The 56,990-nt window shown below is 39.9% G+C and overlaps 4 protein-coding genes across 10 annotated transcripts in view; 1 reads left to right on the forward strand and 3 right to left on the reverse strand.

The window, feature by feature from the left end:
* Window positions 1–1,295: 1,295 nt before the first annotated feature.
* Window positions 1,296–27,014, reverse strand: LOC117730291 (AMP deaminase 2). Of its 7 annotated transcripts, none has more exons than XM_034531866.1 (18): window positions 26,893–27,014; window positions 9,583–9,713; window positions 8,905–9,035; window positions 8,283–8,351; window positions 7,048–7,159; window positions 6,763–6,949; window positions 5,481–5,619; window positions 5,311–5,400; window positions 5,078–5,207; window positions 4,728–4,922; window positions 4,392–4,523; window positions 4,122–4,285; window positions 3,688–3,814; window positions 3,439–3,602; window positions 3,200–3,320; window positions 2,680–2,853; window positions 2,475–2,585; window positions 1,296–2,344 (listed from the first exon to the last, which is right to left on the reverse strand). In XM_034531866.1, the coding sequence occupies exons 2-18, from the start codon at window positions 9,610–9,612 to the stop codon at window positions 2,129–2,131; spliced, it is 2,292 nt and encodes a 763-aa protein (XP_034387757.1). In that variant the 5' UTR covers window positions 9,613–9,713; window positions 26,893–27,014; the 3' UTR covers window positions 1,296–2,128. The 7 variants fall into 7 exon arrangements, with proteins under 7 accessions (XP_034387757.1, XP_034387753.1, XP_034387752.1 ...); XM_034531862.1 differs by lacking the exon at window positions 26,893–27,014 and adding an exon at window positions 23,359–23,818 and having other exon boundaries at window positions 8,905–9,032; XM_034531861.1 differs by lacking the exon at window positions 26,893–27,014 and adding an exon at window positions 23,359–23,740.
* A 3,641-nt stretch (window positions 27,015–30,655) lies between these two features.
* On the reverse strand, window positions 30,656–32,131 carry LOC117730293 (G-protein coupled receptor 61-like). The gene has a single exon (XM_034531868.1). It carries the CDS (start codon window positions 32,060–32,062, stop codon window positions 30,656–30,658), a length of 1,407 nt encoding a protein of 468 aa, XP_034387759.1. The 5' UTR covers window positions 32,063–32,131.
* Window positions 32,132–46,172: 14,041 nt separating this feature from the next.
* On the forward strand, window positions 46,173–49,074 carry LOC117730826 (amphoterin-induced protein 1-like). Its single transcript, XM_034532820.1, has 2 exons — window positions 46,173–46,208; window positions 47,470–49,074. The coding sequence occupies exon 2, from the start codon at window positions 47,536–47,538 to the stop codon at window positions 49,072–49,074; it is 1,539 nt and encodes a 512-aa protein (XP_034388711.1). The 5' UTR covers window positions 46,173–46,208; window positions 47,470–47,535.
* A 3,573-nt stretch (window positions 49,075–52,647) lies between these two features.
* LOC117730827 (pepsin A-like) overlaps window positions 52,648–56,990 on the reverse strand; it is a 4,848-nt gene continuing 505 nt past the window's right edge. The window contains exons 2-9 of the mRNA XM_034532821.1: window positions 56,070–56,220; window positions 55,867–55,984; window positions 55,315–55,433; window positions 54,727–54,923; window positions 54,485–54,601; window positions 54,197–54,341; window positions 54,007–54,105; window positions 52,648–52,840 (exon numbers count right to left, since the gene is read on the reverse strand). Of these exons, the coding sequence (XP_034388712.1) occupies window positions 52,715–52,840; window positions 54,007–54,105; window positions 54,197–54,341; window positions 54,485–54,601; window positions 54,727–54,923; window positions 55,315–55,433; window positions 55,867–55,984; window positions 56,070–56,220 (1,072 nt within the window). The 3' untranslated portion in view covers window positions 52,648–52,714. The remainder of the gene's footprint in view (window positions 52,841–54,006; window positions 54,106–54,196; window positions 54,342–54,484; window positions 54,602–54,726; window positions 54,924–55,314; window positions 55,434–55,866; window positions 55,985–56,069; window positions 56,221–56,990) is intronic.

Below are 56,990 nucleotides of genomic sequence, written 5' to 3' on the forward strand. Positions count from 1 at the left end.
AACACACAGCTGCTGTATTCTTGCTGAACAAATGCAGGTTCTCGTCTTTCATCCTAATCATCTATAAAGCAAAACATGTATGTATAGTGATACTGACTACTCAACTAACAAGCCTGACGTTTTCTGATTAAATACTCAACACTAGCATCTTGGTTTGAGAAGAATGCTCACAGTTTGATGGGAAGTTGGACCGTGTCCAGCGGCAGTAGAGTGGTGTGATAACATGAAGATGGTTCAATACGAAATGTGATCCCAGCTTTGATCAGATTTGGGGCGGGTTTAAAACAGCAAAATGCTACAAGAACCATGCAACATTCTGAACCATGTCCCAGCATGGTTTGCTCCTTTCTACAAGGTGAACACTGCTGAATTTAAATCTGTGTAACTGCAAACTTTTCACTCGAAAAGCTGGTCGGCAGCCCTGAATTAGTTAAGATGCTTTACATCACGGCTCGCTGTAAACAACTCATTGTCTACTGCCATCCATTACTCATGCAGGCATGCACAACAACAAAAAACATTAGCAGAGAATTACAAACAAGTCAATCTTCCATGTCAAACGAAGGCCAAGGTAAAAAGCTATTTTAGACCGAGCATGCAGCTAGGTGGTTTCAGTTCCATTGGTGCGGAGATTACAATAGCATAGAGCATTCTACTGTACATGACTGAGGAAAAAATATGCAATACAGGTGATAAAGACCAAAACTGGGCATGTTTAGCCCAAAGCTAAAAATGAAAAGGCACTGTGAAGTCTTGGCTTGGTGCATGTGTACAGAACACTGCATGAAAAGGTGGAACAACTCCATGACTTTCTAGTTTGTCCATAAGGAATGAGTGAATTCAGGAACAAAAATTAGGGAAGTTATGGTCAATATATTTATAGACAGTGAAGTAACTTAAAGAGTTTACAGAAAATGCTGAATCTATATCAAACCTATTTGTGCTGTGGTTTAAATCTACTATCCCCATTCCCTTTTTTATATCTCTATATCTCTTTATATCTCCAATGGAAGTTGGTAGAAATACACCATAAAACAAAGATGATTTTCAACATTTAGTGTATTCATTTGTAGATAAAGACAAGTGTTTGCTTCATGGAATGTCTGCAGTCCACCAAGAAGTCTCCTTCTCGTACTGACTCGAAGGAGTTTCTCCCTTATATGTCACTTTCTGAACTCATTCAAATCACGGAAGAACGATTCTTTCTGTGCATTTGGCAAATAAAAGATTTGAAACCACAGTAAGCACCATGCATGGCTGATATCCAGAACTGCAGCAATCAGACAGAAGCTTCATTCTCTTCTCTCTGATTTAGTTACTGTACATCTCCAAGCTTTGAGCCACCGTGATTTAGCTTAAAACATGAAACCTGTCAAAGTGTGTTATGTGCATCCAACCATTACCTGTATTATTTCAGTGAAACAACACCTCCAATCCTTTATTATAAGGTTGTATAATAAAGATGATCGATGGACTAGGTTCAGTTAAGCAGCATGCCTTTATAGTGGAAGATAAGAAACGTTCAGAGCAGTGAAGAAAGTTTAAATGTGCTGGTCGTCAGTGTTTCTGTAGTACACAGATACTACAGAGATACTACATGCTATGTAATGTGTCAGGTGAATTATAACATGTCGCTCACTGGGATCATCTGATGGCATTTGGAAGGACAGGGTGGAGTCATGGACTAAGAAATAAAGACAATATTGCCCTAAGGCGTCTCTGGCGAGTGTTTCTCTGCTTTTCATTCACAGGAATCACTGGTGGTGGTCATCTCTGCTAACCTTCCTTAAGTTAACGGAGACTGAACATGCCACAGAAAACAGTAGAAACAGGTTATAAAAATGATCTGGGGACAACACTGACTATGAATTTGGAACTTTAACAATATGGGGTTAAAGTCCTTTCCTGAAACCTAAAAAATATTCAAACACAAGAAATGGAATAATGTAGAAGCTGTAGTGCTCTGGCAGCTCTGTATCCTTGACTTTTTGGTAGCTGTGTAGCTGTGTGTGGCATACTCTATAGTGATGGTTGGTGGTGAATTACCCTCACACCACGTCTCTTCAGCGTCATGCTGGGTGGACCACAGAGTTGAGGATTCACAGGACAAACCCTGGTTATTGCGACTTCAGCGTTGTCCCGTGAGAGGGCCCATGGACAGAGAGTCCTCCTCATTGATGGTGTCTAGCTCTTCAGTGTGCACGGCTTGAGTGATGAGCTGAAGCTCCTCAGAGAGTGTCTCGCTACGGTACGCCACACGGATATCAGGGACGTTGGTGCGACGGATGTCGTTGCTCACAGGACCCTCCTGATAGTAGGTGGGGCCCAGCCAGTAGCTTTTGGCCTGGAATTAAGAGAAGCTACATGAGGTGAAAGCTCAGATACAAGTAAAACACATAAATAAATATATAATAAGGTGAGTGTATGCCACCTGTTTAAATACACAAAATGAGAAGAGTTACAAACTAGTTTACCTTGTGTGAAAACCCACTCATGAGGACACTGTTTCTCGCCAGCTCACACATGTCACACGAACTTAGTTTCCACACCTGAGTAGCAATGCTGTACTCCTCCATCAGAGGCTCCTGGGTCCAGAAAAACACACAGAACCTCATCACGTTTTACATTGTCCAACTTAAATGTAGGTCATGTGTAGAGACAAACGTCCTTCATACTGACCTTGGTGAAGTGGAACTGAAGAGGATCATCAGTGGACAGAGAGATCACGAGGCCTCTTGACAGATACTCTGGCAGCGGGTTGCGATGGTAACTGAGGAACAGGCTGTTGTTACTCAGTGGTGACATGGCAATGCCAATTTGAGCCAGGTAGTAAAGATATTGGAGCACCGGGGCCTGATGGATATCAAAAAGATAGAGAGCATGAGAGAAAAATGTCATTTGAAATCTTTATGTATGTAAGGCCAAGCTGTACCTAATAGTTTGTAAATCTCTTAGTGCTTCCAAAATTATATTGCAGTCTCATCCAATAGTTACAAAAATGTGCCATTTAATTAAGATTTGTGATACAATCGGGTTTGCAAAAAGGGAAGAGTCAACAAAGATGAAATCTTTAGACAAACTTTCCAAATTAGTTTAAGAACACAGACAGCATTTATGCAAACAATGTTTTTTCAATATAGTAAAACCAAACATTTCCAGAGCAGTCTTTTAGAAGCAATACAAGATGACCTCTCCTGACCTTTCTGAGCAGCAGTCCGTGGGAGATGTTCTCTGACAACATGAAACCTGACACCAGGTGGTGGATCGGCCCCGCCTCCCCACAGTGAGGTCGCAGCACAAACATGTGAAAGCCTCTCTGTCTGTGTCAGTCAAATATATTTACAAAAACAACATTCAAACTTTTTTGCATTGAAATGAATGCATGTGTGGTCTCAAGAGGATTATTTTGTGTTATAAATGAGTCCAGCTGGGCCATACCTGCGCAGGTGATTGAGCACAGTCATGTTGGCATAGGTGTAGTACAGGTAGTACGAGTAAGGTGGGTTGTCTTCTTCTGTCCAGTTTTCTGGCAGCGAGCTGTCAAGATTGAAGATGTGATGCTCAGGCTTAGACTCATCGTCCACGCTGTCAAAGCCCACCACCTGTGGACACACATACAACAAACAGGATAGAAACAAACAGGAGAATCATCAGGATAGCTTGGATTTCTTGTGAAGTGATACTCACATGCTCCAGGAAGAGATGCAGCTCAGGATGACTGCGCGGGTCGATCGTGACTTCAAACAGAGGCATGAAGATATTCTCCAACATCTCCTGGAAATTAGCCAGCTGCTTCTTTGTTCGGTAAACATCACTGGAGTGATTAAACAGTGACATCAAAGAGATGATTATTGTAAAAAAAATATATATATACAGTATACTAATACAGTTCAAATATAGGTTTAATTGTTGAGGCTATAAGACATAACTCATGTTATGTCTTATAGCCTCACTAAATGCTTGTCAACACTTGTTGACAAGCATTTAGTCTCTCATACAAGGACATAACCTCTTCCTTTTGGTTTGTGCTCTCATTACAACCATATGTTTGACCACCATGTTTTAACCACCCCTGACAAAAGTACGGTTTCAAGGTAAAGCAAAGTGGAGGGAGTACTTACAAAAGACGGGGCACCTGGATAAGCCAGCGCACATTATCAGAGTACACGCGATGTTTAAGGGCCCACTGAGCCAGCTTATCCCATTCATCCCTAGAGCGACCGTAGATGGACAGGCGTAGCTCAGAGTTCTGGTACTTACTCTCCTCCAGGTCAAACATCACCTCCTTGACAAATAGTGACAGGAGATATCAATGCATCAGTTTATGTATGTATTGATAAAATGTTTGGATGATGTGTGTAATCATTTTGTACATATGAATTACTTCACACCTTGACGATGTGTGCAAAGTATTTTCCTTCAATGCAGTTGTCAGTCTTAATGAAGATCTCTCTCAGGATGGATTCTCCAATGGGGTTGTATTTGGCGTTGAACTTGTCAAACCGATGGAATGTGTTACGGTCCTGATAAATGAAACAAAACCCGTCAAACATAATTTTTATCGATATCAAATGTATTACACAGTATTCCTTTGTAAAAAATATAAAAAATATTTAGCACAAATTTAGTTAGATACAGCTTCTCTCATTTCTATTTTTCTTTCTTTATTAAATGGCAGAGGACCATGATCACATGGTTTGGAGCAAAAACATACAATAATGTCTCACCGCATGCATGTCGAGAGTGTCTACACTCAGATCAAAGGCCGTCAAGTTCATGGTCTCAAACACGTCCTTGAGGGTCTGGCCATGGCCTTGCTCAATGTGAACAATCTCCTCTGGGTATTTCTTCATGGACCTCTTGATGAATCGCAGCAGGTGCTTCTGATTCATGCAGGATGATGCATGAATGTGTGTGTCCACCTGTAGTAAAGGCAGAGCAGAATATGTGATAGGTAGATATGACCTTGTTCTCTAAGGTTTAGGTTCAGTCCTCTAGTTGAAGTCTAAGTCAACTAACAACAGTCACCTGATGATATCAAAATAGTAAAGATAGATTGACTTTGGTTGGCTCTTGCCTTTCGTATGTTGTAGAAGTCTCTATGTGGAACTTTCTTCTGAGCTGCCAGCTCCTTCATCTCATTCAGGAGGATGTGCATCTGGAATTTAGAGCTCAGGTACTGCAGGCGGCGGTAGCAGAAAGACTTCCTGTTAACACCAGACAGAGAAAACACAGGAATATTTCACTTAAAATAAGCACACCATTTCAACAATAACATTTGTAGAATTATGGTATCAAAGAAACACTCACACTGGGCCGTTAATAATGAGGGCCATCATAACATTCATGTCTCCAATATACTCCGTCAGGTCAGGATAGGGCAGGTCCAGTTCTGTGCTTCTGAAAAGGAGAACAGTATAAAAGTGATGTAAACAGACAACCTTTTTTAAACTAACTTGTTGTCAGGTACAAAAACATACTTGTCCATGTTGTTTTTTTTGGTGTAGACGTGGACAACTCCACCCACCATCTTGCAACCATATCCTGTGTCTGCCGGCATATTCTTGGGGTCGTTGTCATAGGGGTGTGTCTTTGAGACAGGTGGATGAACAGGGGCATCTGGGGAAAAAAGGAAATTGATTAATTAAGTATGTTATATATCCATGCTACAAACAAATTAAATTAGATTAAATTAATATAAACAATAACTTGTTAACTGCTCAGATAAACGAGACATAGTGTGGGAGTATGGGAGTTTGTATTACATAGCGGTCCTGAGTGACTCCTGTGTTTTCATTTAAGAATTACGACTAAATTAGAATTTGGCAAACTGATTAAAAGAAAAAACAGCTATTGAGAGAGTGTTTCTTGTTTCTTAATTGTTTGGTCCACTAGTTCAGGGTGTTAAGGGAGAGATTTAGCAAGTTCTTCATTTTCCTTCTGGCATATGTACAAACACAGTATACACCCATGTATGAGTCGCCTGCAAGAGACTGTCAAGTTTTTTCAAGCTTGAACACAGTCATTAGTGTTGGTCCTTGAAAACCTCTAGACAAAACGTGGGATGTTGCCGTAGCCCTAGTTATATCATGAGACAAGCTTTCAGAGAGCTGGAACACTTTGCCAATGTAATAAGTAACTATTGTTTTCATAAAGAGGGAAACGGTGAAGAGTAGAAAGACTAGAGTCCACTGGAAGGATACTCATTCGTATCACTCGTTTGGTTCACGAGCAAATGCTGGATTTAGACCTGTGGCTAACTATTATTATCTAATCATCGATTATTCCCCTGCAGAACAGGGCCAGGTATTTGTTTAAATGCATGTAGCCTTTCTGTCGATAGGTATTTGTTAGCACAAAACGGGAAGCCAAAGAAACAGGGAGTCAAACTAAAGTTTTTTCCGATGCTATTGTATATGGAGTAACCACAAATGCTCTGTCCCCTCATCTTGGCTACAGTTTCAATGTGTATAGCTCGGCAGTCAAACTAAAGGTTTTTCCTCTGCTACTGTATAGCAGGGGGAAGATGTGATCCATCTCAATATGCTGATAATCTGTCAGTGGTTCTGGAGAAAGGTACTTTCAACAACCTTGTAAAATGGATAAAACGGGCATCTCTGTGAAATTCAACAAAACACTTTGATTCCGAACAAGACAAAAGAATGTGTTGCCTCCACCATGTGGCTGTGTCCTTTCTGATATACACGTTGTCATGGTTATTTCTAACTGTAATAGAATATGTTTGGTGTGTGCATGAAATACCAGCATCTACAGGAGTCTCTGCTATATCGTCATAGTCTGTCAAATCCAGAGGCTTCATCCCGAGGTCCAGCAAGGCATGAGCTGTGGTCTTACAAAAGGATTGCATGGATCGCTTTATGTACTTCTCCCGTATGAATAATGCCTTCACCACACACTTCGCAGCATCTACCAGGTCAATGAATGGCACCTGGGAAGATATCAATACACAGGTTTTACAGAAAATGGTATTACCTTACAAGAGTTAAGTTTAATTGCTGATAAAAACCCTTAAAAATCACTACTCACCCCGCACTTTTCCTCTCCAGATATTGACACCCGCTGGTATTCTCTCTCCATTGGCAATGCCCTTTCCCTAAAGCCATCATCAACAGTGTCCAAACTATTCTCCTTCAATAACCTTAAAGGATACAGACGGTAAGAAGGAGAGTTTAAAACAAGAGAAAGGTAGGCAAAGGCAGAACCGATATAGAGAAGGAGAATATGTGGATAGAAGCAGGAGCAGAAAAAGTAAATGATGGAGAAGATCATTTTTACACCCCAAAAATTTATTTTCCTCAATTAGATACACGTTCAGACCCGTAATCTATATTTTATAGAAACATTGTAAGTTGTGATTTATATGGCAGGTTGACAGTTTGTACTCTGTAGATTATTTCAGACACTGAGGACTGGATGCAGAGTCTGTCCACAGGTGGTTCAGTTCTTGGGGTCTTGATCATAGACGTCTTACATCATTAAGATGGATCCATTGTGTTCCTGAAAACTTTGAAATAAAGTCTGTACCCTTTTCTATATGCACGTTTCAAACATGAATTTGCAACATGAGTTGTCTCTTCAAGTTCTTGAGCTAGAAATGAGTTAAAAAGAGCGCATCAAAATTCAACTTTAAATCTCATTACAGGTCTGACAACATTTAAAATGTAGATGGGGTATTTCAGTGTGTTAATCTCAATACATTTCTCTAAAGATCTTTGCCATGGGGTACTGGTGTTCGAAAAGTTAGTAAAAAATAAAATAATTTTAAATTAACTACATAGAAAGGAAATACATATGCATACTGAATTAACCTACAGAGTTGCCAAGTGACCAAACTGTATGATTTTTCTGGGTTCACAGGAGATTTAACTGCAGAAAATGCACATACAGATTTGAGACTTTCAAACTTGAGAGACTTGTTGTCTTTAGAGAGAGCAGAAAGCAAAAGAACAAGGTACAGATGTGTACATCTATTCACCAGCAGGGGGAAGATGTGATCCATCTCAATAAAGCTGATTAACTGTCAGTGGTTATTGATAAACTGTCAGTGGTTCTGGATAAAAGTACTTTCAACCAACAATTCCTAAATACTTTTAGACTAGACAGGTATATGTTCATAGCAATTATAAATAATAAAAACATTCAGGCTAGTAGCTGCCCTGCACATAAGAATATAAGCCAAATAGAGATGAACTGAAAGGAAATAAACAACCAAAGAGAAAATCACTGCACAAATCATACATACTGAAGCAGATCTCACTCACTCTAGGTCTGCATCACTGTCGATTTTCATGAAGTCCTGTTTGGCACGGAGCAAAATCTCTGGCTCAAGCCTTGGGGTGATATGCAGCGGTGCAGTATAGCGTAGGCAAGGCAGGGGCAGATGGGCATCAGAGGTAGTAAGAAGAAATTAAGCACACAAAGGCAGAAACACCAGATATATGTACCCACACTCAAACAAGCACTCTCACACACATATACATTGAAATATATGCATATACATACAAAGCACATGGTAGTAAGTGGTTAAACACAAAGGTATCATAAGTTAGTAGTAGTACACCCTGATTGGTAAACAGGGGCCTGTCAGAGAGCCACCAAGACGATCAGCTTATCGGTGCGACAGCTTCAACCTCGGGAACCGAGACAGAACCCACCTCCTCATAAAAGCTTTGCACAGAAGAAGATGGAAACCAGAACCGGTGCAATGTGCTGGCTAGCTCTGTTAGCCGATTGCTGAGGTTAGTTAGCCCACAGATTGGCATGTTGGAAGCTGATAAGCATGTGCAAGACTGTGTGTAAAAGGTGAGGGTGGGGGAGAGCTCTGTCTGACAGAGATGATGTTCAGAGTGTATTTGTGTGTGCAGTGTGTTTGCATTTTCTCACTTAATGTCCTGGCTTATTTGCCTCTCTAGGCGGTGCCGTCGCTCTTCCAGCTGTTCGATGGGGCTGTCCTCTGGAAACTCATAAGGTGCGCTTCGCATCTCACTCTCTGCCATGCTGCGTGTGAACAGCTCCTTAGTGCAAACATACGTTATATGGTGTCATAAAACACGAAAACTTCCATTCACCTGTGGACATATGGACAACTCTGGGGCTCACACAACCCCCCCGGCTATATTTACCTTCAAATAAAGCCAGGAAAAGCCCAGGCAGATATTGAACTGGTATGATTAAAAACAATAAAACGTTGATGAACTTGAAACATTTTGAATGTGTTTTGCAATATTCTTAATTTTACAGGAATGTGGTTTTATTATTTAGGGGTTCATTTGGTGAAGGAATAAAACAAAATATTATTGTGTTAAACTGGTGAGATGAAATCATACTCCAGACAGAAGCCAGCTAGAAAATATACAGTTATTCATTTTAACATATTTGTTATTATTATTTAGGAGTCAAAGCCAACATGTATTTTCATAAACAAATACCAGTAACAGCTAACTCAAATATCTGAATGGCTGGAACGCTGGTGCATGGATGCTAATCAATAGCTAGTTAAGAGTATTTAGCTTAGCTGTAACTAAAAAATATAATGTAATAATTGTGGCTTTGAATTCTTACCTCAGCAATCTCTTTGTATTTTTCATCCATGGATGTTCGCAGGTCGATTGGATTGTGTGTAAGAGAAACAGGCGTACCAGGAAGTGATCTCTGGGGCTTGAGGGGTTTGGGCACAGATGCACCACACAGGTCTGTAAGCAGACAAAGATGGAGTTTGTCATTTGAGCAGTAATCCAAGAACATGAAAAACATATACTTTTATATTGTCTACTGAATAGTTAATATTTTGAGTGGGTTCCTTTTGGCCAGAGATAGCTACATGGTTTAATGTTCTGATTCTGGAGACGCACAATGCAATTTAAACAATCCATCTTGAACTCATCCTTTTGGTGTTGCGTGGGAAAGATCATATTTAACAACGGTGTCTCTTTTCTGCAAAGTAACATGGCAACTTGCTTCGATAAGTCAGAGTCAGTAACGTCACAGTACTTGTGGCCTGTAGTTTACCATGTAAATGTTTACTATTGAAAAAGCTTTTCAATCCACAGGACCCCTCTCAAAACACTGACACACATATAACTTGGACTCTTCGTAGTGTTTAATTACTCGTAGTGGACAGCTAACTGCATCCAACATCATGTGCAAGCACTCATTGGGGTTCAGATACACATGGATCCTCTGGGTGCTTTGTCGGCACACAGCTAATTCAATAGCAATGATGCCAATTTCTATACAAACTTTAAAAAATTTAAAGTACCATCACAGACAAAATATAACAATAATTTACACTTGGTTTACCAAAGATTGGAACGTATGATGGTTTGAGTGAGGAAGCACAAAGTTGGCTCACTACAACTTAGACTCTTGCAGTATAAGTTCACATTCATTTAATAAAAAACTATAGACTTTGGACAAACAGCTAATTCAAACAACCGCTCTCATCATTTAATTTTATGTAGAACTTTAATGTCACTTCAATCACTAACATCTTACACCAGTTACTACAAACGTTGCTGTAACATATACCTGATCTCTCGAGACACGACCAAATACAGAATCACAATAGTTTTCAAGATTGAGCAATCTCTGGCCAACAGAACTTCCTTTGTTTCCTTCCTTCAGCTACATGGACACATTAGCCAATTTGTATCTACACTGAAGACTTCAAACACAAAGACAGTTGCAAACAGTTAGCCAGAAGTTAAACGAATGCAAATAGTGCATAACCATGAATACCTATGACGCTCTGGTGACAGCAGCTGTCTGCAGGAAAATCCTTGTGCTATGTCCAAGAACAGAAGCCAGCTTAAGGATATTTATGTGCACACACAGGAACTCACTCACTCATAATAAGTCTGTGAATTTAGGAGTGGTACGTTCTCTCCTCTATAATTGGGGCCATTATGGGTACTGTGTCTGGCCTGTGACAATTAGCCGTTGCCATCTGCTGTCTGCCTCCAAGGCCGTGAAGTCAGGAATGGACAGGACGAGTACCTCTCCACAGTACACTACAGTAGCGTGACAGTAAAACATTTCAATGTGGCATATACAGGTTGTGAGTTACAGCTTTGTGACGATCGCTGACAATCATATGTTCAAGGACATTAAAAGAGTGTTTGAACATACATAGGTATAGTAGATAGGTAGATTTGAGAGTTAAAAAAAACTAAAACATTTTTGAAAAGGATACCATACATTTTTTTTATTTTTAAAGAAATGTGACCACAATATGTACTGAGTAGACCATTTTATTGTTTAAAAATAAACGTTGGCAATACTTTCTAAAGTAACTCTATTATATATTTTTCACATCTGTACTGAAATTGCTTTCTTGCTTCCAACACACGCCAAAAGCCTGTGCAAATCTTTATGCAATAAACTAATATCAGCCTAACAGACAAACACACAAACGGAGTAATACCTAGTATTCCATGAAATCGCCCAGCCTGTCCACCACAAATAACCACAGCCCCCCCAATTCTATTTACCTCAGTGACATCATGGTAGTATAGGTCTGAGGTCTAAAGATAGAGCATGACGTATGCTGTACAGTTTGTAAAGCCCTTTGAGACAAATAATCTTGATTGAATGTGATTTGTAAAATTGGGCTATATATACATATACAACTGACTTGACTGGTAGTAGGGAGCACAAACAACACTAAACACATATATACAAGTAAATATAAACAGACTGGGAGGAACTCACAAGACTACAGAATCAAACATAAAGTAAAACAGAACAATGACACTTTTGGCTCATATTCTGCTCTGCACTGTGATACCTCTTTCAAAAATCACTCACTTTTTTACCAAACCACTGTGCAGATCCAGATTGCATGCAAATGAATGTTGGCACACAAACCAACCAACCCAGGCTCTAGCCTCACCTCAAACACGCTGTTTACTTTGTGAGTGTGTCTCTTCTATTTTAGAATGAAATGCGACAGCCAATCTATCTTCATGTAGTCATTGTGAGCTCATTTCGTACACCAGTGAGTAATATTGACAAAGCTTTCCATCTCAGCTTTCTGTCACATCCCTGGGACCTGAGTCTGCACACCGCCCACATGCGCTACCCATTTGTCTTTTGAACCCGACCAGAGAGACAGTCATCTAGAATCTGCGGAGCTGCCTCTGCTCGATAAGGATCAATACAATCTTTCCAGCGTGTCTCATCCTCCCAATCATGCAGGATGAAAGTAGCAGCAGACTAGTTTTGGCAGTAGTCAACCAAAACGTTGTACAGTTCTATCCTTGAAAATATCCCATGACCAAATCAATCTGACTATAAAGCAAGGGATCTCTATATAAGGGAACGCATAGCTCAAACTGTCCCTGCGATAAACTTCTCACTTGGCTGGTGAATTGCTGGGGACCCTAGGACATGCAGTGTCGAAGTTGACAATATGAATAAACGTGGAATGAAGAAGTGATTGTGATGCACCCACTCCGAATGGCCACGCCCACGAATGGTTACTGCACCAGCCTATAACAATTTGACAACTTTTTGTTTTTGTAATATGATGTAAGCATATTTCCCATAAGCTTCACGTTGGGATCAAAGCTTCCCATCATGATACACATTACATCACGAGAGAATTAATGTGATTTGGCAGCCACTGTAGAGATGACAGATGTGAGACAACTATTATCAGTGCAATGTCCTCACCACAATAACAAGTCCCAAGGTTACTGGCATGTTTGTGAATGCATCTGGCCTTGCACTTCCACTTCTGCATGATGTTCAACTCGTCAAGCACACGGAACAACAGCGAACATGTTGTGGCAGTCCTTGCTCTATTCTTTGCCCCAACATGACTTCACAGCCAATGACATGTTATGTCTCAAAGAAATAATGAGAAATGTACTTTTATTTTATGTCACCTTACAATGTCAGCCTGCACTTCCCTTTTGTCATAGTAGTCTGGCAGTGTGTTTGTTATACAATAGATAATTGATTGTTCTCCTTTTTACCCAGATAACCAACAACCAGCTGTATGTGACTTTTACTGTTGTAACAGAAAACAGGCTCCCAATATAAGTAGACAGCCTTTATTAATTGTATCATATTTGTTCTTAATGGTTAAATAATGGTACACACAAGCTGATTGTGTTGGAGTTTACATGGGGGGAAATTACCGGACAACAATAAGGTCAGCTCTGTGACAATAAGAAGAAGGGCTGGGCAATATTTCAATATTATTTGTTAATTGATTTTCAGCAGAATTAAATTGTTGTGACAGTATATTTACATTAGTGTTCTACACCTTTCTATTGTCAAAGCTAATGATATAGAGCAAACTGTTAATGAGTATGTTTATAATGCTAACGTTTGGGATGTATGAAGTGTGGTGTCATGTAATGTGTGAAAGTGGACCACAATGTAGCTGGATCTCTGCTGGCTTCATGCTTAAGTGACAAGAGGTCGACTCTCAAAGGAAAATGTCACTTTATTTTGCATTAAGTGTTTAGCAGGTGTGCTTCTATCCAGAAATGAAGGTGACTTTCGCAGCAGGGAGAAATGAACTATTGTTCGAAGCAAACAATGCCTCTTCCTTCTTGTTAACCTATTTCTAAATCAAGCACACCCTACCACCAGTGACCAAGATGTTAAAAAATAATTATGATACTCATCTTCAATACTTCGACTAAGGTATGGCGAGTATGGTGAGAAGAATGGCAATATAATTGATATCATTGTCACAATATTCCCAACCATATATCTCGACATGTCAAATGCGTTTAAAATCAGAGAAAATATAACTAGCTGATGTTTAAATTTTGTTTTACACATTACATGATACCAGACTTCATACATCTCAAACGTTAACATCAAAAACATACTTATTAATTACAGTTTGCTTTACATCATTAGCATTGACAAATGAAAGTTGTAGAACAATAATGTAAATATAGTGTCAAGTACAATGTAATTTGTTGTCTGTTACACACGTAAAGGTCATGTACAGCCAGGGATGTCACGCAGCAGCAATGCATGATGGGCATCTTAGAATAAGAGAATCTGTTGATTGCATAACAATATGCCTTAGTGTTCTGCAGTAATGGGTTTGTTTACTTTTTGGTCTAATGCAATTGTGGCCCCAATGTTTAGAAAGAGATTTCACTTTATTCTCCAAGAGGAAGAGTTGATTATGACACCACTTCAGATGTTCATATGTTTCTTAGCAACCACAGATAAAAATAAACCTTTACTTTGGGTTGTGTCTAAAAATATATATATTATCAGTAGTAGGGATCAGTACAAGGGAACCAACATTACTGATTAAATTTGCCAGCTAAAAATATTGCCTGCAAATTCACTATAAAAACAGTTGGGGAATTTGTCTCACTTAATGAAGGACTGCTGGAAAGACAAAAAATACATTTCAATGCATGCAGACAAAAACAGATAATTCTCAGTGCAGTGGTGAGAAACATCTATCTTTACTGCTACTCCGCAGCTTTATATATATATATATATATATTATATATAAGTAGCCTTTAAGAGGAGACAGATCTGCCACATACACCAACACACATAACAGATGTCAGCTGTTCTCACAAACACTGTGCCCTTATTAACATCAGGAAGGTCAACAAACATGTTCAGGTGGACTATTAAAAACGGATACAGTATCTGTCTGTTCACACAAACTGCCTGAAGAGTACAGTGTTGGTGAAGATGCAGTTATGAATGAGAGACTTATTTTCTTCGAGCATCATTGGCACCTTATCAGCAACTGAAACTGCTGCAAACGCCTGATTTAGTGCACACTCTTGTTGTGCCATATATGCTGTATATGTTTTGTTTGTGTCTGATTTCAGTGATTAATCCACTGGGCAATATCACTGCATCATACAGGACTGTGGCAAACACCACCAGCAGGTTCTCTCTCTCTCACTGCAACAGCCACACTCTGTCAATAAACTAAGACAAACATCAAGCTTCCCGAATATCAGCATTAAAGCAGCCAGCCAACCTAACAGATGCATGACGTATTTCTCTCTCTCTTTAAGAAAATCCCCCCACTCATTTCTATATTTCCTCCCACTGTTTTCTATAAGCTGTCAGTGTATTCCAGTACACCGCAACTGTGTTTACTGACACCTCATCTGTCACTACGAGCTTGCCTGTGCAGTATCGATGGAGTGATAAACGCCATGCCTCACACAGAACTGCAGTAACTTCTAGCAAGACAGTATTTCCATTAACACGTTTTACAGTATATGATGCTGGTCATTATTGAGCGCATAGGTTACAGTACCTCTATCTCCCTGTCTTGTCCTGTTCTCACAGTCTCGGTTACGGTCGCAGTGGCCTTGTCTGAGCTCTTGCGGGATGCTGGGACATGTAACTAGGCCTGGGACGACCGATGCACCCTCCCCCCGCTGGCACAGCGGAGCAGGGAGAATGACAGCAAAGAGAGAGAAGAGAGAGCCAGCATACGCTCCCTCCTAAACACAAGCTGCTCTAACACCAGGATCATACAAGCCCCACTCTTTTTCTCTTCGCTCTTCTGTTTTAACAGTCGCCACCTCCAGTGTGCTGGCGAAGCATTTGTTTTTTTCTCCCTCTTTCCTCTAATTCTCTCTCTCTCTCTCTCTCTCTCTCTCTCTCTCTCTCTCTCTCTCTCTCTCTCTCTCTCTCTCTCTCTCTCTCTCTCTCTCTCTCTCTCTCTCTCTCTCTCTCTCTCTCTCTCTCTCTCTCTCTCTCTCTCTCTCTCTCTCTCTCTCTCTCTCTCTCTCTCTCTCTCTCTCTCTCTCTCTCTGCCTCTCAGCTGCTTCCTGGATTACGCCGGTTTTCAGTGCATGAACAGCACAGCCTTCAAGCTCCCGGATTTAAATACTGCGTTGGAACATAGCACGTGGCAGAAAAGGGGCGGGGCCGGAGTGAATCTCTATGGTCTCTATTGTGCTGTAAAATGGAGGAGACCATGCATCTCTGGCCACTTTCACTTCTTCTCTACCTCCCACTTCTTATTCATCATGCACCACTTTAATCATTGCGAGTGCAACGTTTTTAATCATGTTATGAATAACAGTACTTAAAAACGATTGTTACATGTCCATTAACACATTCAAACATTCCTTCTTATTATGTGTAATAAAATCACTTAATTTGCCTTCTAACAATTGTATTGCCTCATATGTAATTACCAACACTGTAGCATTGTAGTTTAATATTTGGCTTGTTGTTTTTCTTACTTAGTAAAGATCTGTTCTAATTGGCTTTTTGCTGTGACTATGTTACTGCCACTACGTGCAGATATGTTTTATTGTGCTTGCTGTTGTTGAGTCTGTGTTGATGCAGTGAGTCAAATTCCCCATGCAGCTAAATAAACTGAACTCTATTGGGACTTTTTGTCATCATTTAGATTATTTTAATGTGATTATCAAATGTTTAAATAAAATATCTTCAGTGTGATTACTTGTGTTTGTGAGGTCAATATTACTATGACTGAGCATAGGTATGTGAATATAAGATTGTGTGTAAATGCTAGTTCATTAACACGCTGCATGCCGTGATACTTTCTGCCCTGATCACATGATGCCAGGGGCCGCTGTTTCCTTCCTCTCTCACATGACTGCTGTCTGTACAGCACGAGGAAGCCTTGTCTGCTGTATTTCACAGTGAATAAGAAATCCGCTCAGCTTCTTTTTTATGTTAAATTAAGAACATCAAGGAATTCTCCAGATGAAGGTCAAACAAATATAGGCACAGGGACACAGAAACAGCTGCAAGAAAGCAGAAACAAACAACACTAGGTATGGAATTTTGAACAGATCTTAAATGTATGCAATAACTTCACATTCAAAGACCAGCTGGAAAGCATATTAAGCCAACAATAAACAGTACACAAGACTCGCAGGGAACTAAAATGACAATGTTGCTCCACCTCTCTGACTCAAAAGTGAGAGTTTGTTTTTTTATATGCATTTTAAGTAACTTTACCTCCACATCCTAGAAATATCATAGATACCAAACACAATCAACACTTGCAGGGTGAACCGTTTAAAAAAAAGAAAGAAATTGACCTGTATACACAATGGCCGGGTACATGACAGAGCTAAATGTGGTGTTATGTGATGTTTCCACATTCTTTCTGGAGCGCACTAAGTGTGCAGGCCATGGAGCCAACACTGTCACTGCACTCCAAACTAAACATTATCTAATTCGGCTTGAAAAGTGATTGTGGCCATTGTCGGCTTCACAGCACCCCTCACACGGACGTTGTCGATTCCCTGGGCCGGGAACTTAATGCTTGCCTCTCGGAGTGATGGAGCCTCCTGTACCGGTGGGCCGGGGTTTAAAATACCACAAGTAGACATGGAATTAAAAGTTTTACAAAGCTAAAAATATGATTTCTTAAGCATATTTCCACCTTTGCAGTCATCTTAAATGTGAACAATATTAATGAATGGACCTATGCTGATCTACATTTGATACATCTTAGAGATGAAATACAAAAGATAGTTTGTTTAAGTCTTTTTCTTCCCCCGAAGTGGGAGAACCACTGGTTTAAGTAATCGTACATTTCATAAAAACACACAAATCATCATGAATAAATATGAATTTTCAAAGCCTAGAGGTACATTGCTCATGACTTGGATAAAGCTAAGAATGGTGTCCTCAGTCCATGCATACCTGTGGTGGTGGTGGTGGTGGTGTATAGTGCAAAGCTTAAAAATAATTTGGACATCCTGGCTAACTTAGAACCTGATTTTTGCTTTTTTTTTGTGCAGGACATTGCGCTGGCAACGCCAGTTTTAGCATAAAAACAGGCAATCATTTCAGTTACTGAATACACATAATCATCATGATTTGTGTTTGTCTTTGTAGAATAGTAAACATAAACCTCACATTCATTAAAACATATTACATTATATGCTATAGTGCTTGTTGGATTTCTCATGCAACATATTGCTGTGAACTTGAGCTTGAAGCCATTTTTTTTATCTTTGATTCTCTGTTCTGAGTTAACAGATTCAAACGTCATCCCTTGTTTATGGTAAATGATTATGATGAGAAGTATGTTTTTTGTCATTGATAACATTGCTTACATAAAGCATTAAAATCAGAGCAAGCTGAGAAGTTTGCTGTCAAAAGCTAGACAAAGTACAAGTGAACTTTCTTTCTTCAAACCACATTTCCTGTCAACACCCTGTGGTTTGGTGTCAGCTAGCCCCAGCTTGAGCTTTCCTGCTATTACCTCGGTTGTTTACACACATCTTGTTCCCAAGACACTAATCAAGGGACCACGGGGGAGTAGCTGCGCACTGCTTTTGACTCCCTTTCTCCCAGGAGAGAAAAGCTGGCATTATTGTTAAGGCCCTTGTCAAGCAAACCTAATCTCTCACTCTGCACAGAAATGTGAATAAAACAGGACAAACATTTAAACAAAATACCCATGATCGCTTAGCATTCAGACTGATACTGTGTATCTCTCTTTCTAAGTCCATAAGGAATGTTCTCAAAACAATAAATCCTCCCTGCAGCCCATCACACGGCAAATACACAAAAACACTGACCATATACTCCCACATGCACACACATAAACAGCCACTGCACACACACTAACTGTTCACACACCACAAAAAGAAACAGATACACACATTCACATTCTCCCTCCAATCCACTGTGATCATCCAGAGCCCTGTCCGGTCACCACACCTCTTGCCACATCACTCCGTGCAGCTCTCTCACCTTATCTGAATATAGCAAAGAGGAACACTGTAACTTGACACTGTCAACATGTAGCACACTCTGCTTAGCTTAGCTCGAACATTGAGAGGTTTAATATCCTATCCCTGTGACCAAAGATGAGTCAGGGATCAAAGCCAAGGTGCATCACAGAGATGGTTCAGTGAGGAGGGTTTTGAACACTTGGCCGGTTTCTATGCCCATAAAGATACAGACTCTCATGTGCATGCACGCAATTCATGACTGATATCTCTACTTTGGAATACTCTGAGACTCACTATTCCTGTTTTGATTTCTGTTCTTGTTTGTTTGGTAAAACTGTGATGTTATAAATGCTAAATAGTCTACAGAAAGTCTATATAATTGATTAATCATTCTGGATATGCAAAGGTGAAGCTAAGACAACATCCTGTTTGGTCTGCCCTACAGTTTAAGAACCAAAAATATATCATTTGCATTGATATACAACAGAGAAAAGCCTCACAATTCAGAAGCTGGAACCAGATGCTGAATGAAAAATTACTTTTTTAATCAATTCTCAAAACAATTGTTGATCTATTTCAGTCAATCGACTATTCATTCTTGACATTCTTCATAATGCATTAGTGGAGATCATTAAGTGACCATGGGAGGTGGGCATACGCTTCACTGACTCACTGAGGTCACAGGACAATAAATACCCACTCAGGAACCAACCTAAACCACCTATGGAGCCTATTAAACCACCTCGCTGATGCGAGGTGGTTTAAATGAAAATTGATCTTCATGAGCAGAGACAGACCAAAGCAGCATGCTTAACTGTACTTGAGCAAAGAAATACTAACCATTATAACCATGTGCATGAACACTGTCTGTCTGTTAGTCTGCAAATCCACCATATGAGACAAGTGTGTCCAATGGCATGATGAGTCTCGCTGCTCTGAGCATGTGTGTGTGTGTGTGTGTGTGTGTGTGTGTGCTCTTGTGTTGTAGTGACGATTAAAATGACAGATATTGCGGGTGGCTCTGCTGGTTATCTACTTGCCCCAGCAACAACAAGTCCACCTGTTGGTGACACAGCTTTCGAGGCTTTGGTTCCTGGTCCTCCGAAATCCTTTTTCCAGAACTGACACACTTCCTTTGTTACATAGGAAGCAACCAAACTATGAATAGCAGAAGAAAGCCCTGGAATTTTCCACCCAAACACAGAGCAAACTGGTCCTCACTCATGTCTGACTGCACAGCAGCCAAAGACCCGAGACACCAGCCACTTGTTGAAAACCCATGGTCTGACTGTACAAAGCACTTTTGTTTTCTGAGACTCCCTCTAGCGATGAAATGGAAAAGTGCAGAACAGTAATAAATGTGCTATTAAAGATGTTCACAACATTTTTTCTAAATATTCTCACATTTTTTACATTTTACCAAAATAAAGTCCTCATATAGAACACACATGCCCTACTATTTTGTGTTACAAAAGTTATTATTGCCATATCTTTTAGTTGCTTTGGGACCCAACTGTATAGCCACTGGTTCAATCAAGTCTACAGTTTCACCATATCAATTATACATTCAATTGTGCAGTGACACTGAAGTTCTGCTTTGTCTCTCAGAAATCCCACTGACACATTTTCAGCAGGAGTAGGTAACTCCTACAATATACTTCAACACCCACAATCTCAACTGTGAGATTATGGAGCCGAGAGCAATGTCTCCTGATGTGAGTTTTAGGTTGTGCAGGTTTAAGTCTATAAGGCAACAATGAGTCGCTGTGCTAATAATTCAGTAAAGAAAGATACCATGGGGTAATGAAACAGAGGGCCACATGACTAGGCAAGTCCTGAAATAGTGACACATAATATATACATACATACATTTAAGAGAGAAGTCCACGGAGACATGCCATGATGGGAACATGATTTCTGATAATTAACCAGAACAGGGGGCTATACCACCAAACAGCCTACAGATGAAAGGTAAAGAGGGCAGTGTCAAGTTAGAGGGCAGTAAGTTAGAGAAGATCAAGGTAAGAGCCTCTGTATGAGAGCAGATCACAACAGAAAGCGCAGCAGTGACTCATGCAAGAGAGAGGAATTCCCTCCACCTCTCTGGCAGATTTGAATAGCCTCTATACCTCACGTCATACAGCTTTGGCTGCAATGCCAGAACATTACATATTCTGCTTCATGTGATGCAATGACGGTCCAGTGGGAGAGAGCAGCCTGCAGGCAGAGATAGATTCCTGCAGACTGAGTAGTCAATGTTTCCACCAGCAAATCAACACCAACACTTGCATTAAAGTGCATTCAAATACATTCAAATGTTCAGGAGTGAAGGAGAATAAAATGTATGAGAAAAAAAACTAACCATCTTTCTTGGAGAGGAAAGATGCTGTGGAGCGAGCTGTTTCTGAGGTTGCTACAAGAAGTAACTCAAGGCTTCAGTTCACAACATGGGCCTAATACCAACTGCTTACGCTGCAGCTACAGTAGATTTTTCTGCAGCAGTAATTTGGCAACAACAATGGTAACAGACTGTTGTGGTCGGATACAAGTATTGTAATGGGTGGCCTACGTGTGGCTCTTATGACAGACTGGGAGTGCAGTGGGTTCGGCCAAGCGGCTAATTGAGAAGACTTAAATAACTGCATGGATGGAGAGACCTCTAAGTTATTTATTACTGCAGCAAAGACAGGCTTCCTCAGCAAATACAGTATAGTGTGTATCAACATGAGTTACTGCTTGTGATCTACTGCAGCATCCCAAACACTCAACATGTAAGCTGTGGATCACTGAGGAAGTAGCTTCAAATTAAATCAATATTAACATTTAATTGCCTCAGATACATTGCTGCTCTAACTTTCTAGTCTCTCCCCAGAGAGTCAGTTCATCAACTTCAAAGGTAATCACAGAGCTACGATCATTTGACCCGGATCCCATCCCTTTAAACATCTAATGGAACCCCTACACATACCTTGTGAATAGACAGTTACATCAAACTAATTAATACACCAGAATGTGCCAGTAAGATACAAGCCTGCAGGTGACATTACAATGCTATTAAAATGTCAATAACAATATCTGTATTCATAGAATGGCAGCTGAGATTGAACTATTTCATAGTTTAAGTTTTATAAATATAAATCACGTAATGAAGAGCCATCAAAAAGGGAATTGGGAAATTGGCATTTCCTATAGATTGTGTTATATGAACTGTTGCAATTAAATTGTAATTGTGTTTAAAAAGCAATCTTTTATATATTTGATGAGACAAAGTGCATTATAGGTATTACATCTGGACTGCTAATGGAGTAATACAACTTAAATGTGATATAATGAGGTTTCTTTTTCTCCACATGGTCACTGCATATTATCTTAAATATAAATAACATGTTGGCCAAACAGTTGCAGAGGGTATGGTTGTCTTGAGAGAGGTGCAGTTGAAAGATAAAACAACTCCTCTGTGTAACCCAAGCTGATGAGATAAGGAGAAGCCAGTAGACGCATGATAAACTGTTGTTGCTACAAGGGGCCCATTAAGGGTAAGAGTATCCCTTTAAAATCCAGGAATCATCCAGAAATACCTTCAAACTTCATAAACTGTTAACTTTTGAAATGATATCTACAATATATGCAAACAAGTCAAATATATGTATAAAATAGTAACTTTATAATCCATCCATCCATTTTCAATACCGCTTAATCCTCATTAGGGTCGCGGGGGCGCTGGAGCCTATCCCAGCTGACATAGGGCGAAGGCAGGGGACACCCTGGACAGGCCGCCAGTCCATCGAGGGTAACTTTATAATAGTTTTTACAATGTTTAGTTGGTCAACCGAGAATAAATAATCAATATAATAATGGGTGCATATCTATTTAAGCAGACAGTCCACAGATATCTACTGTATGTGAAACACTAGCAAAATGAAGATCCGTACAATAGTGTGTTTTTTCATCAGCATGCACCATAATACAGTAAGTTCAGATCCACAATGATTTTAAGTTTTGCTGTGTCAGTGTATTTATTGCAGTAATGTACTATCATATTTACAGCAGTGTCAGGTCCTGCGCAGTCAAGATTATTGTTTAGTTTAGAGCCGACAGAATTCGCTGACTAATTGATGACTCAATTGCTAAAACTAATCAACAATTTGAGTTATTGATTCAAAGTGCCAAGCATTTCATGATTTATGCATCACCAATAAAAGGGTTTGCAGCTCTGAGTACATGTAATGTACTTTTGTCCTTATTTTCTGACTAAAAAAGTATAAAAACTGATTATAAAAACAATGTTATCAATAGATTGACCCAATTGCAGACCTAGTTTATTTAGTTCAAATATTCTTGATTGTGAATTGCATTACAGTTCCACACAAAGCAGCATGCATGCTGAATTCTAAATATACAACATCAGTCAAAGCTTCAAACAAATTAAACCAAATTATCAACAACAGATTAAAAACAAAACTAAGCAAGAAACTAGAGTTGTAGGGCCGCCTCTGGAAACACAGTATCTTCCTGTATTGATCCTAGTGAGCAGCATGGATTCTTAAATGCCACTGCACGAGCATTTGTGCAATTCTTTAACCCCACATTCATGGAAGAGCTGTGAACTCATTCATTCTTCTATGGGACTCCTCTCACCCACACTCACCGGGGCTGGTGGTGCTCTGCAGGCTCCCCCTCTTACGAAACGGGGGTTTCGGTTTAGGCTTCCCTTGTCCATCATTGTTGGAAGAGGATGTGGAGGAAGAGGATGACATCTTGCTGCCTGTGCTCCTGTTACTGCTGGAGGAAAGTGAGTCAGAGCTGCGCAGTGGCCAGTAGAGGGAGAAAGGAGCACTAACGCTGGAGCTCTGTCTCATGGTGGGGCAGTGGGGCGACAGGACCCATACTGGGCAGGGAGAAGCTCTTCTGCAGAGCTGGCTCCTCCTCCTAGCCAGCAGCAGGTCAGCAGGCATGCCGCAAAGCAACGAGCTGAAAGGCAGCCCAAGGCTTACCCGGCCCTTGCTGGGGGCCATCCTCCTTGGTTGCCCTAGCAACCAGGGAATAAGCTTCCTATAGCCGATGCAGGAAAGAAATGCCACAGAGGAGGGCATTGCAGATCAAAGTGTGCGGCTGGCATGAGCATGGAGACCGACAACAAACACCCCGCCAGCTGAGTACCAAGGTGAGTGAAGGACAAAAGTTTTCCACTCATCGAAAAATAGCGATTAGAGTATTCAACCAAGAGAAAGGGATCCAGATAAACGGCAAGCAACAAAAAAATCCAAAGCATACAGATTGATCAGAGTGAATAATCACATAAATCAGCTTATTGTGTGAGCTGACTTGTGAACTCTCAATCTTTTTTTTTGGAAACTTCTGAGTGGAGTCAGCCCACCTGACATGATGTATTATAAATAGTGGCAACCAATGCCCAGCAAGGCAACCACACACACGACTTTCTCTTGTGTGGATCCTGTAGTTTAGTTTAGCATTAATTATTATTACACACTGCTTTTTAAAGTGTTGTAACCACACAAGCTTCAACAAGTCAGCAGAGCCCTGACTCTAATATTACTTTTCAAAATGGTAAGCTTTTCTAGGACTATCCTACACTGACTACAACTAAAACAGCTCAGTAGAATCATTTTAGATTAACGATTTTTCATGACATCAATAAACATATATTCAAAAACTGCATCACATCTATTGTATATTGCTGAAGCCGGAGGACACTGACTATTGACTTTGTAAAATTGGCCTGACATTTTATTTTGGAACGTTGGTATCCCATGGCTTGATAGAGTACTCAGAGCAACAGAGCTGCAAAATAAAGTAAAGATCCCCATCTAGTGGTATGAAAATGTAATGCAGTCAGACAAAAACACGTTTGTCCTTTCTGAGCACACAATTTGTTGTTCAAACCGCTCAGTTTATCAAATAGTACAGACACTAGAAAGCAAACATTTTTACTAACAATAAACACAGCATTGAGGACCTTTGCCATTATCTGAATGCAGCTGTTCATTTAGTAGCTTTTGTGTGATCATTTGTACTCGTTGTTTACAACAGTTTGAAATATACTGCGGCTGTAGTCCCCGGCACTGAACATAACTCAATCATTTAGTCATTCATTTCCTCGACCACCGTCCTCTATTCACACTTAAACACTTCAGAATACAACTGAATTGACGATGCAACTAATGGATTATGCTCATCGTATTTAAAGTAACCTGGTCTCTAAGACTGAACTTGATTAACTGTGAACAAAATGTTCAACAACTGTGCCTGAGATCACACCCTCGAAACACAAAAACCACACACTGATCTCTTAAAGCAAAACTCAATCTACAAGTTATTCTTGGTTAGGATTGAATCGTGTGTGGCATTAGGCTAAAAACAAAGACAACGGAAAACCTGTTTAAACAACGTCCTGACGATTGAAAACAGACCTGTACATACAGTACAACAATCAAGTAACACAAACGTTTCAGTCAAATAAGATTGGCAAAACTATCATCTAAAGATAGATTCTAAAAGTAAAATAATTCAAAGTTCATCTTTCCCAAATTAGAATAAAAATCTTATTTTTCTCATCTCCAGCCTTTTCTCAAATCTGACCCAGTTTTTTAGCAGAGCTGACACTCACCATCTGGTGCAGCAGCAGCAAAGGGTGAAAAACAGGGGCCTACTTTTGTCTGAAACAAAAATCTTGACTACCCCCATAACTATGTCACACATATTGCTCAAACCAAATTACTAACATGTTTAAAGCCTTACCCAGAAGCAGCAGGCAAATGTGTTAGTTTGATGGCCCCCGTTATTCCTTCTTTGGTTTTCTCTTTGCCTCTTCTGTTTGGTTACGCTTTCTGTCTACTCACCCTTTTGCTAAAATGAGACCACTGTGCATATCACTGGCTGCTCTGGGATTTTTTTTCCCACACTCCTTCTGAGCAAAGCTCATGGAATTCAGCATTTTGTTTACAGAGACCATCCACCAAAAAGAAAGGGTTCTCTCTTTCCATGCATAGCCTTTCATGGGAAATGTGAAATACAAAAAGCCATCAAACCAAACTGAACAAAGCATCATTTAATCTAATTAGATGTACACTTTGCATTCAAATGCTGATGTTGCTAAATCTATGCATGAGAAAAGCAAACCCATGAGTATTTTGGCATTTTTACGAAACAGAGCAATATTATTCCTATTAAAAGCAGAGCTGGTAATCACCAGGACTGATAGTAACTACTTGCAAATTGATATTTGTTATTTTTTTACTTAATGAGATTTTGATGCAGTTTTGTACTCGTCTATTACTATTCCAATTCAGTGTGTTCACAATATGCAATCTTTGAGAGAGTTTTGTTATAAACATAAGCAGGTCACCACTTAAAAACATCAATGAATTGGAGACACATTCATGGGACGGTTACTATTAGTGTGCCACCACCTTGGTCATATCATAGTGAGCATGTACCCATGGGTATTCTCCAAAACAATACTTTCTCCATTTTGTATTTGTTTTTTATAACTAATGACTTCAGTATGCAAGTACTTGGAACAGCTGTCTCTTTATAATGCATTGGTAGGTCAATGTATTTTAATTGTGCTTTTGTAAGTATTTTATCCTATTTAATGTTTTGTATTATCTGGACCTTGAGTCTGAAATAAAATGTAATTGATTGATTAGCCCTCCATGTAAAGCCTGTGTCAGAGGATGTACAAGCCACTTCAGTGGTTGGAAGTATACGCAGTTGCCTTGAGACCTTTTAGGCTACACGTCTCTCATTTCCTTTGAAATGAACGTGGTAACGTTAACGTACTTGTTTTGAAAGGTATTCGCACTGTTTCACTGCATGCGGACTTACCAGCGAACGCACACAGCAGAGCATCACACGCACAACAGATAATAAGTTAACGTGCGCGTGCGAGCCTATACGGTTTACTATAAAGCTTCAATAAGTTACATTGTGCGTTTTGCTTACGTCACCACACTAAATACGCTGGTTTTTACAGTTAAAGTTGCAATTCTAACTAAGTTTAACCTCCGATAACGTCACGAGCTGTTTACGTTAGCTGGCTATTTATTGACTGTTGCGTAACTTCCCGTCAGTAAACACCGTTCGCTGTCAGCGTCACACCTAAATTACCGTGATAGCCGTTTAAAATAGCAAATAGCTAGTAAAAAGAAATACTCTTTACCTTTTCTGGAATAGGCAACGTCAGGTTTTCTTTTCGACGTCAATGCGATTTCCTCAAAAGAAGGAAGGAGCCGCCCGCTTTGACAGTTTGTGTCGTGGTTTAAAGTGATCAGAGTCCAAAGTCGGCCCGCACTCAGACACTCCACATGGATTCATAAGCCCTGTTTTACATTAGTTTTGCTGTGTAGAGCCAGGAAACATCATCAGGGGAACTGACAGATGTATACTACAAGCTATGCTTAAAATTGGGAAATTGAACTGGAGTTCTCATTTTAATTGGAGATTGGAGAAGTGTTTAGAGAAAAAGGTTACTCAGATGTTTTATTCAAGTAGCAATACCATAAAAACACTATTACGGCATTATGAATCCGTAAAAAGAACTACAGTATTTGCCATATTTGGTTTATATTACAAATTCAGTAAAATGTTGTAGTTGGTTATGGTGGAGCTCATTTGAGCTGTTTTATATGATATTGTATAGTTTAATTTACTGCACAACAATGAATTGTATTTAATAATGAAAATACAATGTCACATAAAAATAGTAGAGTGAAAAGTACGATATTTCCTTCAGAAGTGAGTAGAGGTATAGAGAGTATTGGAAAAATGGAATTAGTCCGCAAAACAGACAGACTATTTGCAAAAGCAAACTGGAAGACTGCCATACAAAATAAAATGTGAATGCATGTGTTGGCTGACTCAGGGCTTTTAAGACTGAAGTCCAACATTTCATTAAACCGTGCATGTTAAGTTGTTGTTTTTACAGATAAAATGTTTAAGAATTTTAATAGATTCTGTTGATCATAATACGGTGGGGATATATTTACTGGTACTGTACAATGTTTTCACTCTTCATTTTATATGATAAGAAGCTTTTAAAATAAGCAACATAGTGTTTACAATGCTCATACTAACACCATCATTATGTAGTACAATAATTTAAATATATTCAAAGATGGATATATTGTATCCTGTTGTACCTGTGCTTTCACTTCTATGTGATAAAGTGACATGAAAAATATTGAGTCAACGTGTTGGGTTTGTTCTGCAACAGCATTGCCCTTACAGGACAAGGCCCTTAACAATCACAATTAATTTTGAGAGAACAGCTTTACAGCAGATTATATCTTTCCTTCGGCAATCTAGCCATCACATACAGTTTCCACCTTCTAATTTCACCTGAAATAATTGTATCTTTTTTCTGTTCTTTATTTGAGTTTTTGTACAAGAGAAGTGCATTTTCAACAATATTTTAGTTTTATATTTTAGTTTAACTATGAGGTTAGATCATTTGTTTTGTAAACTGCTGCTGTCGGTGACAATACTTTATCATATCAGTACCAATTTAAATGTATTTAGCAGCTCAAGATTCAATTTATTGTTACTTTTGAAAAGTAACAATAAATCACTCGAAGAGGCCAGAAGTTGTGAAAGAAAAACAACAGCAAATAAAGTCAGCTCCAGTTTAATGTACAGAATGTATTTTAAGAAGTCTCAAATAAGGGTGTCTTGTTGGATTCCCAATAGTGCATGCTCCTCCTGCCGCCCACTACAGCACTGAGAAATGTCACTAGGTAATAATTGCCATGGGGATGGCAGATTCTGGCGAAGCTGGGGGCGGTTTGACTGAGGTCCGTCGCTGAGGTGTGAGGCCTTTCGCACACTAATATCTTCTAACAGAAATCAATCAATCTATCAATCTATCAATCTATCAATCTATCAATAAATCAATCAATCTATCTATCTATCTATCTATCTATCTATCTATCAATCTGTCTATCTATCTATCCATCTACCCATCTATTCACCTATATATCTATCTATCTATCTATCTATCTATCTATCTATCTATCCATCTATCTGTCTTTCGACAATTATAGCTTTACTTTCTGATGAAGGTCATATCACTGGCTTTAGCCTTTTGAAGTTAAATGTTACCTGAAGGTCAAAGTGTTTGAAGTGTATCCTCCTACCTCTCTCTTTGCAATGGATGTGTGGAATAAATGTATTTGTTACAGGAGCAGCTCCATAATGTTGGTAAAAGTATGAGAATGCATCGAAAATGTTTTACAAACATAGAAACTCTTTATTACAACAGTATCTCTCACTCAAGGTTTAGCCGTGTACTTTTCTAAAACCCATTCATATCATTGGTGTACAGTGGAAGTCCTTCTTTTATTTTTTATCACAGCATAAAAAAACAATCTTTGAACGAGTGAAAATCCTAACACAAACGTACAACATCATTCACAGTTTGTGATATTTAGATGTGATGAAAAGAGGATATTAAGCTCGATAAGTTATACATTTTGGATTGCATTTTCACTCCAAAAATATCTTTAAAACCCTGTATCCATATTACATAAGAAAGTCATTTCAATCAAAGATGTCCACATATAGTTTCTCGTATTTATCTCTAACAGTTTGCTATAAAATACAACTTCATCTCATCATCAAAATCTTCACTTGGAACTGTGCAGGAATATAAAATAACATTTATTTTTCCTGCATGTGAGGTACTGTAAAAACCCTGATGAGCAGAGTAGTCAAACTAAATCTAAATGTATTCTCCTTCCAGGATAAAAAATCTCCAAAACAGAAAAAGAAAAGAATAGGGTTGCATACCTATCAAAATACATCAGCCTCATTGTAATGAAATTCATAACAAATACATAGACTCAAAAAAACAGCATGCTGAGTGATACACACAACTCAAACTTATACAGTTTTACTAAATATAACATACAATTTGGCACATTTAACAAATTTAAGAAATAGAATAATATTTGAACGTAGTGCAGTGCATCAAGAGAATACAGATCTTTAAGATCTGTATCCAAATACACTGATAAATACATCACATGGCAGAAAGCTGTGTGACCCTTATGAGTCAAATCAACCTGCATCCTAAACTGGGTCTACTTTTTAGGAAATCAAAGAAAAAAAGATTTGTTTGGACAAGCAGCAAAGAAAGGAGAACACAAAAAAGTGGTTACCTGTAAACAACTGGTAGCAATTCCATGAGTTAGGCCACAATATGTACGTCTGCTAATTGATTATAATCAGATTGGTTAAGAGTGGCATTATCTCTAAAGAAAGCACGTCTACCAATCAAAAGTGACAGAAGTGCTTTTCCCTCAATTAATCCCTCAAATACTCATACTTGTGTGTATTTTATTGCTGTTTTCTTCAATATTACTTATTAGAAAAAAATCAACTTACTGGAGACTCAAAAATGATTTGGCAGTTACAAATACAGTATCAGTTGGTTTTGTGGAACCATTTCATCTTCATTTCACTGCACAATAATATAATTCATTTCAGGAATCGTTCCCTAATTTTCTGATAAAAAAGGAATTTTCTTAAAGCGTTAATTCGGTTACCTTCATAGAATCAAAGATATAATTAATGTTATTTTTATCTTTAAAAAAAGGCTTTAACTAGTTACACCAATAGTCGTCATAAAAGTTGTTTACTGTACAGAGCTGAGTGGTTGTGTGGAAGGCCATTGTTGCCATTTTTTAATCTAGCAGTAATTTCCCTGTTCACAAACAACAGTTTCAAACACATCTCAAACGACTGCATTTAATTGTATCATTGTGACTGTTAAAGAATGAAACTGATGAGGCAAAGTGCAATGATTCAAAATAAAATGTAAAGTTGTTTCAATTAACTGAGCTAGAAATAGAGAAACATGTTCTCACAGCAATAACTCTTAAAACAGTTCATATCTAAGTGATACAAATTAATCTTATTTAAAAAACTTAATTTTCTGTATATATGTGGTGGTTTTTTGCCTGCTCAGACTCAATAAACTCTGAAGTCTCCTCTGCAATCTGCCCAGGGATACGAAAATCTATCGGTATGGACTGTGCTGGCTCGGGTGGTTGGGACTGTGCCACTGGGCAGCAGGCCTCCCCTTTCGGGCTGGAGGTGCTGTGAGAGTTTTGAGGATCCATGTTGCAGCCGGTGCCCTGAAGAAACTGGAGGAAATTCTCCTCAATGGATCCTTCACGACTGGGTAGTCTGTCCTCCATCTCAAATCCTGCTCGACGAAACAGACAAGGCAGATGCTTGCCCAGCTCCTCCCGGATCTGTCTGTTGAGACAGCCATAGAAGAAGGGATTGGAGGTGAAGCAGAAGTAACCAATCCAGGTGACCACCTCCTCCAGAGACGCCATTGTGGCTGGAGGGCTGGCAGACAGTGCTGAATACAGGTGGAAAGTAAAGTAGGGCAGCCAGCAACAAAGGAATTGTCCACCTACTGCTGCCAACACTGCTGCAGCCTTTCCTCCCCCAAAGGGACGCTGCGGAGTCGCTCTGCCTGTCCCAGTCCCTGTCCCAGAGCTGGTAACCATCGTGGATCGGCTGCTCAGTGATTCTGACCGCTGCCGTCGAGGCGTGTCCATCCAGGTAGGCAGAGGCCCGTGGTGCATGGCTGCTACCCGAGCTACTTTGAACATATTGCAGTACACAACAAGAATGACCAGTAGTGGACACAGGAAATACACTAAAGTAAACAGGGCCATGAAGGCCAAGCGGTTTGAGCCTCCCCCTGTCCAATGTAGTGAGCAGCGCCTGTGACCTTGAGCAGGTGGAGATGGGACTGCCCCTCCTCCTCCTCCTCCCCCAACCCCACTACTCTCAAGAAGAGGAGTTCTTCCACCTTGTAGGAACCAAGCGAGCAGCGGCAGAGCAGACATGGCCAGGGCATTGACCCATATCCCCACCAGCACTGATGCTACCAGGCCAACAGTCATTTTTACTTCATAGCGCATCGGGTGTATGATGTAGTAATAACGCTCAACATTGATGACGGAGATAGAGAGGATGGCAGCGCTAACCAGGCACACACTGAGAAAGAGGTAGCTCCGGCACAGGGCCTCCCCGAAGAAGGCTCGGCTTGAGAGCATGCCAAGGGGCATCAGCACCAGGGCTGCCAGCAGGTCCACCACGCACAGGTGGAACACAAAGGCAAACTTGTGGAGCTGTGGGGCCTTTGCAATGACCGCCATGACAGCCACATTACCCACCACAGCCAGCAGATCCATGAGCAGCATGGCCAGCAGGGCTAGCGACTGGGACAGAGCCCAGCCCTCAGGCAGAAAGGAGGCAGACATGTTGGAGATGAGCTGTGGAGGTGGGTGGGAGGAGTTCCACATCGGCTCCATTGAAGGGTGGGATGAAGCAGGCAGGCAGGAGCAGTCACAGGCCCATCACCCATCCTTCAAAGCCAGGAAGTACGGCCAGAAAACAGCGGCTAGAAAATTAGGTCAAAAGCTGCCTTTTAGTCCGGAGGATGATGCTGCAGGAAGTTCAGATTTTATGATTCCTGTCCATTTAGAAAGTCTTCATGTCTGCAGTCACAACCCACCCTAAAAACAAGAAGGACAGATTGAAATAAATTGTGTGTTTATCTGAGTTTGCATGTGTATTCTCCTTATTTGCTCTTAAGGGTTATATGAACTAATCCTTCCAATCAGTTGCTCATGCTGAGTATTACTTTTGCCCAGCTACAATTAAGATTAATAGAGCAAGTGGAATTATTTTAACAATCATAAATCAGAATGCAAAAGAGTTGAGCTACTTGAACAGATTATAGTTAATAAATCTGCAATCAAATCATGATGATGCCCAAATCAAACATGCATGATCATATACTGATCCGCTAGAAAATAAATAACTTAAACTTTGAACTACCTTCTCTATACTAAATAAATAAAGATATATCCAGTCTGCTCCTTAGCTGAGAAACTGTGATTAGCGCTTTTCAAGCACACATCCTGTCAATGCACAAATGCATACTAATTCCCCAAATACAATCCTATCAACAAATAGGTGACAGCCCTTTTTCCATCACATCGACATCTGCTGTGTTAGCAGCTCTTGTTGAATGTATATACCCAGGGTGTAAACAAATTGTGTATGGCAAAACAAAACACAACATGTGTACTCCAATAGTATGTCTGTCTCTAAAGAAGCCCTGGATGAGTGAATGTAGTGTTTCAATTGGAAAACTTGAGGGTATTCACAGGCTACAGAGGCTGCCTGCATATTAGCTATACCTAGCTATTACAGACAACAAACAGACATGGGTGGCTGTCGCTATAAGTATCAAGGAAATCCAGTTGCTTACAGCTATAAATGCTCTCAGTACAGATGTAACAAAAGCCCAGGATGTTCTGCCCCTCCTGTTCGCAGTGATTGAGGCTTAAAATTGAGCTCTAACCTTCCTCCTCACCTATGAATGATTGCCTTCAGTGAGCAACATCTCTAAATCACACATAGGGGTACTCCCAATTCAGTCTAACCCTCCTGAGGGTTAGTCATGACTTACCGCCTACTCATTTATATATTAATCATTAATGCATTACACCCACTGTTAAAGCTCCACATTCTATATATCACATCACCATTGAATTAGAGTTCTCTGTGCAGTATGTAATCAGCAGATTAGAAGAAGATGGTGAGAGCAAGCAAGAAAATGTGATGAGAATCAGGGAGCGTGAGGGGAAGAAACAGAGAGAGCATCATGTACCTGAATCAGAGTATTTCCCGATGCAAGCTGTCTGCTGCTTTTGGTCTCTGAGGATAGAAACCTGGTGTAGCTCCCACTGCTGAGGTACCCAGTGGACATCATTCATTGCACTTTGTGAATGCTATTGAGGAACTTCCCACAAAACAAGCCTGTTTGTCTTCCCATCCCTTGATCTCCGCTGTGCATCCTCCTTCCTGGATGACTTGAGCTGTGGCAGCAGAGGCTTTTCTGAAACGATGCTGATGTAAATGCTTGCAAAGAGAAACCAGCTCACACTCTGCTTTCCCCCTCCACTCACACAGTGACTGCAGAGATGGAGCAGGAGGCAGAGAGAAACAGGACCAGAGCTGCCGTCTCCACAGGGTCCTAGTGTCCTCCCTTTTTCCTAAAATGTACCTTCAGAAATTAGGAACTGACTATGATGGAGGGGAAATGTTATGTTGTCGCTGTAGTTATTAATAGTGTAAGATTTTTTTATCAGGGTGGTGCGAGTGATGAAACAATTAAAAAAAACTACTGTAATATGAAGATATGTGTTATTTTATCTCAACATTTACTGGATTGTCTTGAGTTTGGTGAGCGCCTAATGACCTCTATGAAAACATAGGTCCAATATTATCATATATATTATCATATTATTCTTAAATAGTATTATAATCTATAAGTATCCCTCAATTCCATCACCAGGTCAACATCTCTACATTTTATGACAGGACACCTTTCAAAACAAAGACCACATTCTGGCCTGCTTTAGATTTAGGTCTGTACTATCACTTTAACATACTAACATGCTAAACCCATCTACACTTAGAATTGTACCATGCAAACTGTAGACCTATACATGTTACAAAACTAAATCTCCCCATCATCATACAGCATACAGTGATTGTTATCCAAATAGGCTAGTTAACATTAGCAGGTTAGCATGCTGATGAGAGTTTACAGGGCTGTAAACCTTGGCCGCTGAAGAATGGAAAAGTTGTCTCTCCATTTTTTATTCACCCAAGGCATTATTTTCTGGTGTGTAATATCATGACAACCTATAGGACTACTAGCATAGACATGAGCATTTAGTTTTAGTGGATCATATTCTTGAGGGATGCTTTAACGCTTAACAGATGACCTCTTTACAAAAAGATAGGAATATGCACAATTCATGACAACTCACCCTCTTATCTAATCCCTTATTTCTTGTTCCTCTCCCAGTAATGATTTGGGTTGTAATTTCATGGATTTAAGTGCCCTCCAGTACAAGATTTACTGACACAGTGAGGCATTGATTGGACCAGGCCTCGGCCTCCACAATCCCAGCTTCTCAAACTGGGCTCTTGTTGCCACGGAGATCTTTTTCATATACAGTCCATCTCATTGCTCTGTCAGTGGAGGACAATGAAATATGGGCTATTATGGGTGAAGCTACTCTTCTGAAGGAGCAACCATGAAGCTGCGTAATCCTAGGTGTTTTTCGTTTGCATTTATAAAGTTATTGATAACACACATAACATTTGCATATAGCATCACGTCTTGTACTCCTTACACCATTGAAACTGATTGTTTAATGTACCGGTAGTTCACTAATAGCTTCATTTTAATAATGCCACTGGTTAAATCACTGTGGTACTAATATGAAACATGTTGGTGCTTTCAGCCCACAAATCAGTGAACTTCATAGATGAAGTTACAGGTTAACTATAGTGGAAGGTACTTGTTATTTGTATTGCGAGCTTAGTGGTATTAAAGCTTTATTTTATTTTACTACTTCATGTATCACACTGCATACTGGAGCTGCAATAATTTGTTGATGCTTCTATTGGCCAAAAATTACTTGTCAAATATTTATTTAAGAGATTTTTGGCATCATCAAAAATGCTCCAAGCTCCTCAAATAAGAGGATGTTCTGCTTTTCTTTGTCTTACAAAGTTAATGTCTTTGCATTTTGGATGGTTAGTTGGACAAAAAGCAAAAGAGAGTCATTTTGTCACTATTACTGACTAATTGATTGATGAATCAAGAATATAATCAATGAAAATAACATGTTAACTTTATTTCAGTCTGTAAGATGGCATTTTTGTCCACAATCTTAGAATCCAAATATCCTTTACTCTTAAAGATCTGATACATCACAGTAGGAGACGACCATCATCATTTCTTGTCATCAGATTCCTCTATTTTGAATTTCACGTCAGCCTATATTAGCCTATGATCTTTTAAACCTAACTGATTACAAGCTAACAATGTCATCGGTCTCTTCCTGTCAATACTTCCAACACACCTGGACAGCAGAACATAAGAAAACACAATGCAGTTGGGTGGAGAAATTTAATGGACAGTGATTACTACTGTTGTCATGGTGAAGATGAATCAAGATGTCTGGCAACGCTGAGGGGAGATGGGAAACACGCTTGTGTAACACATAACGCCTCTTAAACAGTATATGGCAAAAACAACAAAACAAGTGTGGTGTGGTTTTGCGCATTGTGTGAGTGGGTCTGTCTGTTTTTATCTGGATTCAGGCATGCACACCTGTGTGTGCGTGTGTGTGCGTGTGTGTGTGTGTGCGTGCGTGCGTGCGTGCGTGCGTGCGTGCGTGCGTGTGTATGCGGTTTTGATTCATGACAAAAATAGCAGAGTCTTGCTCGGCTGGCAGCACCAATCGCTGCCGCCACAAATACAATGGTTTCCATGGCAACCTTGAAAATAGACTCTGCATTCGCACTCAGAAATAGCAAAGGACGCTGCACTAACCCCAGAGAGCTCCTACTGCCAATAATAACTACCCATAGATATAGACGCACAAATATCAGCCGCACTCAGAAATAATATAAGGCCATTACATTTACGAAAACATAATTACCGCAACCTACACAAACAATCAACTCCAATTCAAATACACATTTAGCACAGGTGTACCGAGTCATGCGGGAACATTAAGCAGCTCTGTGTTTAACAACATCAAAGCAATAGCACAGAGAGGTGGATCAGTCAAGCTCTGACATGATTAAAGGACAGAATCTTAACAAATCTCTAAAATACCAGACTAACAAGCATCTGGCACATCATATTTTCAGATTTCATGTAAACTTGTTGGAGTGATGTTACTGGAGATAAAGGGTGAAGTGATGAAAGGTACTTTGGGTGGAAGGGAGACATTCACTGTGTTTTATCTGAGGCAGAATCCTATCTTTTGGGGTTATTCTTTTGTTTAAAGGGATGCTAACTAACAATTAGTATCATTCACGATTAATCTGTAGATTATTTTTCTATATTAATTGATTATTTGATCTATAGAAGGTCAGAAAATAGTGACAAATGTCATGTTATGCCTTTTATGCTTTCATTTTACACCATAGCTTTTAACCATCAATCTATTATAAAACATTGTTGCCGATTAGTTTTATGTCAACTAATCGATTATTCGACTAAAAGTGCTGCTAGTTATGCCGTCAGTTAACATTCACCAGTCTGGAGCTTTATGTATTGTACATTGGAAATTATACATGATGTTCATGAGTCATTCATAATGTTGCTGTTTTTTTCTGAATCACTGTGCTGCAGTAAGGTTTTTCCTCTGAAATCAGTATGCATTGAATTATTTTCAGGCAGATACCGGCTGTGATGCAAATGTTTGCTTCTCATCAATGACATAAATGTATTGTTTTTGGAATGATGATGATGATGATTTGGTTTCCTCTCTATCGATCCAAAAGTCTCTTTTTGAAGGAGCACTTGGAGTTCAGAAAGTTTGACAGCGACAACTGCAATTCAGTCCATTTGTCACAGGAAAACAGGAATTCAACCCAAATGCATACAGATGAGGAGATAACCGGATGAATTCAGGTATTTGCTCACAGGGATCAAGAGTTCAAATGCCAGTGTGTCCACAGACAGGCAACAGGGTCAGTGGTTAGCAGGTCCGTCTTTCAATCCGGGGGTTGGCAGTTCAATCCCCGCCCTAGTGTGATGTGTCCTTGAGCAAGACACTTAATTGCTCCCTGTAGCTGTGTCTACAGTGTATGATTGTAAGTCGGTTTGGATAAAAGCGTCAATAAGACACTGAATAGCAACGATGATGATCTGATAAATCAACAAAGAAACTAAACTCCTTGTGACACAATAAAAACATTATGTGAAGTACTGAATTTACAAAATACCTTCATCATAAATGAAGTGAGTCCAAGTAATTGACAATGTGCAAGTTCTTTCAGTCAGAGTTTATGATCTGATACTCTATACTGGTGTCTCTCTGCTTCATAACATTTTCAAAATGAGGGCGCCTTCAATGAGACAAATAAAATTTGTGGAGGAAGAAAAATTGCTCAACTAAAATATTAGTTGTTCTTAAATAAATTAGACATTAAACTAATCAGACATTCTTCTTTTAGTCTGTCAATCATTGCTGGCATGAGGTCTGTTCCAAGAAGCAGATATACTCAGTTGTCTGGATAACATGTTTAAAATGGTGTTATTTTTTTGGTAAAGTTATCCATATAACTCAGCAAGGCGCCTCTTGATCAGGCCCCTGAACATGTCTGCTATGCCAGATGGTGGCAGTGTATCCATTATGTTGCTTCCCCCACTGTAACTGAGATTACAGTAATAGCTCTAGCACCTGTTTTGGTAATGCATTATTATAAATAGCCTCATGCACTTATCCACATCAAAAAGCTCAATTGAACATGCATGTACCTGAACACAAATGTGATACACAGTTGTAATAAGACAAATTCTCCTGCACACCTTAGTTACCGTGTACATTCTTGTAATTAAACAGGTAGTATTGGCACATCACAATAATACATGAACATCACATGGAGTTACCTACCAAACATTAAAAGATCATATTCACTTTTTACAACTATAAAACTAGGATTTTATTGTGGGGTTTTGGTGCATTGGACACATTTTCTATGTCTATTGTATCTTGCTGTACAATCATGTTTTGTGTGTGCGAGATTATACTGAACCTAATTGTTCTTCTATTATACAAAGAAGCTATGTAACTGTTCTTGCTTTCTCACCGAGGGCTTCATTAATTTTTTCATCTATTCTCTCTGTGCCTTTGAATGAATTTCAGTGTGTGGTACATCCAACACATTACTGTCATAGATCACTATGGATCCTACACTGAGGAAAAGCAGCGTAAAAAAAAGACAAAATATGCAACTAAAACCATCCATCCATCCATCCATCCATCCATTTTCAATACCGCTTATCTTCATTAGGGTTGCGGGGGCGCTGGAGCCTATCCCAGCTGACATAGGGCGAAGGCAAGGGACACCCTGGACAGCCGCCAGTCCATCGAGGGCACATGTAGGGACATACAACCATTCACTCTCACATTCACACCTATGGGCAATTTAAAGATCAATTAACCTGCAGCATGTCTTTGGACTGTGGGAGGAAGCCGGAGAGCCCGGAGAGAACCCACGCTGCCACGGGGAGAACATGCAAACTCCACACAGAAGGACCGCTCCGACCGGGAATTGAACCCGCGGCCCTCTTGCTGTGAGGCGACAGTGCTAGCCACTACACCACCGTGCAGGCAACTAAAACCATACTACAAAAATATCGATGATTTGCAAGCTGTAATATCGTTGTTGTTTCAATTCAGTGTAAAAGTAAATATAAATCTACGCTTCAAAGTCAAGGAACAAGAAAAAGTTTGACCTTTATCTTTTTAATTAAACACAAACGCCATAATGTGTTTTTCATATAACATGCACTCATGCGTTTTATAGTTTTTAATTTATTGCCATGTTATTCTGCAGTCACTCAGAATTAGTCTCATCTATATTATATTAAAAGGACTTTGAGCAAGCCTGAGATTGTACACCTTTGTCCTTCCTGCCTGCAATTCAACAGTAAAGTAAATAAGAACATGTTTTGTTGATCCCTAACCTCAATAATTATACATGTATTATGTAAAACGATTATATATATTTTATTTACAAACATGCATTATATATGACACATATGAAAGCATCATGGCACATCAGTTCATATCATGAACAAAATATAGTATTTCAGCTCATCACCCTGACAATGTAACATAACCAGGATCAGTTCTTACAAAATTATTATATCAATTATTATTCCAGCTGTGAGCAACAAGCAGCTCATCTTGAGGAAAGACGTTGTTCTCATTTTGCTGATGGAGCGTCGTGGGCTGGATTGAATATTGCCACAACATGCTGCCACTGCCCCAGAGCTTTCCTCATTTATAATTCACAAGAGAAAACTATAAATCTCGAGAGTGAGGAACGCCCATCCACCAGGCCTCTGCCGAAATCAACCCCGCTACCTGATACTTCCTGAGCCAAAGATCATCAGATTGAATCAGCCTTAAGAACATCCTGTTTTTGCATAACTCGTTCCAGAACCGAAAACCACAATTGCCGAGAGACAATAATGAAGATAATGAAGATAGAAATACGACATCCATCAGAGAGAGCCTAACAGTATAATTAATAATTGTAATTTTGTTTAAGAAAAGGATGTATGAGTTATGTCCTTTGTGAAGATTGTCTTCATAAAGATAGATGGATAAGATAAAGGTGGGGATATGCTCAATGTTTTTTTATTGTCAACAAATCCCAGAAAACCAACCGAAACCAACAGGCGCATTAATAAATCTCTCAGGACTTCCAAACTTCTCCAAACTGTATGTGGCTGTCAGCATCAAGCCCATTAGCTCCAAGAGGAAAATCCTTAAAACGCACTATGTTAGTATATTTATAAATGAATGTGCAGTTATTTTCTAAAACAGCTTTGGACTATAGTTGTTTGAAACTGTTACTCAGGCTGGTGTAAATAGGGTGTTTGTTGGGGACTATTTTCAACAGCGGATTAATACATAGTTGGTAAGATTGTGAGCATGCTGCAATAAACTACAGTGCCCATTTTTCATCATATTAAAGGAACATTTTAGCCAGTGCAACAATGTGTTTAATAGTTTTTGGACAACAATGGAGGTCTATGGCACAGAGGATCAGGTTTTGACTGCACAGACAATGATTGTACTGGTAAATATAATCGTGGGATTTAAAGATTTGCTGGTATTTGAGCATGAGTACATCATACTTGCACATTTTAACTTCAGAACAAATCCACAAGGCCACATTCCCTGCATCATAGCAGCTGCAGAAGTGGAATAATGTGCCTGTTTTCATGTGTGTGTGTGTGTGTGTGTGTGTGTGTGTGTGTGTGTGTGTGTGTGTATTTCCGTGGTAATGATGGGTAATTACTGCTATTGAGACCAATGTCGCATTATTATACAGTGGAGATTGTAGATGCATTGTGCCTGCACAGCTTGGTCTCAGCGACACAGCTCCATATCTCGCTCAACCTCAAGTAATCTTGGTATATGTTTTTGTAGTCTAGTGAAAGCCATGTATCTTTATATTTGATTATTTTCACGTTTTCAAATAAGTCATTATAGGCTCAATGCTTTTTTGTGGGTTCAGGCAATTCTCTTTAGTCGTAAACTAAAAACACTCTAAAAATAAATTGTGTGGTGGATACAATCTTTTCCATAATGCTCAGCAGCAGTTGCATTCTGGCCCTGAATGAAGGGTATTGCATATAATGACTCACACAATGCAGCAGTATTTAGGATAAAAAAAAGATGTCCTCTACATCTCTTATAAATTCTCCCCTAAGTCCTCAAAGTAATGCAAACTACTTTAGTAAAGGATGTAAGCATGGATCCTGACAGTCATCTGACAAAAAGATGAAGTAATATATATACGACATTCAGAGCATGAGTATAGCAGCAAACAACTACTGACTATATTTACTTGAGCAGAGAAGTCATTCTCCCACCGTATGTTTGTTATGAGAGCTTGTCCTTGCTCTGTTAACCAGCAAGGCCGGCCATGCGCACTTTTAGGCCATATGAGTGCATGTGAGAGTGCCCCCACTAGTTAGCTCTGAACTGCTCTCATAAAGCATTTATAGATGATAACGCAGCCCCGATTGACAGAGTTGAAGAGTAGCACCAATCCTCCGGTTCCCCCTTAGGTAAACACATTACATTACATTACATTACATGTCATTTAGCTGACGCTTTTATCCAAAGCGACTTACAATCATGTTGCATTCATACACTGTAGACACAGCTACAGGGAACAATGCAGGGTTAAGTGTCTTGCTCAAGGACACATTGACTAGGGCGGGGATTGAACCGCAAACCCCCTGATTGAAAGACGGGCATGGTAACCACTGACCCACAGTCGCCCTTAGCTCGGTCAGCAAGTTTACTGTAGTTTTCTTCTTTACCACTATTAGCACCATTAGCTATGGCGTCGCCATGTTGATTACCGTTGAGAGGAAATAGAAATGCTCCCAATCTTCCGTATGCACCTTTAATGATGATAATCACATAATATTCATTGTGTGTACACAGTGCCGTAACGGAAACACATGAGGCCCCCCTGCAGAATAACCTTGAGAGGGCCCCCCCCTCCCCCCCATATGTAAGCGATAATGTATTGTCCGGCGGTCATTATCCAAAGATAAACAAACAGGACCCAAGCTTTTCTTTTGAGGGAAATTTATTCAATCAGAAAAAAACAGCTCAAACAGAGAACAAATGTATTCCAACAGAAACAAAACATATGCTAGGGCCTATAAAACAGCTCAAACAGAACATATGTTACAACAACATAACAAATATGCCTACATATAGTCGATACACCGGTAGGCTACTTTCTACAGGTTTGCATTTGAATACACATGTGCGCGTCTTTTAGCAAATCTGTGTGCAAAGTCTTCAACCATGCTCTTTACATCTAAACTGCGCGCACGTTTATTCTCTATGCTAAGGACGGCCAGACCTGACAGCCTCTCTTGTGACATGGAGCTTCTGAGATATGTTTTGATCAGTTTTAGCTTGGAAAATGACCTTTCTTACTTAACGGTTACTTTTATTATTTTGTACAGAGCCGTTGTCTTCTCAAAAGGGTTGCAGTGTTGTACAACGTGAAATGAAGTTAAACAACGATGTGGTTGTGGAGATAATTAAGGAAACGTGTCCGATAATGGGTGCAGGGGGTATAGTGAGAGCATAGGTTTAATAAGGTTAATGTATTTTCAAGCACAACACATAGACAGAGCAGTACAGCTGTCAATGTATAACGTTAGCTACGTGGTAATGTTAGCTATAGCAAACAGTACAATACCTGTCTCTTCTGGCAGATGAGTGCATCCTTCACCAGCTGGTCGAAAAAGACTTGTAATTTTGGGAAGTTTGGCATTTAATTCAGAAATGTTCTGTTTTGAATGCCGCTTTTGGGCACCACTTTTAAATGTGCGTTTCATTTTTCCTCAAGAGAAATTTCCTCGTAGTTCTCCCAGAATACACCGCGGCCCAACAATAACACCAGTCCGCGTAGCAGGAGACCCTAGTGGTTGCCTGTTACGATTGCCTTTACAACTATTATTTAAAACTTATAAAGCCAGTTTAAAATACTTTTTTTATTGTGTAGCTTTATATGAGAGAGACAACTTTGAGGGATATCTTAATGTTATTACGTAATGTAATATTATTTATTTATTACATTATTCGGCCCAGATTCGGCAGCCGATAAACCGGTTGCCATGTCTCAGACAGAATCTGCCCATGTCCGTAACAGCTACACCTGGGCCAGACATGGCAACAGTGAAATGTGCCAAAGGTGGCTCACATTTGGCCGCATCGAGCCGGAACACAGCCGAGTCAGCCGACACTTAGCCGCAATACGGTCGAGTGCGCTGGCTAGTGTTGGATTAAAAAAAAAAATTGCCATGCGAGGCCCCCTGTCACTGCGAGGCCCCCCCGCAGTGCGGGGGCTGCGGGGGTGATCTCTACGGGCCTGTGTGTACAGTACTCCATGAGCTGATCCTTACACATCATTCTCCAGAAGGACATGTCATTTGTAAGAGTTTATTTGTGCAAACATTTGATCAAGCTTGTATCATTATCCAAGTTTTGATGCATTCATCACATCCCTGAAAGCATTGGATCTTATTATTATGCATTGTAAAATATAAAGGATGTATCAGAAGGAAGGACAGGCTAAATTTAACATTCACCAGAGGTGACATACATTTTGTGGACTCTATTTGAATCCTTAGAATACAAAGTATCTTTGACTTTGAGCAATCTGGTTAATTTAACAGGGAAGCAATCATTCCTGTTATTACTACAAGGCCATGATGGCATTTAAATGTTTTTAAAAAAACTATAAAACATAGTGTACAAATTCCATCCATCCATCCATCCATTTTCAATACCGCTTATCCTCATTAGGGTCGCGGGGGCGCTGGAGCCTATCCCAGCTGACATAGGGCGAAGGCAGGGGACACCCTGGACAGGCCGCCAGTCCATCGAGGGCACATGTAGGGACATACAACCATTCACTCTCACATTCACACCTATGGGCAATTTAGAGATCAATTAACCTGCAGCATGTCTTTGGACTGTGGGAGGAAGCCGGAGAGCCCGGAGAGAACCCACGCTGCCACGGGGAGAACATGCAAACTCCACACAGAAGGACCGCTCCGACCGGGAATTGAACCCGAGGCGACAGTGCTAGCCACTACACCACCGTGCAGCCCTAGTGTACAAATTGTATGATTTAATTTCCTTTTTTTTCTTTTCAAATTGACATGAGCAGCTTTGAGTAGAACCTTTCAGCCAATTCTGAAGATTGTTTATAGCAAAGGTAGGTTGTATTATTATATAGTATTTTGACCTTATGTTTATTTCTTTTGACAGGATGTGGACTAGATTAATTAAAGTCTGAATGTAAAACTATCTGGACAATGCAATGTTGTCCTGTTAGTGGGTACCCACAGTGTGACTCGATGCACAATTGAAATCGTGTCACAGTTCAACCCTTTTAATCAAAGATTTGCAGGTCAATGTCAAGTGCTGCACGTCGAACTTTTGCTACGAGCTGACGTTGTATGATTCCTTCTGTGTTCACTCTCTTCACCCATTACAATAATTTCATACTGCACATGGTGCTCTATATGTTTGCTTTCTTCACCATCCCCGCCTACCATTGGCAGCCATAGCAACCAGATCTGTGGACCATTTAATCCTCACATTACTTTTTATGTGAGGGTGTCTCTGTGAAGTGACCTTGTGCTCGGAAGATTGATAACAAGATATTTTAATGTACATGAGCTGAGTGGTCATCTGTCATGTTGACTTCTGCATCGTTGCCCTTTTCACCTTCAGCTTTAGACTCCAATCATCAGCATGTGTGTTCTGGTATTCTGCTTGTGGTTTTCAGCACAGTGGCACTTTATAGCCTTTTATAGCCTATAATTTGTTATATTGTGTCCTGCATGCAGGTTTTCCTGTCTTCTAGTCTGCCTAATATCAGATGTAACCCTCAACATGAATCAAACTGACTGTGATGTGTTTTGTGTGTGTGTATTTGAGTCGTCCTTACTGCATGCAAGTTAACTCATCAATACAATACGTGTATCCAGTTGCCGTAAATGTGCACTATGACTATGACACTGTGACTATGTATAAACGTTCAACTATCCCAGGGCAGCTGGTGTGAATAATAATGAACGAGTAAAAAAGACCTAAAAACCCATGTCCGCTACCTGACCAGCACCAAACAGACACAGTTAGTCACCAGATGGTGAACATAGTCACTCAGGAGGTGGAGACCAAAACCAGAGCTTGAAGAGAGTGAATAGAAACTCAACTCCAAATTAACGATAAAGTTGCTTAGTAACAGCTGGTAAGTTCACCACATCAACTTAAACAACGATGATATGAAGATGGTGTGTTCAAAACCATCTATTGTGCCAGCAGTGGCCAAAAACAACTTAATTGTTTTGGTTTTGTGATAATATGTAGCATTTTCCTAAAACATGTGTGTACAATCGCATGATCACATTACAAACCTGGGGCCAGGTATTATGAGATAGAAAACTCACATTGCACAGAAAGTGGGAGGAGGAATATAAAAAGAGCTGAACTCCAACAAAGACAGGCTGGTCAACTCAAGGTGGAAAGAGTATGAATTATATAAATAACTCAAATGAACGGCACATGCTGGGGCCTCATGTATAAATCGTACTGATGTAATGAAGTGACTGTATTAAAAGCTCGTTTTCACAACATACTGATATTGATCCCTCACACACTGCTGCATGCACCTCACATCCTGTGTTAAAGACAGCTGCAGTTCACACATTTGCCCTGTCCTTCACCAGAGTGATGAACCAGAGGGAAGGACCTCATCAAAAGAAAGGATAAATTACATCATCCCCGAGGTCTCCCCTGGCTCTTAAAAAAGACGCATCATGATAATGGGAAATATAGCCCTGGGGAAAGAAATGACAACAGGAAAAACCAGCGTGCAACGATCTGGAGCTCATGTTTACCACACGGCATGGAAATCATCATTCAACTGATTAATACAGATTTTAAATACAGATTTCAGACATTAGATGTTGCTGGTATGGCTATCAGCCTAATAACAGAGCACTTGATCATCTGAGGATGAAGTGTAGCCTAATATAGTCTAGCACTTATACATGTTGAGAGGGAGAGGGACACACCCCCTGCTCTGCTGTTTGCGCCCCTCAGATCAACTATCAGATGGTTGCATTTCCTCATCAGTGCGGACCGCAGACCGGCTTTCCCCCGGTCATTCTGAGCGTTCTGGAGATCGCTGCTGCCGTGATGAAGAGGATGCGACTGTCCTGTAGCTGATCGCCTCCAAGACCAGACCCTCTTTTCTCTTCGGATCTTTAGAAACCAAGAAAAGGTAAAGTAACTAGCGGGCGGGACACCTTAGCCTGCTGGGGCAAATGCCTCTGACATAATAAGGAGATGTGATGATGGTCGGAGGAGGCAGATCAAACAAACTGCAGCCTGTTAATAATCTTTCAGGATATCTATTGTATTTTATATGATGCTGAGATTCATTTCGCTAATTCATCAATTGTGTTATGACGACATAGTTTGCTGCCCGTACATCTTCATTAACCTTTTGACCATCTGGTGCACCCATATCATTGTCAGCCAATTGAATGGGCGTTATCTAAATGCTTCATCCGGGCCAAATTGGCCCGAGCACGTTGTGAAAGTGAAACTTAATGTTGTGAATTACAACAAGAACAAATACAGGTTTCGACAACAAAACTACTTGGTTAGGTTTTTAGGTAAAGATTGGTGTTTTGAAAAAAATGTGTATGCTTATTTATGATTTATTTAACTTACGTATAAATCAAAATAAATCAACATCCTCTTTTGGTTTCACACAGTACCAAGCCCCCAGCCAGGCTCCTGTCTAGATGGTAGCCCTCGATTTGCAAAACTCTTGCGAGATTGGTGAGGTTTGCATTGACCTTGAGTGGTTATGATTTTCTATAATTAGACTTACTAGAGTTTTTGCAAGTTCCCCAATATGAGCTGCAGGGTTTAAAGTCCAATTTAACAGTGGCCAAAGCATGGAATTATAACTTCTAGGTCCATCAAATTTTCCCATGGACTTACATCGTGGACGAGACATCTGATTCATGGATGCAGAAGATTCAATTAATTTAATAAGTGTAATTGTTTTGGCTTAATACACCACTGAGCGACTTTCATTGAAATGAACGGGGCCCCACCTCCAATGCTGTATGCAGCTCTCTTTATACATCAATGCACAGGACACGAACAGCAGTCTTCTGCATCAAGGTTCTGTGTTTGAGCTTCCATCTCCCATTTGTTTGACCCATCCATCACTCCTGTCATAATTACTACAATTTCTAGAGATTGGCAGCATCTTTTTGTATTTGTATTGGTGATCAACCATAATACGTGTAACAGGCTCCTTTTTACCCATAACTCTGTAGCTAACAACTGTTTATATTGCCCATTCAATCCGCTTATAACATTCAAAGCAGGTGTCTAGTTAAGAGCTTCTGAAATGCACCCCTGGGTGCATTAGAGCATGAGATGTTGTGAGCATTAACAAAAATACTAAATATCTGTCATTTAGACCCCTCAGTGCTGATTTATTGATCACATTATCCATGCAGCTCGACCAATCTCCCCTGAAGACTAGAAGACATCCAGACTGCTGTAGTCTATATAACCTTGACACAATGGGGGAGTCACTTTGGATTTCCCATGGTGCGACTGAAGCGGCGTTCAGAGGAAGGAGCTTTATCGCAGTTCTACCTCTGGCTTTGTTGTTGCCAACAGTAAGAGTCAGTACCCAGTCGATAGGAAGCCCTCTGGACTGTCACAAGACTTGTGTGTGTGCCAGCAACATTGTCAGCTGTTCCAAGATAAATCTAACCAACGTTCCCATCACTCTTCCACAATATACAGCTGTTCTGGACCTCAGCTTCAACACCATCACCAAGCTACGTGCTGAGTGGACCCCTGTCACACTCGACAGACTACACAGCCTGCTTCTCAGCCACAATGGCCTCACCTTCCTCTCCTCTGAGGCCTTTGTGAATGTGAAAAAGCTTCAATACCTGGACCTTTCTTCTAATGGAATCCGCCAGCTGGACGAGTACATTTTTGAGCCTCTTGAGCACCTGGAGGTGTTGCTGCTTTACAGCAACCGCATCTCTCAGATAGATCGCACTGCCTTCTCTGGTCTCCTCAGCCTGCAGAAGCTCTACCTGAGCCACAACCAGATCTCACGCTTCCCCTTGGAGCTGGTGAAGGAGCGGAGCCGCCTGGAAACTCTTAGACTGCTGGATGTGTCCTCTAATCGAATCAAAGCCCTGTCCCTCAATGAACTTATGGCTCTGCCCGCCTGGATCAAGAATGGCCTGTACTTTCATAACAACCCTCTGCCCTGCAGCTGCGAGTTGCATAAAGTGGTAGCACGCTGGTACCTCAAGGAGCTCAGCTCTGCCACAGACTTCAGGGGAAGCCACACTTGTCTGTTACCCGGTCAGCAGAAAGAGAAAATTGCCATAATGGATCTGAACAAGGTGTATTTGAACTGCACTGAGGTCATCAGTATGGACAAAATAGCTTACTTGGAGCAGTCCCTAGTCCTGGACTGTGACACCAGGGAGAGGAACATGATGAAGAGCTGGGTGCTACCTGGAAACACCCCAGTGTCTCCAGCATGTAAGACTGCTGTGATGCGTCCTGATGATGGCAGTCTCCAGATTGGGCCTCTGAAAGCAGAGGACTCTGGGGTGTACACCTGCTATGCCACCAGTGAATCCTTCAATGAGACAGTTTATGTAACTGTAATGGTGTTTAATTCCACTGAGATTGGGGGGCTGGAGAACCTAAAAACAGCCTACACCACCCTCATAGGATGTCTGGTCAGTTTAGTTATGGTTCTCATCTACCTCTATCTCACACCCTGCCGCTACGCTTGTTGTCCAGGTCAGGGTCTTGAGAAAAGCGACCCCAGAGACAGCCTCCACTCTTCAACTGTTAGCATCTCTCACGCACATGTGGAGAAGGGGCAAGACAGAGTGGTAGGCGGAGGCTTCGCCAACAAACACGGCGCCTTTCTGCAGCCCAAGGACCAGCTGGAGCAGAATGGGAGGTTGAACCCAATAGGCGAGGAAGAGGAGGAGTGGCAGAGGGACACCAGGGAGAGAAGGAGGTCTGACGCGGAGTCTGTCAGCTCTGTGTGCTCCGATACCCCCATGGTGGTGTAAAAGTCAGAGGCATCGCCGGAGGGTAAGACAGTGATGTTTCGACCCATGTGGCTGCTACACAGAAATCTATGCTTTAAATGTGTGCAAGATTCACAAGTTAAAGCTTTAGTTGTCATTCACAGCTGATGGCATGTATTGTTGATAATAAACAAACTGTCAGAGCAATGTCTTGATAAAAGAGCAATTTAGAAACGCCACAAAATAATAATGCAGAGAAATGTGGTTAAAATCATTTGTGACCTGAAATATTTTTGATTGTTATCTCAGTTGTTGCACATAATTGCAATTGTTTGTTTTATTGCTGAACCTAAATTGTCATTCAAAAAATACAACTAATGCTCTTAATATTTGCAATAGTGTCACTTTTACGGCAAACCATTGGCTGGCCCTGCAAGAAATTGCTCTTCGCGTAGGAATTTAACAGTTTAAAATGTGTTAGAAATATATATATCTTATTAGAAATAAGAAATATACAAATCCTCACTAATTACTCAGAGAAAACAAACACAAACAGACTGAAAACAGCTTGCTACTACTTAAAGTTATCCAGCTTCTTTATGCACTTGGGATCATAACACTACAAAGATTGAAAGTTTTGAAGATGTTGGACAAAAATTGCTGCTTGAAAGAGAAGCTATTTTTATGCAGAGCTTGCAAAGCTCACCTAATTAGCACTGCAAGATGTTTAAACTGTATGCTGTGTTTTACATTCCTGTTTCGTTGTGTCTGACTTTACGGGAGATGATACTGTAAGGAATACTCTTATGCAATTGTATCTATCAATATTATTTCTGATTTGAGTGTGATTCAATTAATAATATGTGTGTTTGCATTAACTGAGGTGCTTTTTTTAAGTCTATTTTAAGTCATTTTAGATTCAGAATCATTAACCCAGGATTTTGTGATACATCGTTTACTTTTACTTGAATTCACTTCAAGTAAAGTTTCTAATATTAATTTCTAAGTACTAGTTTCTAATAAATTAAATTTTAATTGTTTCTCCATAACAAGAAAAATCCTCATAACAAAAATTCCCTATTAACAGACACATGTACCCCGTAATCTAGTTGCATGGTCCTTTCCAGGGTACACTGCAAACAATATGGACCAAAGAACATTTAGTATGGAAGAGTTCCAGATAGTACACAAAGATTTGGGTTTCCTTTTTGCAACATGTCTGCTTATTCTAACCATTTTTGGCCGAATTTGCATTCAAGCCATTTTTAAAGAGATCTTATTAACAATTAATTAGACTTGTGGGGTCTGCAGATATTCACAGTTGAAAGCTGTCCACTGTCAGTAAGAAACGCTTAATCATGTTCAAAATGCTTTAATGTCAGTTCTAAACACAAATAACCCTACTTTCAGACTGCTAACATACATGTACATCCTGTCACACTGGACAGTTAATAGCAGCCGGGAAGCATCACCCAGGGGAAACAACTGAGAGCGAGTACCATCTACTGAACGCTTTAGTGCCCAACCCTCAACAAATCAGCAAATGCCAGCCAGCCGGCCACCAGTCTCATAAACACAGTCAGAAATAGCAGCTAGAAGTGCAGCCAGCATGCCTCCTGACGCAGATATACTGTAAATGAAAGGTAGCGGTTTTCAAACACGTCTTCTTTCAGTTACATTGCTGAAATACCTTCAAGTTGTTGTTTTTGGACGCTCACATCATAACTAGACCATATAAAACAAGAAATAAAAGGAGCTCTGTACAGATGATGTTTTCACCAACTTAAAGCCACTCGGGCTCTGAATTATTGTCACACAGTTTAAAGTAGCACTGCTAATACAATACAATCATAATTATTCATGCTAATAGAATAATAACAAAACACAGCAATCCCAGATGATGTAGCAATGTACTGTAAATGTACTTATATTTTGAAGGAACAGTTACTCTCATCCTGTCACTTCTCATGGTGCTTTTTCAAGACAATTTAGGTGAATCAACACCTTAATTATATTTGTCACTGAAAACCTTCATAGCAGCGGGGTCTAATAATATTATAATGTAGCTACATTGTGAGGAACTTCATTGACTTATGTCTCTCAAAAGGGGAACACTGCTACTGTAGGCATGTACATATTTCCATTTTCCTCTGAAAGGTACTTATCACCAAAGACTGTCATAGTTTGAGAATGAATAATCTACTTGTTTAGTGTTAAGTCGGAACAGTTATATTATTAGTATGTTCATTGTACTACTGTATTTAGGTCAAACACTTGTATTTTAATATATGCAATCCTGTATAAGGACTTATTGTATGTTATTTGCTGTATTATATCTTGTATATTATTGTTTCTTTTCTCTATTTCATAAACTACAAAGATATGTCAACAAAGACTGAATTATTTGTTATATTCCTGTAAGGTAAATGCATTGTATCCATCACACAGAACTGCAGTCACAGAAGTTACACGAATAGTTTGAAATGTTGAGACCCAGGGAGTCGCATTTTATTGCACCTGCTGCTCAGACTTACTTTCTTCTCGGAACATTCGGTGCTGCTGGCTTTTCACCCTTATTTGGCTTGTTGACCGACGGATCTCCCTGAGCAGAGTGAGCCCTCTGATCTGTATTCACTCTCCTCTGCCAGGAGAGAACAGCCAGTTGGATCAGTAATACACTGGCCTCCTGATGTTTGACGTCTAATTTAGGCCTCAGATACCAGCGAAAACAAATGTCCTCTTAATGTTGTAGTTGTAGCAAGAAGCATTATGCGGGACATTCAACATCACATTTCTTCACATGACTGCAGGATTATTATTCAGAGTTCCTTTTTTGTAAAGGCGTCGGTCGATCTTTCTGACAGACGCCAGAGTGTGAAATCTCACCTGCAACCCTGCAGCCCCTCTGCAGGATGAATGATTGAACAGGTCTGCATGGATGTCCACGCTCCTCACGTTACTATGTTCACCCACTATACAAGCAAAACCAGCCAGGTGTGTGCAACTAGATTGAAACCTTTGGAACATACACTGCAGCAATGCAGCATTAAATTCAGAATTTAATTATTAAAATAAACAATGGAAATAATAACTTAAATAAAAGTGTTCATAGGAGGAGTGAGAGGGTTAACAATCAGTGTGTTGATGCACATGTTGTACTGGAAAAGAGCTGAATGACACATCCCCGTAAATCACAGATTATAATTAGAACAAATACAGCAGCCTAAAGAAAATCTCAGATCACTGAACATCACAGACACAGATGGCATGAATGTAAGCCGGCGCCTGTTGACAATGAATGACGGGCGGTCGGTTCTGTGTTTTAGAGACTGAATTCTAAGTATGATGACTCATCCTCTCCTCAGGCCACTCCCAGGAGAACCACATGAATGGTGAAGGGCTCACTGAGTCCTCTGCCATCTAGTGGCCACCAAAACACTGATCCATATTAGTGCAAAACATTTGGGTTGATTCTTGCCTTTGCAGAATATTCTGGGATAACTGTAGAGGCATTTGAGTCCCTGAATTCCTCCTTCACAACAGAGAGATGCTGACTTTAAGTAATACTTTATTAAATGAATTCACAAATATGAATGCTATTATATGACAGTTTGTTTTGCAGTGAATCATGGTTATGAAAATAAAGTAAATTGCGTTAAACTGGCTCGATCTTCACTTGTAATCACACAGCCTGAGCAAAGCCCACCCTGTTGTTGCCGACGTCGAAAGTTGTGTAAAACTGCCGCATGAAGACCTCACCCAGGATCCAGGTGCCAGATGCAAAGCCTGTTCTGCACCCAGATGCAGACTGAGGAGACCGGACAGAGAGCATGAGTGAAGGCAGCAGGTTATCTTATCACCTCAGGATATTTAAATACTTGAGTATCGACATTAAGCTGTTTTCTTTATTGAGAAAAATCCACTTTCTAATAATGTATACATACAAGTTATAGAATTATTGTGGTGGGATGGAACTGCATCACACTATACGGATAGGTGTTATTGTTATTTATTTAGCCTAACCTCATTTATGCAAATAGGCAAATGTTAGAAAATGTTAGAAAATAAAAACGCCTGTCAGTATAAAGCAACAGAAAACTGAACATTGTGACCTTGATGATGGTAGAATTTATTGCAGAACTGTTGCTTTAGACTTCATCAGCAAACAGGCAACTGAATGTATATAGAACAAACTCTCGTGAATATATGTAGTTTGTGGACCAGCGCTTGCCTGCATGTAATAGCTATACCGTTGTTTAAGTTTAGCTGTATGCTTGTGTCTTTAACATCCTGTACCTTTGTTCTTTACACTGTGTTTAAGTGTATTGAGATCTACGGAGAACTTTTTGTCTGTGTCAGCATACTTGAACATACTTAAATTTGAATCTGATTTGCATTTATTGAGCTTTAAATCATTCAAAACATGCTGTGAGAATTGTCTTTGGCTGGTGCTCAATAGTCTTTGACTAGCCCACTCTGTCGTTCAACAATAACACACTTCCTACAACTACTTACTTTTGGAAACAAGCTGCAGAACATCCAGGCCATAATCCATTCGTCGTTCATGCCAATAATAAAGGGCTATGGATTTATCTCCATATGAATATCCATAAATGCTTGAGTTGTAAATATGAACTACTTGTCAACAGACAGATCTTTATTCAGATGTCCTGCAGTTTTTTTTCAGAATGCAATGGTTGTATTTTCCTTTGTAGGTATTGTCCCGATTCATTAAAGAGCTAAAAACACAAAACAAGTTCTACGGGAGGAGAATATACATTCCCAAAAAATATTTCTCAAAGCCTGACAACCCAAAAGTTGTCCATATTCATACATTATTCTATATTATATAAAGCTAACATTGCTCCTAAAAATTGTGAATTTCTTAACACATGATTTATTTACATTGATAAAGTCATTAGTTAAAACAACTAACTCTTTAAGTACGCCTCAGAGAGTGGTTAAAATACAAACCTTTAGGACGTAGGCAGATGGAGGAAGAGCAAAGCTGTAGCCGTTGATGTTGAACACAACGTCTGGCAGGAAATGTGTGACACCACAGCTCACTGTAGCCTGAGAGACAGATCAACAACACGTTACACTTTTCAACCCAGAGCAGCTTGCTGAAAAAATTACTATAATACAAAACTTTAAAAACACATACATCACCATTCTGATCTAAGGAGGCTCCCAACCAACCGTTGATGTTGGTAATATCTTTGTCAGGGCCGATGATAAAAGAAGTACCAGAGTCCACTACTGCTGCACAACTCCCAGAGCATGCAACAGTGTTCCCGTTGATGGTGATGCTGCAACATAAAGGAAGTATCGGAGCAAATGCATCCGTTACAAACATCAAAGGCTAGAAGAAGACCTCAAAATAATGTTAATTGTGAAGTGACCACGTTGTTTAAAACACACCGTGGACATTTAAACCTGAAAAGGATACTACCTTTGTATTTGGATGTTCCAAAAGTTAGTGGCCATATACACGGGGATCCACTTCATGGTTCCAGTGAAATATGAGGAATCCATTCCTCCCAGAATCAACATGCTGCCCTCTACAGAACTAGTGGTACAGAGATTACTTTTTAGAGAAAATGACCACTGCACTATTCATAAACACACCATCCAGCACAAGGAAACCTGTAAGCAGATGTGCAGCATTTTCTATTTCTCTGTTTGTGACCTCACCTGCTCAGGTACATGGAGAACATGTTCTGGGGGATATTGTTCTGATTCCATATGGTGTTAAATAAAGGTGTGCCTCCCTCATGGGACAAACCAGGGAAGGCCAGACCAAGAATCCCATCCCAGGGCACAGAGTCCAGGAAAATTGACTCGGTTTCAGCGAGGCCAATGATCTGGTTGTGCACGAAGAGGTTGCCAATCTGATTAGGAAGTGCAAATTGTGTTATAGGAAGCAGATCACATACTGCATGGTACAAGTACATGGTGTATCTCAGCAGCAATGGTGGAAGAAGTACTCAGACCCTTTACTTTAGTAGGTGCTGATATATTAATGTAAAAAAGAAAATGATAAAGACTTGCTTTATTGGGAAATATTGCAACGTTACTTTAATGAAACTCATAGAAGTGTTAAACGTGTCAAGAAGCCCCAACTACAAACTGATTTTTCACAAGCCAAAATATGAATCTGTAAAGTAACTTGTAGCTATAAATACATATAAATACAGTGCAGTAAAAAGCAAAAAGTACAAAAGTACAATATTTTAGTTACAGCAGTTGGTAAAGAATGCAACGTCAATGTCTTATCCTCACCTCTATGAGTTCATATCCAGTAATCCCTGATGAATATCCATTGTAATACAAGATTGTGAAAGTCTTTGTGCCTGCCTCAAAAGTGGAGGATGCCGAGCTGTTGAACTTTGAATGTTTGTCTAGTGACAGAAAGAGAGAGAGAAACAGCTGACAGAGAGTACATCTCATTACTTCATACACAAAGACTTCTTCGGTTACAAAGGCTTCAGAGTATGCACATATTGTCAATTCAGCAATATTTTAAGAAGTAGGGCTGCAACGAACATTTTCATTATTGATGAATCCTTTTGTTTAAAAAGTGCACTAACAATAATTCAAAAAGTGCATTATACTTTGCCAGAACCTGAGGTATTCAAATTGTTTCTTTAATCCAACCAATAGTACAAAGGTTTTAGAGTTTACTATCATATATGACATAACAAAATCAAATAAGAAAAGGGAACCAGTTTAACATTTTTGGTTAAAAATGTCTGAAAAGGTAAATCGATTTGGTGGCCTGAAAAACATACAGGATCATCACTATGATAAATTATGTTTCATCATTAAACTCACCACAAGCAGAGCTGGTGCAGCTCACAGAGGGAACCCACAGGTCGGAGGAACCGGTGTCAAAGAGAACCTTAAAGATCTGAGGTGGAGTCCCGATACCAATCTCTCCATAGTATGTTGTCTTTGCCCAAAATAAGATTATCTTGTGAGATCATGTATTTCATGATTGTACCAGGCAGAGTACACAGTGGTTCCATGCTACTTACATCTGGGTCGAAGGTCATGGGCACCATACTCTGCTCGTTCCTCGGGAGAAACTTTGCTGCTGGGCTGTATGGAATCTTCCTCCGGTACTCTTCCAACAGGCCTCTTTCCTCCAGCTGCTGCCTGGCTGACTTCCCTCTCGTCAGGGGAATCCTGGACAGGCAGTTCAACAGTTACCTGATTGCACACTCACAAACAGGTTTTGAGAATTTGTCAGCTCTCATAACTTATCCTAAAAAGGAGTTTCAGCCTGAGTGATTTTGGAAAGTAGGACAGAAAGATAAACAAAAGAGTTCAGAACTAGAAAAGGTCTCAGAAGGGTGGGATGTTCATAAATGCTGGATTTATAGAACACTTTTATCCAAAGCACGTTACAGTCTGTCTCTCATTCACACACCGATGGCAGCAATTATAAAGGTTTCATGTTTTCTTAAGTAAGAGAAAAGAAATGCGTTCACACACAAAAACAATTATTTTGTATCAAGCATTGACACCCTGTATGGACAGGTGGGGGTGCAACTAATTCAGCATATGGACCAAGTCAGGGTGTCAATGCTTGATACAAAATAATTGTTTTTGTGTGTGAACGCATTTCTTTTCTCTTACTTAAGAAAACATGAAACCTTTATAAAGGCCATCAAAAAAGTGGAAACAAATCTACTACTTTAGAATAAAAGTACTCAGTTCTAGAAAACATCAACAATCTATATACAATATATATTTTTTTTTTTTCGAAGTGTAATTTGACCTCAAGATTGTCCTAAGGCTTCCCAGGGTTTAATTATTTCTAATAACATTTTAAATATTCTTTAAATAAATCTTAGAGAGCATCATCACTCTATCCATCCATCCATCCATCCATCCATTTTCAATACCGCTTATCCTCATTAGGGTCGCGGGGGTGCTGGAGCCTATCCCAGCTG

Source organism: Cyclopterus lumpus, chromosome 5, assembly GCF_009769545.1.
Source record: "Cyclopterus lumpus isolate fCycLum1 chromosome 5, fCycLum1.pri, whole genome shotgun sequence".
Taxonomy (NCBI): domain Eukaryota; kingdom Metazoa; phylum Chordata; class Actinopteri; order Perciformes; family Cyclopteridae; genus Cyclopterus; species Cyclopterus lumpus.

Excerpts from the sequence above, each read along its gene's own strand:
- LOC117730291 (XM_034531862.1), bottom strand. The coding sequence starts at position 23,803 with ATGCCCTCCTCTGTGGCATTTCTTTCCTGCATCGGCTATAGGAAGCTT. Across the intron at positions 9,033-9,582 it reads AATACAAAGAGATTGCTGAG|CTGTTCACACGCAGCATGGC; the intron begins GTAAGAATTCAA and ends TGCACTAAGGAG. Across the intron at positions 2,345-2,474 it reads TGAGTGGGTTTTCACACAAG|GCCAAAAGCTACTGGCTGGG; the intron begins GTAAACTAGTTT and ends TCTTAATTCCAG.
- LOC117730293 (XM_034531868.1), bottom strand. The coding sequence starts at position 32,062 with ATGGAGCCGATGTGGAACTCCTCCCACCCACCTCCACAGCTCATCTCC.
- LOC117730826 (XM_034532820.1), top strand. The coding sequence starts at position 47,536 with ATGGGGGAGTCACTTTGGATTTCCCATGGTGCGACTGAAGCGGCGTTC.